This window comes from Vigna umbellata, chromosome 1, assembly GCF_029865625.1.
Source record: "Vigna umbellata cultivar VRB3 chromosome 1, Vumbellata_1.0, whole genome shotgun sequence".
Classification (NCBI taxonomy): Eukaryota; Viridiplantae; Streptophyta; class Magnoliopsida; order Fabales; family Fabaceae; genus Vigna; species Vigna umbellata.
Window position 1 is genome coordinate 70,930,839 of NC_142165.1, and position 72,089 is coordinate 71,002,927.

General features: G+C 34.9%; 2 protein-coding genes and 2 pseudogenes across 2 annotated transcripts; 3 read left to right on the top strand and 1 right to left on the bottom strand.

The window, feature by feature from the left end:
• Positions 1-3,712: 3,712 nt before the first annotated feature.
• Positions 3,713-5,676, bottom strand: LOC148206196 (uncharacterized; annotated as a pseudogene).
• Positions 5,677-25,024: 19,348 nt separating this feature from the next.
• Positions 25,025-29,781, top strand: LOC124845520 (zinc finger MYND domain protein). Its single transcript, XM_047322625.2, has 7 exons — positions 25,025-25,444; positions 26,355-26,495; positions 26,597-26,962; positions 27,139-27,381; positions 27,917-28,009; positions 28,810-29,010; positions 29,102-29,781. The coding sequence occupies exons 1-7, from the start codon at positions 25,133-25,135 to the stop codon at positions 29,312-29,314; spliced, it is 1,569 nt and encodes a 522-aa protein (XP_047178581.1). The 5' UTR covers positions 25,025-25,132; the 3' UTR covers positions 29,315-29,781.
• A 5,776-nt stretch (positions 29,782-35,557) lies between these two features.
• On the top strand, positions 35,558-36,674 carry LOC124845525 (uncharacterized; annotated as a pseudogene).
• Positions 36,675-60,733: 24,059 nt separating this feature from the next.
• On the top strand, positions 60,734-62,323 carry LOC124845522 (metalloendoproteinase 2-MMP-like). The gene has a single exon (XM_047322626.2). It carries the CDS (start codon positions 60,985-60,987, stop codon positions 62,104-62,106), a length of 1,122 nt encoding a protein of 373 aa, XP_047178582.1. The 5' UTR covers positions 60,734-60,984; the 3' UTR covers positions 62,107-62,323.
• The last annotated feature ends 9,766 nt before the right edge of the window (positions 62,324-72,089 follow it).

Genomic DNA, 72,089 nt, shown 5'->3' on the forward strand with positions numbered 1-72,089 from the left:
TTATTTAAGTAAAGCTAAGTAAAGATAAAAACACTAATTTTGTCTGGGTTTCAATCATGAAAAAAACAAACAAAATGTTTCAAGTCACGATGCCAAACGACCAATGTCAAGTAAAGTATCAGTAACAAAAACTAAAACCTAGATTTGACCATTGCCTCGCAGAGGGCCAAACTCACAGAACATAAATTTAAATCTGACCATTGCCATGCAGAGGGTCGATAACAGAAAATTAAAACCTGGATTTGACCATTGCCTCGCAGAGGGCCAAACTCACAGAACGGAAATTTAAATCCGACCATTGCCATGCAGAGGGTCGATAACAGAAAATTAAAACCTGGATTTGACCATTGCCTCGCAAAGGGCCAAACTCACAGAACAGAAATTTAAATCCGACCATTGCCATGCAGAGGGCCGATAACAGAAAACTAAAACCTGGATTTGACCATTGCCTCGCAGAGGGCCAAACTCACAGAACAGAAATTTAAATCCGACCATTGCCATGCAGAGGGCCGATAACAGAAAACTAAAACCTGGATTTGACCATTGCCTCGCAGAGGGCCAAACTCACAAAACAGAAATTTAAATCCGACCATTGCCATGCAGAGGGCCGATAACAGAAAACTAAAACCTGGATTTGACCATTGCCTCGCAGAGGGCCAAACTCACAGAACAGAAATTTAAATCCGACCATTGCCATGCAGAGGGCCAATATCGTAGGAGAAAAACTTGAATTCGACCATTGCCACGCAGAGGGTCAACAATACAGAGCAACGAGCTGAAATTGACCATTGCCGAGCAGATGGCCAGTAATACAACAACGAGATGGGATTAGACCATTGCTTAGCAGAGGGCCATAAAACGAAAACTGGATTCGACCAATGCCTTGCAGAAGGCCAATATCGTAGGAGAAAAAACTTGAATTCGACCATTGCGAAGCAGAGGGTCGGTATCACAGAAGAAAACTTGGATTTGAAACTTTCTGAAACGTTGGTAAACACTTAGCAAAACATCGAATAAACTTAAAAGCAAATGCTGTATTAACCTTTTCACAACTTCTCTTGTGCCTAAAGGATTTTTCAAACAAAATACCTTGCTTATTATGAAATGTATGATGTAATGTCATGAGGGTGCATGAATGAATAAACACATGAAAACCTTTGCTTTTCTTTTTTTTTTTTTTTTTTTTTTTGCCACTCTATCTTAATTAGACTGCCCATGTTTGAAACTCATTGTCAACATTGTCATCAAACCTAATGTACGTTCAAAACGTAATCATAAAATGTCAGGAGACAGTGAGCCCTCTAATGAGAAAGAGAAGGGTGTAACCATGAGTTCAAGTTCTCTTTATCGCTTCCTGCAATCCAATTTGGCCTGAACCCGAGAAGGTGAGGGAAAAATAGGGACGAGAAGTAGATAGCTGAATGATTGTATGTGGAGCAAACATTTGTGTTCTCCTCATCTGGGGAGGTATGGTTAACATAGAAACATGTAGGGCCCACAAGACTGCCCCAATTTTGTTGTGCACAGTAAGTACGATTTGGGGCGGTGAAAAGGTTTGGGTAGGAAGGATTGTCCCAGTTGAGGGTTCCTTCTTGACATGACGATTGACGGGGAGACTTTACATTGTATTTTCACTTTTCATTTTCAATGTCCTTTCTTTTCTTCTAGTGATGATATCAGTCACCACATCATTCCTTCCCAGAGTTAAGTTCGTAAGAAAGACCAGGACGAACAAACTTCAGTCGGCGTGGACTTTAATCGGCTTGTAACGTGGCTAAAAGGCAAACGGGTTATGAAAGAAATGGATAATGAAGGCTCAAATAAGTGTTTAACGGCTAAACCATTTTAACAAGAATCATCTGCAAAGTGCTGAGTCAACCAGTTTCTAAGAGTTTAAAACTCTGGACATTCTATTATTATTTTTCCATTCATTCCTTTACTTTCTTTCTTTCCCTTTTGGTCACTTGTTTTATTGCCTCTGTTGTAGCCTTCCTTTTTTTGCTTTTTTTTCTTATTTTTTTTTTACAACAATTTTCTCATTGATTTTGGATGTCCTTGATGTATCTTTTAGGTTAACGTTGATATGTGAATGACCCTTGTCTAGGGTGATGAAAAATGATTACGACTTACGGCTCAAAGTGGGTGCAATTGATTAAACCTCTTTTATCATTTGGATAAAGAAAAACGGCCACACGTCATCCTGAAGCTTGCTTGACTTGCTTTCCACAACCTTAACCATGAGACGAAATTCTGTAGCGGTTGACACATCGACTTCATTTTTTTTTCGGTTTGTTTTTTTTTTTCTTTTTGCTCCCCGATCACGGATCATTGAGCATGGGCACAATGATGACAATTGCCCCAGTGTTATATCCACGACAATCTTTTGTTTTGAAGGGAAATGAAAAGGTTAGGGGTTCACGCAATAAGAAAGCGGATGCTTTAACGAGAAATGAACACAGGTTACCCCCGAAACTCTGAATTAGGAGAAGACTCTGCATCTTTGCCATTTCCAGTTATTGTGTTTTTTTTTTGAACGTACTATGCCCTAGACAACCTAATTGACAATGAATTCAACATGTGCATTTTTATTCTCTCCTTTTTTAGTCTTTCACGACATCCCTCAGGAACGAGTTGGTGCCAACCGAATATACCTGTGATGCTTTTACTCATGTGTGCTTAATTATCATTACCTTTATTTTCCTTTATTTACCTAAAAGCTCAGCGCGACATGCAATATTTCAAGAAGCGTGCAAACAAAAATTATGAATGAAACCATGCAATATTTATTGAATGAAATAACGCAGAGTACAACAAACTTTAAAGATCATGTCAATATCCCTTAATATTGATCCCCTATCACGGAATCATCATGTGTAAAACTTTTTGACTGCACCCGAATTAACCGGTAATGGTAACTCCTCTCCATCCTTCCTTGTGAGAATTAGTGCCCCACCAGAAAATGCCTTCTTCACTACGAATGGCCCTTCATAATTCGGGGTCCATTTGCCTCTATGATCCTTTTGTACAGGCAAGATCATCTTCAACACCAGCTCACCTTCGTGGAATTCTCTGGGATGCACCCTTTTGTCGAATGCATTTTTCATTCTTCTTAGTTTTTCCCTTGACTGGAAGGTATTCCGGTTTAAGTGGGAGCTTGTGTTGCACAATATCGGTATCCAAACTTGGCATGTCATTGTAAGACCAAGCGAACACATCCTTAAACTCCTTCAATAGGGCTTGCAACCCTTTCCTCACTTCCTTTTTCATGCCAGTACCGATTTTTACTTCCTTTCTCTTCTTCCTCTCCCCAGTTGAGTACCTCAACCTCTTCCAGATGGGGTTTTATCTCTTTAGACTCTTGTTCCACTAATCTCAAGAGCTCTGGAGAGGGTTCCGGATTATCTTCATAATCATCTTCCGTATTATCGATAGGGTGTTCAAAATTAGGAATATCGACATTGTTATTTTCAAAACTTTCATTGTCACATCTGCATTATTTAAATTTATAAAAAAAAAGGAATAAATAAAAAAGGAAAAAAGATGACTAATGCGAAATGATGATAAAAACAAACACGATTCGATTATCACGCTGAGCACAAAAACTAAACGTCAACCCGTAAGTCATGAATCCTAAAGCCCTGGGTGAAGCTATAGGATTAATTAAAACTATTACATCTTATTCAAATTAAGCATCACGGGTAAACTCAGAGTTTCAATTGTTGAGTGGTGCATCTGGGGAGCCGGCCCGCACGAAACTTGAGCATTCAAAGCTATCTTCATCCTCCACGGCTGTTATATGGCCCGTGATGATCCAACCAGCACTACGAAATTTTTCCCTGATGTCACGAATACGAATCTTTTCCACCCTGGGTTCACGCCTTTCTACACGAGCTAGACCGCACTCTCTCCTTTCTTCCATCAGCCTTCCCGTTTTGTAAGGAAAGGGAGACGGCGCCCGGATGATGACAGACAACTTTTCTTCAGCCTCTGGCACAGGGGTGGTTCTAGTGAAATGGATCACCAACGGCTCAGGCAGAGTTACGTCGGATTCTCCACCAATCTGTGTAAACACTTCCCCCTCCTTATCCTTGTAGCATACTTGCATCAAACCCCGATCCAGCAGGTCTTGCATAACATACTCAAATTCACCACATTCCTCAATAGAGTGCCCATCATCCGGATGAAGCGCGCATGTTACATCCTCGTCATAATCACCTTTTAAAAGGCCCACCTTTATCAGCGCCTTGAAGATAAACTTTCTGGAACTTCGGATTCCACCCGCGTCCCTTATCAACTCATGTTTTCCATCCTCGATGGCATTCGTCGAGGCACTCCCGTGCCCAGAAAGTGGGTTAGTCTCAATGCTGGGTTTATCTTCTTGAAACTTTAACCACCCAGAGTCGATTAGAGTCTGTACTTTGTGTTTAAAAGCCAGACACCTCTCAGTTGAGTGGCCAACACCTCCCCCATGGTAACTACATTTGGCCTCTGCATCATAACCCCTGGGATACGGAGGTTGCATGGGCTTCATTGGACAAATAGCAACCAAACCCCTTTGGACGAGTTGGGGTAACAATTCTGTGTAAGTTGTAGGGATAGGGGTGAAATTAACAAATTGGTTCCTTCTTGGGTAAGTATTTTGGCCCGCATTCTGATTTGGACCTGCAATTGCCCTAGCCCTCCAAGTATCAGTTGGGGGCAATGGCGGTTGATAATACCCTTGTTGTTGTTGAGGCCTGGCTTGATGAGCGAACGCCGCATTAGCTGCAAGAGGGGGTTGCCCCAAGTATGGTCGGAAGCTATGAGCGGGAGCTTGACCTCTCCATACAGGCATTGCCGATGCCGCATGCACATCCCCTTCCTTCTTCTTTCCCGCATTGAAATTGGTTTTTTTGTAATTTGCAGTTGCGGGCGAACTGTATGCAATTTTCCACTTTTAACCCCAATTTCTATCCTTTCGCCTATTATAATGATATCAGCGAAATTGGCAGACACGTTCCCGACCATGTGCTCATAAAATGGCGGCTGGAGAGTGTTCACAAACATTGCCACCATTTCTCTATCATACAAAGGTGGTTCGACTTGTGCAGCTAACTCTCTCCACCGTTGGGCATATTCTTTGAAAGTTTTGTTGTCCTTCTTTGACATATTTTGCAGCTGTAAACGATCTGGTGCAACATGGGTATTGTATATGTATTGTTTCACAAAAGCATCAGCCAAGTCCGCCCAACAACGAATTCGAGTCGGCTCCAAATGAGTATACCAGTTTAATGCCACTCCAGCCAAACTATCTTGAAAAACATGAATGAGCAGCTGCTCATCGTAAGCATATGCGGCCATCTTTCTGCAAAACATGGTCAGATGGCTCTTAGGGCATGTATTTCCCTTATACTTCTCAAAATCTGGCGCCTTGAACTTATGTGGAATTTTGACGCCAGGAACCAAGCTCAATCTAGAAACATCCCCAAATCCATAACTTTCATACCCCTCCACAGCCCTCAATCTTGCCTCTAGGCTCTCAAGTTTATCCTTTGCCCCATCGACAATACCAGTTACCCCCTGAAACAAAGTATGTGGTGCAGCCCCTGTAGAAAAGCCCTCTCCGGTAATCACAGGTGGCACCGGAGTTACTCGTATTCCATCCGACATGTTTGCATGCATTCCTTCATTTACCATAGGTGCGGACATTACAACAGGTCCCTGAGTACTGACTGGCGGTATGTTGACAGTGGTAGGGAAAGAGAATGAAGCCTGCTCCCCTTCTGCGTATTCTCCCACAGGTGGGGTGTAACCTGGAGGTAATCCATACATTGGGAATGGAACAGATTGGCTCCCAGAACTGAACAACGGAGGGTAATATTGAGCACTTCCCTCAACTTGCGCAGGCGTCGTCCCTCCCGTAGTCTTTAGGGCTTCGAGAGCCGCCAAAATCTGGGCCATTTGATCCTTCAACTGGTTGACATCGGCCTTAATAGATTCGTGTGACTGCTCCCAATTCTCCATGACCTTCGAGTTAGCTCTGGTCCTGTACGGATGTCGTGGAAAATTTGCCGTTGTTTTCTCACTTGTACTGCTGATTATTTTTTATTAAATTAAATTAAATAAGGATGAAAAATGCAAAACAAAAGAAAACATGATGCATGCTAGTGATAAGTGGAAATCACAGGATAACAATGACAATACTGATGGAAAATTAACACAAGCCAATACCAAACATCCCCGATCTTTCATTTAAAGAAAATTTGATCCATTACATCGTCTAAGGAACAAAACACACGATTCTGATGTACATCAATCCCGCGCCCGGGCAATGATAGATTTCATCTCTCCCACCAACCATTTACAATGATTAATAAACAATTCTATTTTCGCTGGTGAGTTACAAAAATGAGTGCTTGCTTCAGCATTCGACACCATCCTGGGGATGTCTTCAATTGCCCCGTTTGCCAAAGCAGCCAACTGAGAGAATCTTTCCTTCCAGTGCTTTACAGCCATTTCTTGCTCGGCGATGTACTCTTCCATTCGCTTTATCAAGGCCTGATGCCTTTCTTCAAATTCTATCGACCTCCATCACTCCTACTGTTCCTCGATATATTCCTCCATTTGTTTTATCAGAGTTCGATGCTCTTCTTCTGCTTCTGCTAGCTTCCAACGCTCCCGGTTCATATCCGCCTCAAACGACATGGCCATCTCTTTCATCTCATGCCCCGCTTTTTCTACCTGAACCTGTGCTTCTCTTAGTCTCTTCAAGGCTTCTCGTTTATCTCTTTTGGCTTCTTCGTAGAGGTGCTTCCACTCCTTTCCCTCTTCTAAAGCCACCTTCTTCTCATTTACCCTCATGGATAATTCCTTACTCGCGGCAGCTAGATCCTGTTTCACTCGAAATGTGTAATCCCTCTCAGCCTTCTGGCTTTTGACAAGGTTTTCATAAGCCCGCGACTTTTCTTCATTATCATTTTTCATATCCACAAGATCATTACGCGCCCTTTTTAATTCGTTTTCCAACCTAGCATTCCTAATTTTCAATTTCTCCATCTCAGCTTTTAGTTGTTGCACCTCTTCACTTTCTGGAGCTTGGGATGGTCCTTCACTAGCTGATTGATCCTTGATTGGCTTGAAAGGCAGCTTGACTACTTTCACTCTCTCCAGAATCCATGTGTGATAACTAACCCTGCTATCCACTACTCCATCCCTCAAGTCCTTCTCTGCTCGAACAACATTTTCCCAGGCGCTTTTAACCTTTCTTAACAGTTCGATGAAATGCCCGTCTTCGTAATAAATGAGTAGGGTAGCAAGGTAATCTGATGAAGGTGCCCCTTTCATGGGATGCCCAAATTGTCTTTGCACCAAAAGGGGGTTGTAATTGATACAGTACCGGGCACCTATGAGAGGCACATTAGGAAAACTACCACAATGTTGTATAGCCAGTTTATTTCCGAGCCAAGGAAGGCGCCATTTTATACTTCTTTCGCTCAAGCCGGCAAGGAATCGGGCCCAATCGTTTCCTCCTTTACCTTTAAGCCCTTGGTGTGACAAAGTCTCCGATAGACTCTTGACGTCGACCATCTCCTTAAACACGCGAGTTGTCATCCATGTATACAACGCCGGTAAGCAACAAAGAATCTTCTTTCCCTTTCTCTCATGGCAAAAACTCAAAGTCCCATAAACATCCGCAAGAACTGCTGTTACAGGATTCTCTGATCTGGTTTTACTCGCCACGAAGACGTCTATCGCGGTGTAATCCACAAATTCTTCTATTTTGGGAAACAAGACAATGCCATATATGGTGAGGGCTAATACATCCATGAAAGTTTCCCAATCCTCTTTATCAGCCAAGTGATGTAAATACTGCTCTAGATATCCCTGTGATAACCCATGCACTTGATTCCTCATCATCATCCTGTCTTCAAGCTCCTTGGGATGTAATTTCATGATGGTAGCAATAGTGGGTATAGAGGCATGATGCTCTAAATGTTGATAGGGAGTGGTGCCCTCCAATGGCAAACCCAAGATATGCTCGAACTCCTCTATGGTTGGCGCCAACTGAAAGTCTTGAAATGTGAAACATCGAAGCGGAGAATCATAATATTGTGCCAAGGCTGTGATAGCGGGTATTTGTACTTCAACCTCCATTAAATTCAACAAATTTCCATATCTTCTCTGAAAGGTTTCTCTCTTTATCGTCTTAAGCCTTTTGCCCAAGTTTATCAGCCCGGTCAAATTTCCAACATGAGTCCTTAGACTATACTTCTTTCTTAAATCGGAAGAGTCGGTATGCCGTGTAGCATCGGATCTTGTGTTAACATCCATCTCGTATGAAGTCAAGTAGGTACCTGTGATTTCCCTTAAAATTAACATGTTACTAAATGATGTATGAATATGATGCATGATAATAAAACAACATGACGAAACAAAGCACATGCATGGTATGAAATGTAATATCATAAAAAAAACGAACAGCGTGAGGGTTACAGAAGTACATATTTCTCCCATCGTGCCCTAACAAAGGTTCACTGCTTTGAGTTCAAGGTCAAGTATATGCAATCTCACAAGGATGGTTCCCTGAACCTAAAGGTCAAAGGTTACTAGAGCTATGGCCCCCTTCATAGCATTTCCACAACAGTCGAGTAATCAACTAGGTGTGAAAACATATATGAAGAGAACAGACTCTAGCTGGAGTTCTCACGATAGCCAAACAGGAAGTACATCCCAGAGTGACACCGCTACACAACTCCTCTAATTCTAAGCTACGCTCAGACCCGGGTATAGGGCCTCACTCATGATATGCCAAAAGTGTGTGTGTGAAGGGAGGAAATTATGCACACCCAAACCGTCACCTGCAAAACAACCAGAAAAATTCCCAGGCAGATATAAACATATTGTCTACCCTAGGGTTCAATATTCCACAGTTATTGCAGTTATTCCAAATATCACACATAGATAGAGAAAAGGGAAAGAAAAACACAAAGCAAAACCACACCAAATTCGCGCATCTAATTAAATGGCTCGACTCTCTAGACATCCCCAGTGGAGTCGCCATCTGTCGCAACCGGAATCGCGACGGGACGACGATCCAAAAAGAAACGGGTTTTAAAAAGAGATTTGGAGTCGCCACCATAGTTTATTATGGAAAACTATGGAAAAACCATAAAATGATAAGACACAGTCCGCGAAAACCAGATTCTGGGTTTGGGAGTCAGTTACGTGTAGGGAAGGTATTAGCACCCTACAACGCCTGCCCTAAGGCAGTACCTTTAACTAAATACGCGAATTTGATGTGGTTTTCAAAATGTTTAACTATCCCTAAAATAAAATTCTAAATAAACAAAATATATTTTTTAGTTTTTGGGCCCGACAAGGATTGACCTTGCTCCTACGTATTCTCATTCAAAATGAGAAATCAGGGTTACGTAGTTCTAGTTAAGAGATTGTTTGTTGTTTGGAAAAGCAGATGTTTTTAATTTTTGGAGATTTTATGTTTTTTAATATTTTTGAGAAAAAGAAGGTAATGAGTACTAGGCCAACGCGAACGGTCGCACGAGTACTCATACCTTTAAAATGATATTTAAATATTTTTAATCATCTTTTTTTAAAAAAGAGAAATAACGATATTAAGCACTAGGACGATGCGGACGATCACACGAGCACTCATACCGTTATTTACTTATTTAGGAAGACTTGAGAGTATTGAGTGCTAGGCTGATACGGACGATCGCACGAGCACTCATACCGTTATTTACTTATTTAGGAAGACTTGAGAGTATTGAGTGCTAGGCTGATGCGGACGATCGCACGAGCACTCGTACCCTCGTTTAATATTACGTAAATAAGAGAGAAAAGTATTGAACACTAGGACGATGCGAACGATCACACGAGTGTTCAACCTTTAAACGTATTTTTTGAAATTTTATTTAAGAAAAGAAAAGGTTTTTAGCACAAGGACGACGCGAGCGGTCACACGTGTGCTTAACCTTCAAAACGTATTTCTTTTGTAAATTTATTTAAAGAAGAAGAAAAGGTTTTTAGCACAAGGACGACGCGAGCGGTCACACGTGTGCTTAACCTTCAAAACTATTTCTTTTGTAAATTTATTTAAAGAAGAAGAAAAGGTTTTTAGCACAAGGACGACGCGAGCGGTCACACGTGTGCTTAACCTTCAAAACTATTTCTTTTGTAAATTTATTTAAAGAAGAAGAAAAGGTTTTTAGCACAAGGACGACGCGAGCGGTCACACGTGTGCTTAACCTTTAAAACAAATTTTTGTAATTTTCTATTTTATATATGTATATAAGTAAAATTATTATATATATATATATATATTTTGAAATTTGGATATTTAAAAGAAATAAATAAGATAAAGTAATAAAATAAAAATGAAATGAAATAAGATAAATAAAAAGGCAAATGAATAATTAAATAATAATAAAAATAGGGGTACCAAAATAAAAATAATATAATGTCGAACGGTCAGTCTAAAAGCTTGGATAACGAACGGTCCGTGGTAAAGGCCGAACGTACGTTAGGAAAAGATTCAGAGTCACGAGCGCTCGTTGTGGAGAGGTGACGAACGTACGTTGAGATAGGGAAGTCTAATGACGAACGCTCGCTGTTGAAATGACAAACGAACGTTTGGACAAGAAAGTCTAATGACGAACGCTCGCGGTTGGAATGACGAACGAACGTTTGGACAAGGAAGCTTAAGGACGAACGCTCGTTATTGACATGATGAACGGACGTTCAAAAATGTAAGCTAAAGGACGAACGTTCGTTATTGACACGACGAACGGACGTTCAAAAATTTAAGCTTAAGGACGAACGCTCGTGATTGAAATGACGAACGGACGTTCATAAATGGAAGCTTAAGGACGAACGTTCGTTAATGACACGACGAACGGACGTTCAAAAATGTAAGCTAAAGGACGAACGCTCATCATTGACACGACAAACGGACGTTCAGAAATGTAAGCTTAAGGACGAACGTTCGGACGTTCAAAAATGCAAGCTTAAGGACGAACGTTCGTTATTGACACGACGAACGGACGTTCAAAAATGTAAGCTAAAGGACGAACGCTCATCATTGACACGACGAACGGACGTTCAGAAATGTAAGCTTAAGGACGAACGTTCGTTATTGAAATGACGAACGGACGTTCAAAAATGCAAGCTTAAGGACGAACGTTCGTTAATGACACGACGAACGGACGTTCAAAAATGTAAGCTAAAGGACGAACGTTCGTTATTGAAATGACGAACGGACGTCTAGACAGGGAAACCTAATGACGAACGTTCGTTATGACGAACGGGCGTTTAGACAAGTAAGCTTTAAATGACGAACGTTCGTTATTGAAAACGAACGAACGTGTAGACAGGAAAGCTCAAAGACGAACGCTCATCATTGACACGACGAACGGACGTTTCAGAAATGTAAGCTTAAGGACGAACGTTCGTTATTGAAATGACGAACGGACGTTCAAAAATGCAAGCTTAAGGACGAACGTTCGTCAATGAACGAACGTTTAAACAGTGTAGCCTAATGACGAACGTTCGTTATCGGAAATGACGAACGAACGTTCGTTCGAGAGATGGCTAACAAATAGTCCGTCCAAGAAATGTCCGAACGAACGTTTGAATACGAGACTAAATAACGAGCGTTCCAAAAGGGCCTAAGGTTCCCGGACGTGCGCTCATTTCTGGGCCTGGCCTAGTGGAATGATTTCTAACCTAGAATTTCTTAGGGGTTCAGGAGGTTTATCCTCATTCTCCACTTCACGCCGGCTCACGCCTTCTCTAGAGACCCAAGGTCTCTTGCTCTGCCCATAAGCTCACCGTCGCCTCTGCCATAGCTGGCCACCGTCGCCTCAACCAGAGTACGCCCTGGCCTCATCGGCGACAACTTGCGCCACCAGAACCACCGCCAGCCACGATGCCACCGTCTCCACTTTTCTCTCTTCGAAAACAGCGATTCCCAGGGAGAGTCTTCCTCCGCCTTCATCTCCGATCCCTTCATGTCATCAACACCCATCATCATCAACTTCACCATTGCTAAAACCTCCACGACGACCACAACCACTGCCACGATAAGGCTCCCCGTGCCTATCCTCGTCCACTTCCTCGACCACCTCCACGGCCCCCTACACGGCCACCATCACCTACCAGGACAACCTTAGCAACGCCACTGCCACCACCACACAACAGACTACCACTTCCAACCCGCCAACCACGAAACAACCAGCCACTCTCTTCATCTCAAGCCTGCCCAAAGTAGGGGTATTAAGCCATCGCCTCCATCGTCCCATTCATCCTCACCGAAAGAGCGATTCCAATGGAGGAGACTTCGAATTTCAGAGGGTCCACTTGAGTCTTGGGACGTAAGGGTTTCACGAAAAATGGTGCAATGAATAAAGTGGATATTACTGGGTTAGCATTTTTTGCAGTGTTTTTTACTGGGTTTCCAACGAGACATTATGTATGTATATGGTAACTATGGAATCGAGCTGACCAATGATGATAGCAAGCGGTCATGGAGAAGGATGATGACCACACACCATAATGTTTTTGAACAGATTATAGGCACTCCTCGTATGCATTATCAAACACTATCCATCTATATTTATCATGCCTCATGAGAATAAGAATAAAGGATAAGTTGTATACCTGAGAATTCCTCTGATATTCGTCACTTCGGATATCCTCTGCCTCCCTCCGATGATCTCTTCCTCTCCCCTTCTAAAAACCCTTCTTTTCTCTGATATCTCTCTCCTTTTTCCCCTCCCAACGATCTTGGAAAAAATCCCTTTCTAACCACCTGGTCTCCCCCTTTTCTCTTTCTAAAAATCTCAGAAAATATTCCCCTAACCACCTGGTCTCCCCCTTTCAGACACGTCTCCCATACGCCACTTCCCCCACGTTTTTATTTTCCTTTTTTTTATATATTTTTATTTCAATTTTATTTTATTTTTTATTTTACTTTTTTATTTTATTTTTCAATTTTTCAATTATTTTGATTAATTAACTCTATTAAAACAAAATTAAAGATAAGAAATAAAATAGAAATTGAATAAAAAGCAAAGATCTAAATACATAAAAATAGAATAAAACAAAAAGGTAAAATAAAATAAAAGGAAAATAATAAAAAAAAAAAAAAACCAATAAAAACACATTTTTTACAACCCGGACAAAATTGAGTGTTGACAATAACTAAAGGATTTATTCACTTATTGCCCAATTTCTACATCTAAAAAATAGTCTTCCTTTGTTCTTCAAAGTAGTTGCCTTCAAAAGCAACAATGTTTCCCCACAACCACACAATTTTGATGGTAACCGAGAAAAGGATCCACAAATTTACGACATTCCTGAACCAATGGTCCTTCGTGTGCAACCAATTCCTCCATTGTCACCTTTCATTTCACTAGAACAATGAAAACCAAAATAAATAACCTATATCAATTTACTTCCAACTATTCCCACCAAAACCATATATCCCCAATCCATCCCTCTATTCCCACTAAGAAGACCAAAACAAAACGTATAACTTAAATAAACTTACCTCCTTAACAAGACGAACTCCAACCTTCTGATGTACAACTTTCTTTCAACCTTCAAATCTGATTTTGTGTTTGCCCTCAATGGCATACACACACTTGCTTAAAATCTTATTTCTAAAAAATGACGAAGTTAGGTTCAACGAAATAAACAATGCACACACTTAAGATTATCCCTTTCTAATAATAATCTCTCTTTTAATCTCAAGATTATATCTCCTAATTTCTTTCAACTACTTTTTAAGATAACAACAATTAAATCTTCAAAAAGATTTATATAATATCTTTTTATTAAATTTCCACATTCTTTAATTTGCATTCTTTTCCTTTCTATACCTCCTATTTTAATTTCTTACACTAATTAATAAAAGGTAAAATACCCTTTTTGTCCCTAAGCCAAAATATAAATAAAATAACATAAATATTATGTTCTACAAAAGGTGTACACTAAATAACACTAATTTCCAAACAAAAACACCAAAGTCACAAGACTACCTTATTTTTAAGACCCCTATTTTTCCTGGATCTTACAGCATGGGTGGCCAACATGTCCATGGATAACTTATTGTGGCTTTTTACCATCATGCAAAATTTGGCAATTAAGGAAAATAGTGGGTACTCATACTTGTAGCAGACAAATTAATATTAAAATGATGAATGGTAAGTGGTTGAGTGACAAATTGGATAGGTATTTACAATAAAATCCTAATTTAAGGGTGAATGAGATACATTATAAAGCATTAAGAAAATGGAATATCAATAGTTCAATTTCTATAGCATGCACGACAAAGTTAATGACATCAAGTCAACTTGAAGGTGAGACTTTAAACAACAGTTTAAAAGGATTATGACTATGCGCATGAGTTGTTGAGGTGTAACCCAGGGTGAACAATTAAGGTTAAAGTAGACAGTGATAATGGTGACCCAAAGTTCCAGGGGTTTTATGTTTGTCTGAAAGCTTGTAAAGATAGTTTTGTGTGTTGTAGGCCCATTATTGGTTTAGAGGGATGTTTTTTGAAAGGTTGGTTTAAGAGAGAGTTGCTTACTATTGTTGCTAGGGATTTAAATGACCAGATGTTACCACTAGCGTATGCAATGGTTGAAGTGGAGAAAAAAGACACATGAAGTTGATTTTTACAGTTATTGGTTAAAGACCTTGGGGGTAATGAAGTGTATGGGTCAAGCACGTGGATGTTTGACTAGCAAAAGGTACGTGTAGTAGTTAGATTAGTTTTACCTTATTTTTTGTAATTGATGTAGGACTGATTAGTAAATTGATGTGGACATGGGTTGGTGCCAGCTATCTAAGAATTCTTGCTTGGGGCAGAACAAAGATTCTACATGAGGCACTTGTATGCAAACTTTAGGAAAAAAATTTCTAGTCAGATATTGAAGAATCTAATGTGGAGGGTTGCACAAGCACGTACCCCCAAGCTTGAGAGAGAGCAATGTTGAATATTAAAAAAGCTAACGTAGAAGCATATAAATATCTTATAGTTATTCCCTCGAGGTACACTTTTTTCCTTATATGCACATTAACGAAACTCATGTATGCTAAACCACTTTCATTATTTTTGTTCAACAAATATTAGTCAAGATCTTAGTTCACAGGTTAAGTAAGTGTCTGATACCCTTGATAACAACATGAATGAAGTTTTCAACAATGTTATTGTTCATGCTAAGGGAAAACCCATTATCACCATGCTGGAAGAGATCAGACTTTATCTCATGAAACGATGGGCCACCAACAGAACCAAGGTGACATCTATGGTTTTTCTATCTGCCCAAAGATTAAAAAGATACTTGTCAAGGAATATAATTTATCAAAATATTGGATCCATGGGTAATAATCTATTGATAATCTTCATTTATGTTCATGTTCATTTCTCATTTATGTTCATGTCCATTTCTCATTTATGTTCATGCCTATTTCTCATTTATGTTCATGTCAATTTTTGTTACAACTGATTCGAATAAAATATGTTTGAGGTTGGGCACGTTTTTGTCATTGGGGACACGTTCAGAATGTACATAGGCAACAAACAATGTAGTTACAGGAAGTGGATGATTAGTGGCATCCCTTGTTGTCCTATTATTGCAGTAATGAACTACAAAAATGTAAACCCAGATAATTATATTCCAAGTTGGTTTAGAAGATCCACATATGAAGAGACATATGCCTCCATCATTTATCGTATGAATGGCCAACTACAATGGGAAACAACAAGCTTCCCATATGTACTCCCACCATTTAAGAGGAAGTTTTCTATGAGGCCAAAGAAAAAACGAAGGTTGGAGGCATGAGAGTTAAGTAGGGATGAGAGCTAAATAAGTGTTGGTCGACATAGAGAAAAATGTAGCATCTGCCGTAAAGTTGGGTACAACAAAAATCACAGTCACAAAACTACCTAATCCCCTCTACCATCATAGCCACCAAGTCCCTAATCCCCTTTATCATCACAGTCACCAAGTCCTCAATACCCTCTACCATCACAGCCACCAAGTCCCCAATCTCCATTACCAACATAGGCCTCACAACCAACTCCCTAATCCCCTCAGTCATCACAACCAACTCAAGAATCCATTGCACAGTTAACTCAACCAATGAGAAGGAACAAGTTAAAATATTCGAAGAAAAGTTGCTTCGATATAATTTCATGCACATTCATTATTGGGAAAATTTGGATGTAATTTGCACTTTTATTATCAACTTTAATTAAGTACTTCCATGATGTATATGTACTAATATTAAGCAGTTTAATTATGTAATTTGGAGCATTTGTTATAATGTTATTATGTGATAATGTTATTAAGTGATTTATATTGCCACTTTTGTTACTATATTTTGCCAGGTATCCTTGTTATGTATCATGTTCATATACATTAGGGACCACATTGCACATTTTTTAAATAAAAGAGGGACTAAATTGAACAATCCATAAGGAAATCAGATTCTTCATTTGTACTCATTATAAAATAGACTGATACATCTTCCATTACATCAACCAACAAACATTAGCCTAAACACCTGAGCCTAAACATTAACCTTAACCTTACATCAAGAAAAAATACAGTCACATTACCCATCTAACAACATCAACCTAAGCACAATCACAATATCAAAATGTTCAACTCACTACCAACAGACACAACTCCAACTAAAAATTATATCCTTTTATTCAAAATTTTCACTAAATTTTCCAGATCATATATCCTCCTCCTTTGCCTGATAAGTGTAGCATCTCTTTTGATGGCAAATCCCCTAGCCATTGTCAAGCACTTTCAAGAGAGTGGAAGTCATCCATGAAGATGACATCAACTCTACCTTGTGGGCTATCTTTGGAGCCATCATGGAGCATGGATTGAAGAGTAATGTTGGTTTATTTAGGCCTTGTATTTGGCCATGTAGTGTAGGTTTGATTAAGGCATGTATTAAGGCCTAAGTAGCATAGGATTTTCTCTAAGTTACATGTCCAAACCAAGTGAAAAGTGTGTGTCATGTGTCATAATTCCATTGGAGAGGATTTACTTTTTAAAAGGTAGCCAAATGACACCTTAGGAGTGGAGATGATTTACTTTTAGTAGTGGCCATATGACACTCTAGGAATGGAGAGGATTGTGTTTTGTGAGTGGCCACATGTCCTCCCATCATTGGAAAGGTTAGAAGGCCTCATTTTCGGCCAATGAGAGCAAAGATGTGAGATCATGCTTTTAGGGTTTCCAGGAGACACCCTTGGCCTATAAATAGAGATGGCTCCATCCTTGTATTTCATCTTGGAATTAAGTAATGTTATGCTGCAAAAATATGACCATACTCTTCCTTGATCAAGACTAGAAGAACCCTAGAGGCCCGTCTAGTCACTTTCCTCCTTGAGTTGGCCTAACCTCTCTTGGAGCCACCAAACACTACACCACCACCACCATATCTCCTAGAGGATTTGAGCTTCTACCCCATCCATACCGTAGCTCATCATCCTTACACCATTTATCACCACCTTTTTGTACCATTCATCCAAGAAAACACTCCTACATGCACATCTCCTAGCTTTGGCTCAACCTAGCTAAGGAGATTGTCATCATTTGATATCAAGAGCTTTGAATCTTCAAGAGCTAAGTCTTTTGTTCCTTATCTATCCTTTATTCTTCCATATTGTTGATGTTATTTCCCTACTTGTCTTGTTTTGTTTTTTTTTTCATCTATCATTTGTTCTGGCAGCAAAGTGTGATGATTTTCAAACTTAAACTGCATCTAGCTCAGTTGTCCAAAAAATGCGTAAAAATATTCAAATGAAATCCCCTTGAGTCTTGTTTCCAACCAAAAAATAATCATTTCATTTGGAGTTATGTGGAGAAAGTTATGAGTAAAACACTCAGCAAAGGTCAAAGCTGCCAGAATGTTGTCATTAGCGTTTTTCAAGTACGTTTTTGGTAGTTTTGGCTACTTTTTTGTGTCTTTTCTTTTTTTTTTTGAGTCATTCCTTACTATATTTTTTGGTCAATATATGTTTGCTTGAGTGATTTTAAGTTTCAAATCAATCCATGTTGTCTAGAGTCATCTTTAGTCCTTTTGATGTCTTTATTTCCTAGTTGAAACTTTGAAAATCATCAAAAATATATGTTGAGGTCAGTCCAAAAACTGATTTGTATTTGTGCCTTTGAGTGCTTTTATTTTATATATTTGAGTTCATACTTGTTGTTAGATCATGAACAAATTCATAGAGTTAGGTTTCCATTATGTCACTTTTTGTGTTTCATTCTATATTTGATTCTAATAGGTTTTCTTCATTTTGGTGCTATAAGCTTGTATGAACTTGAAACCTCTTGTAACATTTCAGATTTGAGATCTGATTTGGTGTGTGTTTGTGCTAAAAATTTCAAAAAAAAAAGAGACAAAAGGTACAGAAGAAAAAGTAGACAAAAAGTACAAAAAGCAAAAGCAAAAAGTAAAAGTAAAAGCACATTCATGTACCATATGTAACCAACTTTTGTGTGAGCACTTTGATGTTGATTTGGAAGCTGAAACTCACATCCCTAGCTACTGTTCCAGCAGCCATGATGACCTAAAAAGGTTTCCTTAGTGCACCATTTGGTCTAGCTTGCAAAAGAACAAAAACACCTTATGTTATTCTAGTAGTTTTGTTTTTTTGTGATCTATTCTAGTGTCTTTCTTTGAGTAACTCCTTTTGTGTTGCTAACATTTCTTTCTTACCATTTAATTGCTTGTTTGTCTTCCAAAAATTCATGGTTTTGCCAAAGTAAAACTCCTTTTGAAGAGTCTTTGTTCATTTTAGACCTTTTCTTACTTTTTCCTTGGACTCCTTTTGGCTTTAGTGGTGTTAACTTGTGGTGTAGGTCTTTGGATGGTAAAAAAACATGAGGATCATTGGGATAACAACCCAAAACAGTGGGGTACATCCAAAGGTGAAGGAGACCTTGAAGGGAAGTTTGAAGTCTTGGTCTAAACACAAAACAAGAGAGTATACACTTGGTGAGAAAGAAAGATTTATGTGTATTTTCTTTGAATTGTAAAATTGTAGTTGTTTTCCTTTTTGGACTTTTAATATTTGGCCTTGTTAGGATGTGTCCTAACAAGACTATTGGACTTTGATTAATATTGTGTTTTGTAGTTGGTAAGTGTGAGGGAACCAAAGTTCCTTCTAACTTCACCATTAGGCCGCATAGATTAGCTTTAATTGCTTTCTTTAATTGTGATAGTCTAGTGTGTCAACTTTTATTTCAAGCTCAAATCCCTTTGAGAAGTTTGGTACAAGATAACTTGAGGTAAGCTTTGTCTAGGAAAGGCTTGGTTTCGAAGCAATCCATAGTGATTCACCTCTCTTTCCTAAAAGTGAACTTAAGTTTCTCTTGTCTCCATAAGTCTCTTAAGGAATTTTATTTGAAATACTAAGTTTGTTTGCATAATCCATTTTTAAAATCTTAAAAATGTTTAGGATTATTTGTGAAAATTGTTTTTCAAAATTCTTTTAAAACAAATAAGTTTTTATAGTAGCTTGCATTTAAGTCATGGTGAGGTTGAGCTACATTCTAAAGTTAAGAGTGACCTTTCATTCTTTGGTGAGAATACTAGTGCATTACGTAACATGGGAGAAAAGAACAGAAGAACTACATTCATTCCTAGTTAGGCATGGTAAATATCATATACTTAGTTTATGCATCTCTAGGCTTGTAGGACATGCAAGTGAATGGTGGAATCAAAGACAATCTAAGGTTGAGAAAGGTAAAAAATCTCCAATTAAAGATTGGTATGACTTGAGAGCGTGCATGAGAAGGAAATTTGTTCCTTCTTCCCTTACAATAAACCAAAAGCAGATATGTGAGATGAGAGAAGTCATTAAAAGAGGAAAAAATTTTCTAAAAGGTGTAGAAGGGTTCTTTAAAAGAGAAGATGAGTTTGAAGAAAAAGTGAGAAAGCTCTTGAGTGACAAGAGAAAAAGAGAGATATAAAGAAGAAGAGATGAACAAATGAGCGATAGTAAAGAAAGAAAGAGTTGAAAGAAAACAATGTCTTGATACCTTAGAAGAAGAGCTTAGAATTCTTAATGAAAAACAAGAAAAAGTCCAAAAGGATTTAAGGAAGACAAAGAGAAGAAGAAAGGAAGACAAAAGAAGGAAGAAAGAACAAAAGGAGAAAGAGGAGCAAGTAAGAAGAGATAAAAAGGAGGAGGAAAGAAGAAAAAAGTATGAAGAGAAAAAGATAAAAGAAAGGAATGAGAAATAAAAGAGAGAAGAAGAAGAGATTGAGATAAAAGAAGAAGAGGAAGAGTTACTAAAGCCCCCTACCACTCCCACAATTAAGGTTGAGATTAATATGATGAAGGGAGTTTTCCAATCCTTGAACTTTTCTCAATACATCCAACCATCTTTCATAACTCCAACTTTTATTGTTGAAAACTTTTCAACTTATTTTTCACCTCCCACTATTTTTAACTCCTCAAATTTTTCCAAATCAAACTTTGAGTTGATGTTACCTTTTAGGATACAATTAACTCAAAGTAAACACAAACAATTTTGTGGAGTAGACCTTCAAAGTTTTCAAGTAAATTCTTTTAAATTAGCATAAGGTCTTATTTAAATCTTTCATCTAAATACATGTTGTTTGTGGCTCATAAGATTATTGGTTTTAAGTTTGATGACACTTGCATATGGATATTTGATCCTGGTGGAAAGATACACAAATTAACCAATAATAAGAATAAGGTTTTTGTCATAAAAGAACAAGAAGATTTAAGGACAAATCCTTTTCAAAATGGAGGGTATGATGGCATATCCCTAAAAATTAAATCTTGTTTTGGAATGGGTAGTCTTTCAAACATATACATCCAACACAAGACACATACAAGCTTCCAAGATGCTCCTACTCTCCAAGACCTTGATCATTCATTTGATTTAAGGTGTATCATTGTTGGGAGCTATATTCTTCATTTACTCACTATTATAACATTTGTTCTAACTTGTGTTATAAAATGGGTATTTGACCTTGGTGGAGAAGCACACAAAACTCATAAGAGATAAGGAAGTTTGTCTTGTTCCATGTTGAAGATTTAAGGGAAAATCCTTTTCAAGAGGGAGGGAATGATGGTAAATCCCCTAGCCATTGTCAAGCACTTTCAGGAGAGTGGAAGTCATCCATGAAGATGACATCAAATCTACCTTGTGGGCTACCTTTGGAGCCATCATGGAGCATGGATTGAAGAGTAATGTAGGTTTATTTAGGCCTTGTATTTGGCCATGTAGTGTAGGTTTGATTAAGACTTGTATTAAGGCCTAAGTAGCATAGGATTTTCCCTAAGTTAGATGTCCAAACCAAGTGAAAAGTGTGTGCCATGTGTCATGCTTCCATTGGAGAGGATTTACTTTTTAAAAGGTAGCCACATGGCACCCTAGGAGTGGAGAAGATTTACTTTTAGTAGTGGCCACATGGCACTCTAAGAATGGAGAGGATTGTGTTTTGTGAGTGGCCACATGTCCTCCCATCATTGGAGAGGTTAGAGGGCCTCATTTTTGGCCAATGAGAGCAAAGGTGGGAGATCATGCTTTTAGGTTAGAATGAGACACCCTAGGCCTATAAATAGAGGTGTCTCCACCCTTGTATTTCATCTTGGAATTAAGTAATGTTATGCTGTCAAAATATGGCCATACTCTTCCAAGATCAAGACTAGAACAACCCTAGAGGCCCTTCTAGTCACCTTCCTCCTTGAGTTGGCCTAATCTCTCTTGGAGCCACCAAAATATTACACCACCACCACTATATCTCCTAGAGGCTTTGAGCGTCTACCCCTTTCATACCTTAGCTCATCATCCTTAGACCATTTATCACCACATTTTCGCACCATTCATCCAAGGAAATACTCCTACATGCACATCTCCTAACTTTGGCGCAACCTAGCTAAGGAGGTTGCCATCATCTTTCATCAATGTTTTCTTTAGAACACCACTTAAAAGTTACAGGACATCCCATTTGGAGATCCACCCTGTTACTCACCAAAATAACTTCAAAGTCAATATTAACTGTCAGCACATAAATTCAATAATATAACGTGAAAAGGAATATTCATAAAACCTTGTAATGACGACATCCCTAAAATTGTCTGTTAACATTCTTTGCAGTTCTGGCCATTTGGTTACAATAATATCACCACTGTTGCAAATAAGGATTATCACACCTCCCCTCCAACCATCATCATGTGAGGAATGAGAAATTCCTTTGCCCCGTGTACTGGAACAAGAAAAACAACCTTGGGAAGAAGCCATACCTCTTTCGCCACAAAGACTTTGCTCAATTGAGGGAACAACTTCCAATAACCCTAACCCTCTTCATATACGAACCCTAACCCTCATTTCCTCTTACATAATAAGTTAAGGTTTTAACATTTCCACGTCAATTGATCTGACGTTGCCATATAATGAAAAACTGGACAAGTTATTCACTATTGGATAAGGTGGACATTACATCATTAGCGTTTTAATTGTCTTCGGCAAAAAAGATCAAATTGAACAATTTTTACAAAACATTCTAAACAACTCAAAAATAAGACGACCACTTTGAACAACTGTCAAACTAGAGGACCAAAGTTAATATTCATTATTTTCTAATTGATATAGGTAAGAGGTTATTAATCAAAGTTAATATTCATTATTTTCTAATTGATATCATTATATTACATAGTAAAAAAATAATTCTTATTTGATGTCTTTTATGTTGTATTCACATGAGGTGATTTTCTTGTTCACAAAGAATAACGACGACAGATTTGTAAGCCCTGTGATGTTCCCTTCAACAAATATGCGAGGAAGAGAGAGCGAAGAATTGTGAAATGCATTACTCTTTCTAACCTGCAAAAGTGCTCATATTTGGAAGGAATTTTTTCAAAATGTCATTTTTAACCATTGTCATTTCCGAATTGACCAAGCCAAATCCAACGTAATACTTGTAATCAATTCCAAATTTTATGTATTCGATTCCATTGTATTTTGTACTTTGAAAAAAAGTGGAATCGATTTCAACTTGGTTCACCCAGAACCACCCCTTTCCACCACCCACCAACCTCAACATTCCCTTGCGCCTCATTGTCGTGAAAACTCTTCTCCACCTTTTCAGCACCACGTTCCACGTTACCTTACCTCCTCCTCTCCCTCCTTCAAAACCACATCGTTGTCACACCTTACACCAAAGCGAAACACCCCACTGCCACCATGCATAATGTCTCACCAGCTCCCACGTCGGAAGCCACGACACCATTGTGGGTGGAAACAGAGATGGCAAAGGCAAGGTCCTCGAGCGACCAGCTTTAGGGGCTTCTAGCTGTGGCGTGCGGCATTGGTGTGTCGTTTTGAGGTTTTTGGCGCATTGTTTGGAAGCAGTCAAAACAATATGATGGAGGAAACAGGTGGAGAAAGATTGTTGTTTGCATGGCTATGGAGTGCCAAGTAAGATTAGATGGTGGAAGGAGAACCTGACTTTGTTATGTTGTCTGCCTATGTGTTTTTACCAACATTCTCAACACGTTTTTTACTTTATTAGGTGTGAATTACATTAAAGAAGCAATAAAGAAAATAATAAGTTTTATTTTATATTTTAAATGCCTTCAAATGTTATTATTAATTAATATTTCATTTATTAGAATTAAGTGAATAATTAATTAAAGAAATAAAATATATAATAGCTAATTACATGATTTTAATTTTACTTAATTAAATATCCCATTAATAGCAATAATTAAATATCACATAATTATTTATTTTATTTAAATACAAATTTATTTTATTTTCAAAATTAATTTTTATTTTTTTCTTCTTATATTATTTTTTACAAATAATTATATTATTAATAAATATCACTTTATCTTATTTTTTCACTAAGGATATTTTGATAATTTTATTTTTAACTATTAAAATATTTTTTTTATTTACCACATTGATAAAATTTTATCCAAATCTTCGTAAACTTTACTTTCAATTCACACTCATCCATCTCCAAATCCCTTAAAACAAACAACACTCAATTTACTCTTAAATCTTTTCAAATTTATCCACATATTTTGTTTGAAATTCATCCTCCAAAACACACTCCTAAAATCTTTTTGAACCAGTTTTGGTGAATTAATTTTTTGGTAAATGCAAACTACTTCTTTTAATTTGACGTGTATAGTGATTATTTTTTATTTTCTAAAACGTTGAAGAAATAATTTTTGGATTGATATTGTTATAGATGATGATTATTAAAATACTCAATCCAGATAAACAAAAATTAAAACAAAATAGACTTTGATTATTTCAATTAAAAAAAATATTTGAAAAATTAAATAATTTGAAATAAAAAATTTAAATTTCTAAAAGGTTATAAAAATTTTCGATGGCAAATTAATAAGATAGTTCTTGTTATTATCCTTTAAATTAAAACGGTGGTGCACAGGGTTTACAGGCTAAAAATCTTAACGGCATCTTATTTGCAAAATATGTGTAAGTTGAGTTTAAACATTTATAAGCTGACTATGCAATTTATCTTGTATTTTGTAATTTATTCTATTTTTGGAAAGTTTAGTAAAGTTAACTAAACAAACAAATAAATGAAAGAATCCCTGCAATAAAGGGTAGATTAGTAAAAATCCTCACTTAAAAAGAATCTAGTTGTAACTGAACTAAGGTTAAAAAAGAAAAAAATATGATATACTTTTCTGATTTTGTTCTTTTCCAAACTTTAAGTCAATATTGGCATTTATGTATGTGGTAGATCCTTAGATTCCCCGCCAGCACGGCACATCGATTTACGGAGTGAGGCGTGGGTGGCCTACAGCTCCGTTATTTAACTGAGAAATTCCGTTTTGATTTTCACGACAGGGTGGAATACGGGTCTGCACTGAACCCTAATTGAACTGCCACGCCCTGTTTGTCCACGTGTCCCAATGGGTCCCACCTTCAAATAGTGTACAACGATGATGATAATGATGATAACCAAAAATTCTCTCTTTTAACCTCACCTGATTCGGAACCCCCAAAAGCCCTAACATGAAATCCGTGGAATAATTCTCAAAAATCAATCAATCACTCGCATCTCGGAATCTCTTTCTTCGATGCCTTCCTCTGATCATCGCCGTCTGCGACACGCGGTGGTGGCATGGATGTTAATAGCGTTGTTGGGCTGCGAAGTGGGAGAGGCTTTGAAGGTGCCGTTTAGAGTCAACGACGTGCTTCCCGTGCTGCCACGCCAGATTTCGTGGCCAGTTCTGAACAACCTCCACAGTGCCGTTGACTTGCTCCCTTATTTCGTTGGCTCCCTCACTCCCTCCAATGCCTCCATCAAGTGGAAAGGGGCTTGCTTTTATGACAACACCGCCAAGATTGAACTCTCCCCCGCTTCTCAGGGTGCTGTTCTTTACGTCAAGGTATCTATCCTAACTTTCAATCATTATCCGCTTTCTGCTTTTATCTATCGTTTTGAATAACCTTTTTCTGTATTTTTTTTTATTTCATCGCTAACTCGGCCAAATATGTTTCTTTTTCGTTGTTCAGAATTGTATCTATTTGTTTGTGTATCTGCCACTGCTGGTAACTGCGTCGGCAGTTTTTACTGATACAATATCTATCTCATTTTTTAATTAGTGGTTATACGTTATTTATTCCAGAATTTGTTGAAATTATGAAATCATCGGTGAGTTCTTAGAAGTTCAACTTTGAGTGCAATGAATTACTAAACTTGGTTTTTAAGCTTTGAGGTTTTTGCCCTGATAGATTAGTGTTTTGGGTTGGATTATTTTTTTGTGCTTAATTTCCTAACAATTGGTGTTTTGGTTGACAGTGAAAGTCTGTCCTTTGAGGTTCTCCCATTTAGTGGTCTAGTTTTTTAGGTTGAATTCCGCCTTGTAATGTCTTGGTAGAGGTTTAGTGATTTATTAATAAGTGAAAAATTTTGTAATTTTTAATCAACTTTATTTGGTCAATAAGAAAAATGTGTTAAACAGAGTTAAACAGATGGATGTATTGCTAGCAGTTTTTGTGTGTCAATTCAACAATGCATTGTTGCTGGCTGGAAATTTTTTATCTATTCGTCTGATATGTCTACTCTTGCTTGACGATAATATGGCTTTAAGTTTCCTTTGGTGATGAATAGTTGTTATTATTTTCAGTCAATAGTAAAATGGCTTGTAATTTTTCTGTATCAATTCAATGTAAAGCTGTTGTTTGGATTTTTTTAATTGGAAATTTTGAACCTGTGTCATCTGTTATGTCTTCCCAAGCGTGATGATAGTATGACCTGTAAGTTTCCTTTAGTTTAAAGTAGTTGTTATTTTACAGACAGAGGCTGCACATAGCTGGACCTGCATGGATCTGTATGTTTTTGCAACCCCTTACAGGATTACGTGGGACTACTACTTCTCTTCACGGGAACATACGTTGAAGTTTGATTCCTGGGAAGAGCCTGCAGAATTGGAATATGTAATGTTGATTTTAGTTTTGTTGTTATTAGCTCTCAATGCTGTTCGAGTGTATAGCTGTAAACCCGTATCAAAGTTCTTATATCTTGCTGAATCAAACAGGTGAAGCAGCATGGGGTTTCTGTGTTTCTCATGCCATCTGGGATGCTGGGAACACTGCTTTCTCTGATTGACGTTTTGCCTTTGTTCTCGAACACTGGTTGGGGTCAGAATGCCAACCTGGAGTTCCTGAAGAAGCACATGGGAGCTACATTTGAGAAACGCAGCCAGCCTTGGCGTGCATATATAGACCCTTCCGATGTTCATTCTGGAGACTTCTTAGCGGTGTCAAAGATCCGGGGTAGGTGGGGAGGTTTTGAGACGTTAGAAAAGTGGGTGACTGGTTCATTTGCCGGTCATACTGCAGTTTGCTTGAAGGATGAATTGGGGAATTTATGGGTTGGTGAATCAGGGCATGAGAATGAAAAGGTATCAAAGTGATTAAACTTCTAAAAATCTCATTCTTTTAGTTTCAACATTATTCATGTGAGACTATAATGCCTGTTGTGCGGGAAGTTTGTACTTGTTGTCATGGTTTTTGGGTGTGGTGACTTAGCTATGATCTATTTTAATTGATCACAGCATCATAATGTGTCTCTGTGCAGGGTGAAGAAATAATAGTCGCAATTCCTTGGGAAGAATGGTGGGAATTGGCTCTTAAAGATAATTCCAATCCACAGATAGCCTTGCTTCCCCTACATCCAGAAATACGTGCAAAATTTAACAACACTGCTGCATGGGAGTATGCCCGGAGCATGTCTGGCAAGCCTTATGGTTATCACAATATGATATTCAGTTGGATTGACACTGTAGCAGACAACTATCCTCCTCCTCTCGATGCTCACTTGGTAGTAAACTTTTTCCTTGTTACTTATTGGATTAATGTATCCTATTTAGAAGTATACATAAAACCATCTATTGTGTTAACGACATGCTGTTTTTCTAGTAGAATTTGTTTAACTTATGAAGTGAGTTAATTTTGAACGTTTGCAAAAAGATAATTTAAACCTTAAAATGAGAAGCGGCCTAGGGGAGAATAGTTAGTGCTTATGGCTTTAGAGAGCAGCATACCACTACTGATAAGATGAATGGGATGGAATTATGGACAGACTACTATGCTGGTATCAACGATTTTGGTAATGTTATACTTAGTGCTTTTGTTGTGATATATGGATGCTTGTTTTTTCTCTAACTAGAGGAAAGGTTCTTGCTTAACCAAGCAGTGAATGAGGCAATAAATATCTACTCTACTCTACCCCTGCCCCTGCATTTTTCATAGAAAGGACGCATCAAATTAGCATTCCTTTTTTATTATTATTAAGCTTGTTGGTTCAGATTTGAGTGACAGGAGGTCTAATCCTGAATGGCATTTTCTCCTTGCAGGTAATTTCTGTCATGTCTATGTGGACTAGATTGCAGCCAGCATATTCTGCTAATATGTGGAATGAAGCATTGAATAAGCGGTTAGGGACTGAGGTAAGTCTTGATTCAAAACTTTTCTGCGGGATGAGGAGCATGAATTTGCTCTAAATATATGTAGTCTTTGCTTCTGTTTTTCGCACCTAAATAAGAGAAGAAATTCTTTAGAAGGGGAAAAATAAGGAAGGACAAGTAATCCTCCAAGAAAAAAGAATTGTCCTCAACAATCTGACAGTTATCTGCCAACTAAATGGACCAAATTGTAGTCTTTCTCTAATTTCTTTTACTTTATGGGAACTACCAGAACTTGACCTTTTCTCTAGATTTAGGTTTGGCAATGACTTCAAAGTTTGTTTCAGTTGCTATTCTATATAATCTCAATGGATTCAAGATAGAAATTCTACGTGCCTTTCTAGTTATAGTTCTGTACTTCATTGTGTATATTGAGTACAAGATTATTCTATGATAAGAGATAGTGTCAGGTAAAATAAAAGCTTTTATTACCCGCTTGAAAACAAGGCAGAAACGGTTAGGAAGTACCCCAGCTGACGGATACATGTTATGTGAAATTATATAGAAATATTTAATTGTATGTATTGCTTGTTTCAAAAATTGTCAAGGAGGATTATGTATAGTTTACATTTGAATTTTTATAGGACGCTGATTTGAACAAAGTTCTTGCAGCTGTGTGTTGCTCTTTTACTGAGAATTAAATGATTAAACAGTCGCTCACGGTCAAATTCCATTGAAATATTCATTACATTAACTTATCACAATGGCTTATTTTTCTGAACTATAATCTGTTTGCCCTCTTCGTAAGATATTGGATTGGATGTCTCATTTTTATTTCCATTCAGGGTTTGGATTTGCATGATATTATAGTTGAGACTGAGAAGCGTGGGATACCTTTCGATGAACTACTAACTATTCCTGAACAAGATGAATGGGAATACAGTGATGGGAAGTCAACAACTTGTGTTGCATTTATCCTATCAATGTATAAAGAAGCTGGAGTTTTTGGTCCCATTTCTAGTTCCATTCAAGTAACTGAATTCACAGTAAGTAATGACGTCTCCCTAAATTCTCAAACCTTTAAGAATTATAATCACTTTCCCTAACGCCCTAACGCTTCTGTCGTGTTATTTGCAGATTCGTGATGCATACATGCTCAGAATTTTCGAGGACAACCAAACACGCCTACCAAGATGGTGCAACAATGAGAATGACCAGCTTCCATTCTGCCAGATTCTTGGTGAATATAGGATGGAACTGCCTGGCTACAACACCTTGGATCCATATGCCAACATGAATGAGTACTGTCCATCTCTTCCTCCAATTTATGATAGGCCTTCTCGATGTTAGATCTGTCTTCCATCGTTTCTGTTATCTGGAATTGCCTGTTGAATTTATCTTAAGGCATCAAGTACTTTGGTGTTGTAAAATTGTTTATATAAAACTATTGGACACGGCAGTGTGTATGTATCTACAGCTTGATGGTCAAGTATGAAAAAATATAAAAACACAATACTGATATTCAAGCCTCATGAAGGTAAGCTAACAGCTTGAATAATCACCATCACGATGTACAGAGTTCATATGGTGATTTTCAGTGGTATGCCCTTTCTAAACTGATCTTCATGAAGGAGAAATCAGTCTATTTAAAACATGACCAAGTAAATCATGGTGATAGTTGGATTGGCTCAAAGTTTGCTACACGCATTCTTTGATCCACTGCTCAATGATTCTCAGAACTTGTAGTGGCTTCAATGACAATGCTTCAATTACAAACTACTCTTGTAATGCATGTTCCATCGTCTATTTTTTTTTTCGTTCCTTGGTCTAATTAAGCTTTTACTCTTGCTACTTAATAAAGAGAGATGTTATGCTCTAACGACATCTTTCTGGCATATTATTTAAGGTAACAAGAAAAAAAATGTTATCCTCCACGCAAAATTTTCAGCTAGAAGTAAAGCTGCCGTAAATTATTTTATTAAGATTCTCTCGTGTTAGTGAAAAAAAAAATTATAATACGATATCATCAAAGAGGAAGATGCAGATTAAACTTAGGTGTTATACAAATACTAATCAGTCTTATGATAATTTACTGTGCATATCACCATATTCTTAAAGGAGATGTAATCTAAATTCGTCTTCTTTCTATTCTTATTTGGAATGAGGTCCATCAGATCATAAAATGAAAATATTCCAAATTGCATCTGTTCGATACAAAAAGTTATTCAAAATATTTAATTTGGAATTGTTTTTGGATTCATAATAAATTCTTATAAAGATACTGAAGTCTATATAAAGTAATGTTAATTAGTATTTCAATATAAATATAGGGAGTTGAATATGAAACAATATATACACTAATATGTGATCAAGAACTTACTCAGATAATTTTTTTATAAATAAGAATAGAAGAAAAATGTAAAATAAAAAACGTTTTTTTTAAGGCAAAATTACCTTGTACATAAAATAACTTAACTTCTCAAAGAACTTGCTAATGATCAGTGTTTATAAAAAAGTTTCTCAATAACAATACAAACAAAACATCGATTTTCTACCGAACTGGGTCAATCTCATTTCAAAATTATGGATTTAGGTCATACACAGACAAAGCATCAGACAACTTCCAAAATACAGAGATATTGAAGTCATGAAGATACTGACGACTTCATCTTGTTACATGATTTTATTATCTTTTGTTTAATATAGAAGCTGTGTATACAGAACACACTACTTCTCTTGTTTTCATTTTTTTTAAACTTTTTTCATTTTCTAAAAATTTAATATACATAAGCTTTTATTTTAAATTTTTTTAATAATTTGAATAATTAATTTTAACATTTTCTAACCTTTTTAAGTTTTGGTGTAAACATTTTATTCTTTGAGACAATTTTTAAAAAATTGATTCACAAATTAAAATAAAAAGTTCAATTTGTTTACTATTTTTTTATTTTTTAACCTTTTTGTTTAAATTCATTTTAATATTTTAAATAATAATTAAATTTTATACACCGTATTTATTATTACTGTATATATATAGCAATAATTAAGTTATTTTAAAAAAATAAAAAACATTTACATAAAAAGTTAAAAAAATAGTAAAAGTATTATAATTTTTCATTTTAATTTGTGAATCAAATTATTAAAAAAAATATTTAAAAATGTTTACACGAAACTTAAAAGATTATAAATTCATTTTAGTTGAATAATTAAAAATATATTTTAAGATATAAAAATATTATAAAATATTTTAAATTATTAAAATAAATATCTTAAAAGTTAAACAATGTATGATTATATAAATTTTTTTAAAATATTATGAATTTTTAAAACCAATTAACCAAATTAATAAAAAAATAATTTTAAAAAAAATGTAAATATCTTAGAAAATGAAAAAAAGAAAAGAAAAGAGAAGTCGTGTTTAAGCGCGAATTCTATAAAACAAAAGACAGATAATAATAGAATAAAAAATAATATAAAAAAAGTTGCCAAATTCTTGTATGACTTTGATTAAATTTATGATTAAGTATATTTAATCTTAATTGAAATTGTTTTTCACTCCCACGACTTCAAGATTACAACAGAAGTCGTTTTCTGTTTACAGGATTTTATCATAATGAAAGTGTGTCATGTGTCCACGACTTGTTCCTAATTTTCTTTTTAAAACGACCAATGTCCGTAAGTTCGAAATGGGATTGACCCAAATTATTAAAAGAAAAAACCAAAACATATATAACTTAAGCCTATGTTCGGTTGGGGTGATTTACTGTAGTCGCCAATTTGCAGGGATGGTTTTACGGGTTAAACGTTGTTCGGTTCGTATGATTTGCGACGATGGAAAAGCAGGTAACAAGACTGATTTGCGCCGATTATTGCTTTTTCTGGGTCTTGCAGTTTTGCAAAGATTTGCGACGATTTGGGATGAAAAGTCGTCTATGTCTCTCTAATAATTCTATAATTCCAGAAGCATTGAATAAAGCATGCATAATATATTAACATGTATTAACGTATTGGGTTTCATTTGAACCGTACTCAGCAAATGCACTGTCCTTTCACGCGTGTTACTGTGCCTTCCCATGTGAGGTCTTTGGAGTGTCCGAAAGCAAGCTTTTACATGGTGGTTTAGCAGCGCACATTGTGCTACCGAGACTCCCTGGTTGACACAACCATTCGGTGCTGCAAAGTAGAGATTCGTTTTTGAATTTGTAAAAGAATCTCTGACCATCAACAGCATTAATAAGACGGTCTTTGTACATAAGTTTGGTGTGTATTAACTGTGAGTGAGGGTTTCTTTACTTAGCAGAGCTTTGTGTGAGTGAGAGTTGTGTGTGTGCTGAAGAGATGTGAGAGTGAGCAGCTGTGGAGAACAATTGAGGTGAGCTGATGTTTGTGGAACAGATTTATTTGGCTGTTGCAGGTTGAAGACCTCTGCAAGCAGTGAAGACGAAAGAGAAGGGTGTTTGGAGGAGGAAGAAGGGGGTTGACGGAGACGACGGCAGCAGATGAAGAAGTAATGAAGGAGGAGGAAGAAGGCAGTTGATGACGACGACGCAAGCGGATGAAGAAGATCGCAGAGTTGATGTATTCAGATAAAGGGTAAAGTGTATCCGGATCCAGGGTTACCAAGTTTTTCGTTTGTTGGTGTATTCGGATACGGTGTTTCACATATCCGGATATGAGGGTGGTGTGCGACTTCCAATTGCAAGCGGATGGCAGCGCTGTGTTGCAAATCCAGTAAGCGGATCCCCATAGCTGAAATCCTGGCTCCGTCAGCAAAGGTGAAGGTCAAGAAGCATGTAAGCTGTCGTCCATGGACTGATGCTGTTATGATGTTGGAGGCGTGGCTGTCGAAAGTCTTCATCGGCGTTGGAAGCAGCGGTTGGCGGAAGGTTGACGATAACGCCAGAGAGGATGAAGGTGTGTTGTTATGACCACCCTTGGACGGAGAAATGGGGACATCAATCAACGAAGATGAGGGACATGTGTGGCATGGAGTTACAGATGAAGTGGACAGAGATGGTGGAAGTGGTGGTCCAAGAATGCATGGTAACAGTAGAGGATGAATAAGATAGTGAGGTTGATATACATGGAGGTGGCAGAAGGTGGAGTACGAGAGTTGTGAGGAGGGTGAAGGGCAAAGTATAGGAATGTTATGTGGCTTACGGGTTGGGGTGATATGGCTTCCATCAAACCGTAGATGCGCGACCAATGAGATTTGGTCATAGGTTGTTTTTGGAAATGGATTTTTATGGCATGAAGATTAAACATTTGTATGTGTTTGCAGGTTTTTTTATCAAGATCTTAGAATTGGAAAGCAACAAAGTACTTCACCGAGGTGAAGAGAGGGATAACCAAGCTGGAGGTCAAAAGAGGGATAACTAAGCTGTGAAGGTTAGGGAGATATATTGTTTCCATTTTTGAATGTTTTATTGTTAAAGAAAATCTTGTTATTTGGAATGTGTACGTTATTACTGAACTTCTTGTTATAGTCTGATTAGAGGCTGAAAAATCTTGGTGGTTGTATGTTAATAATGTTGACGCATTAAGAGATTGAGGTTCGTAAGTTGCTCTGTGTTGAGTCATTGTTCGGAGTTTCTTGAAGTCGCATGTAGGGTGAATTGAAGGTACATATTTGACAAACCAATTTATGTTTTTAACTATATGATATAAGATAGTGATTTATTTTTTTGAACAGGTTTGGTTTGGAATTGTCACTCAATTATATCAATATTGACAATTGAAATTGGTATCTTATTGGGAGCTTATCGTTATAGCGTTTTCAATCTTCCTTCAAATCCAGTTAACAATTCTGAAATTAAAGCTTTCTAAGTTTGTTGATTAGGTATGTTTCATATTAGGTTATTTAATTATTATGCATGACTATGGTTTATTTATTGAATAAATATACTTAATTTTGTTTAAATGTTTTATGAATGCATGAATATTGTTAATTAGTATGTAATTATATGAATATATGGATTTTATTGATATTGTTTATTTGTAAGTTGTATGTATAAAGTTCATCAATTATATTATTTTGTTAAGTAAATATAGATGGAAGAAGAATTAGATTTATCATATGTGGACCGTGAAGATATAGATGATGACGTGGTTGGTGTAGACTTCAATATTATCGCAATGATACGTCAACAATTACAAATAACCACTTCATTGGGTGCTTTAACAATGGTATGCATTGTTGGACACGTGTTGAGTATCTTGAATAAGTACTCTAGTGATTCCAGTAGTGTAATGAATTACCTACCAGACAGAGACCATCGTAGGGAGCAATTGATGTTATATCTTGTGCATACTAATCGGTGCCGCGACATTATTAGGATGAGTCCAGAGGCATTTATTAATCTTTGTGACAAGCTAAGATCAACTGAGTTAGTTAAGGACACCATTCGGTCGACAGTGGAGCAACAAGTTGCTCAATTTCTTCATATAATTGGTCATAATGTTAAAAATCGAAGTGTCGCATTTTTCTTTCATCGATCTGGCTCGACGGTTAGCAGACACTTTCACAATGTCTTGGATGCGATCTTAACTTTGGAATCTAAGTTTCTAATTCAACCCTCAGGAAATGAAGTTCATCCACATGTGTTTAACAACAATCGATTTTATCCGTACTTTAAGGTAGTAATTTCATTATATTCGTACATGTTATTTCAACAAAGGACGAACTCAAATTATGAGTAATATGATGACTTCTTATTTTTATGTTTAGGATTGTTTAGGGGCCATAGACGGTACTCATGTTCGGGTCAACGTGCCAAGATGTGAAGCTCCGAGATTTCGTGGAAGAAAAGATTGGCCAACTCAAAATGTGTTTGCGGCTTGTGATTTTGACATGAAATTGACATACGTTCTTGCTGGGTGGGAAGGGACTGCATCTGATTCGAGAATTTTTAAAAATGCTCTTGATAGAGATGATCTGTTGCTTATCCCCCAAGGTCAGTGTATACATTGCGATGTTGAAGATTTAGTGTAGTAGTGACTAATTACCATTATATCCCCAAAATTGTAGGAAAATACTACCTCGGTGGTGCAGAATTTATGTTGAAAAGCACAGTGTTGACTCCATATAGAGGCGTAAGATATCACCTTAAAGAATTTACACGCAGAGGACCACAAAATGCACGGGAGTTGTTTAATCATCGCTATTCATCGTTGAGAAATGTTAATGAAAGAACTTTTGGTTGTTGAAAAAAAGATTCCCTATCATTGCAAGTGGCACTGAACCACACTATGGATTGGAGACAATGACAGACATCATACTAGCTTGTTGTATCTTGCACAACTTCCTTCGTGGCGTGGATAGTGATGACTCATTACTTGATGAAGTAGATAACGAGTTGAATGAAAGGGAAGACCATAATGTTTCATCATCTCAAGTCAGAGAAGACGACCATACGATTAGTAGTAGTATCAGGGATTCTATAGCAGATCATATGTGGCGAGATTATCAAAACTCGTAGTTATTTTATGTTATTGTGTTGTATGACTATTTGATGTTATGTGTATGACAAGAACAAGCAATTAAGGATGTTTAATGTTAATTTGTTACCATTTTGTTTATGAAATAGGTAAAAAATGAACAGCGGTAAGACATCCGCCATTGAGTCCTCTACTCCTACTAGAGAGTTCATGAAGTGGACAGAGGACATGGACGCACGTCTTCTACACTCTATGATTGAGGAATCACGAATCGGTAATATGATTGACGGAAGATGGACATCCCAAGCATATAGTAATATAGTTGATCATCTTCATAGCTCTGGGTATGTCGCAATTACCAAAAATAATGTTAAAAATCGTCAGAAAGTCTTGAAAGATAAATGGCGCGAGGTACATGACTTGTTTTCTGGATTGAGTGGATTTGCGTGGAACCCGGTTAGTATGACATTTCATGCTGAGGACGAGGTTTGGATGGACCTGATTCAGGTATTTATACAAATACTAACATTTTGTTGATCGTTATTATACATCATATGAAGCAATGTGTTTGATCTTTTTGCTGTTTCAGTCGAGGCCAACGGCGGCAAAGTGGAGAGTTAATAGTATAAAGCACTACGATTTAATGGTCGAGTTATGGGCAATTGATCGAGCTACTGGGAGTGGTGTTCGAACTGCTCGTCAAGCACGTCGACAGTGTGTTGGGCCTCGTGTCAGTGTTGATTTGAATCAAAATATTGAGTACATTCCAGAACAGCCTGATTGGACGAGGTATAGAGACCCAACTCCACCATCACCTCCTCCATCTGTGGATGAATATAGTCCAGGACAGACTCAATCTGTGCCTTCCGTCCCATCCGGTGGAACTTCATCCTCACGAGGCTCAAAAAGGAAGGCACCTATGGTCGATGTTATTGATTCTCAATTTGATAAGTTGACGACCAGCCTGGATGGTTTCGCAAATGTTCTTAGCTCATCAAATGTTCATTTTGGTGTGATATCTGATGCAGTCGTGCGTCAAGTCTCAGCAATGGAAGATAGAAATAAAATACTCCGTCGCAGCTCGACGTACACATACACAGAGGGCGACATTTAAGAAATGTTGAGTGGTATGAACATTGTTGATGAAAACTTACTCGAACAATGTTATGATTTCTTATGTGCGAACCCCACATGTACAAAGAGGTTGATGGGACTTCCACCACACAAGCGGTGGAATAAATTATGTAAAATGATCTCCGGAGGTGATTGTTAGGAAGTGTTATCTGACCGGTTGTAGTAATATTATATTCATTAATGTTTCTGTGATGTAATTATGACTTATTGGTTTTCCATCCATCAACAATTTATAAGTTATGGTTATGGTTACGATGCATCGTGTATGTCCTTGGTTGCTCATATTTTGAAATATAAATAATTTTGGTTAACTAACTTTGTTATTGTTTTCATTATTTGCTTTGTACCATAGCATTGTGAAATGGCCTCATCATCAACGAAAAGGCCAAGAAAAACTCATAAGGGAAAAGAATCCCTCAATGAGGCAGAAGATGCAGCCCATGTCACACCATCTGTAGAGGACCAATTAGATCAGCGTCGTTTCATCACTAACAACCATCAGATGGACACCTATGCAGCTGATTTCTATACAAGGAGTATTGTTGGTCCAAAGATAATGAATTTTGAATCATTTGCCAGTTTAGGGTTATTGCTCCTAAATCATCTTCTGTTTCAAGGGGTTGTCGAATTTCTTACATTGCAGGGACCTTACTATCCTGATTTAATCAAAGATTTTTATTCAAATCTGAAGATTTCTGGAAATGGATATTTGATCAGTGGGGTAAACAAGAGAAGAATTAGATTGAAATCTGCTGATTGGTTGAATGTAGCTAAAATGAAGTATGAGGGTCAGAATTTGTCTTTTTCAAATATCCCTGACGACTTCTCATATGACCGAGAGATGACATTAGTTACTATGGTTATACCAGAAATGCAGGGTCACCATGTTAAAACGGTTGGTTGTTTGAATATTAATGATAGACTTCTGCATTATGTTATTGTGCACATGTTGACTCCACGAGCAGCGAATTATGCTAGGTTATTGTAGGAAGATATCTTTATGATATGGGTGCTTAAAAATTCTATAGCTATCAATTGGCCTCATCACATCATGCAACATATGGTTAAATGCAAGGCCGCTAACACACCCCTACCATACGGTGTCCTTATCACACAAATCATGCAATATTGTGGAGTTCATGTTGATGGCGATGTCAGCACTCTTATTGGGACCCGACATCATTTTTCAATTAATTCTTTGAAGATGTTGAATATTGTTAACGTCAACGGTGTTTGGCGACACGATGTCCATGGTGATGACGAAGAATGCCAACCACACCATGATGACAACCCTGTGCAACATCCTCCACCTCTTCCGAATCCTAATTTGATGACTCAAACGTGGGAAGGGGTACAAGACTTGCAACACAGAATGCAGGGTATGGAACAAATGCAGGTGCGAGTTCAACGTATTGAAGATAACTTGGAAAACCTTTCCCTCGAAATGAACCGCCAATTTGCTCACCTCAATCAGAATGTTAACTTGATTCTTCACCATTTACATGATTGAGTTAATTTTTATTACGATAATGTATTACATGACTTTGTTTTGCTTAAATTGACTTATGTGTTTCAAATATTACATTACTTATTTTTCCAATTATTATCTTTCACATAAGCTTCGGTAATTTTTTTTTATTGTGTACTTTCTCATCTGCAAATTAGATGGACTCTCGAATCATTGATGAAGTGCAAAAACAAATTAATCTATCAAGAAGACTATCTGCCATTCTTGAACGACATACACAGGCCATGGAGCGTCGAATATCCCTGGTAAATGCTAGGATTCAATCATTTAATCCAACTACATAAGAAATTGAAAACTTGTTACGGACTATGAACATTGAAGATCATAATTTATTCAGACAGTGCTTCGATTTTTTATCTTCGCATCCATCCCATACAAGACGTCTAATAGGGATGCCAATACAATTTCGTTTCAATGCATTGCAACGATACATTGCTGAATCAACGTGATCATGAACTATTAAAAGAATATTTGTATGTTGAATTGTTGCAACTGTTTTTTAGGTCATGTAATATTATAACTTGCTACTTAATTATTTGTTTGTTTAATGTTAATCATTGGCACTTCCGTAACAAATAAATTGATATCACTTCGTACTAAATTATATTACAAGCAAATACTACATTTTAAAATAAATTCTTTTTACTACATTATAACTTTTATAATTTTTCACCATTAATTTTATAAAATATTCATAATTTTTTTCTCTTCATAAACATTTTTACAATTAAATATAACATTACAAAATAACATTTTATAATACTTTTATACCTAGGGGCATTTTGGTAATCTTTATTTTCTACCAATTAAACTAATATCTAAAATTTATCACATCAATCAAATCCTACACTAATTCTCACAAACTTTACTTCCAAATCCACTCTCAATTAACCATAAATCCACTCAAAAAAACAACTAAAAAATTTCCCTCAAATCCACTCAAATCCATTCAAATCATCTCCCCCAAATAGGAGTATTTTCGTTGTCTCGTATATATATATATATATATATATATATATATATATATATATATATATATATATTATAGTGTTATGTTTTAGGTCCGATCACTTTATTGGTCTTCACCCGATGAGTACTATATTCAATCAGTACTATATTCATGTGGTATAAGAAAGAGAAAACACACTTAATGGTCCTACACTACACCTATATACCTATTTGTTTTTTTTTATTTTCTATGTAAAAAGGCCTTTTTTTTATACAGAGAAAATCAATCATATTATTGTAGATGGTATAATTCAATGTTCTCAATCTTCCGATTAGAATTTAAAGTTGTAGATTGAATAACCACCGATCTTATTCGTTCTATCACAACTTAAAGTGTAGATTGAATGACCAATTATCTAAATCATTCACTTAAAATTTAAAGTTGTAGATAAAAGGATTGACCATCTATCACAATTTATATTGATGATAGAACTATCAACAATCTTAATCATTCAATCACAATACAAGTTGATAATCAAATTATAAGTGATTTTAATCGTTCGATCACAATGTAAGATAATGATTAAATTTTCGACAATCTTAATTATTTGTTCACGATTCAAATTATTGATCGAATTTACTTATAGATAAAAAGCTAGGAAACATATTTTTTGTCCAACCTCTCATCTCAAGAGCTCCAAGCTAGAGGGTTATATGTTATGTTACGACTAAGGTATGATCTTATCATATCAATCTCCATCCTATGGGTACTTTTTTTCATGTATTTGTAATTTACATTTAATGACCAAATTATGATATCACCATTAAGGTATTTAAATTACTTTTAATAATATTATAGGAGTATTTTATTAATAAATATAATGAATCTAGATACTTAAAAGGAAAATATTCATATCAGAATAATCCTTTAAACAAAGGTGACAAAAGAAAGTAAGAAGTCTCTAAATGCTATAGCTTAAAGGTCTGCATACTTCTTAGCTAGAATATCTTCACGTCCATTGTGGGGCTGGTAAAATTGGTGATGCACTACACTTATTTATTTTCTACATAGGATGATATTTTCTTAAGGAACAAGGACAACTACCAAGGCAATGTCCCGATATGAAGGTGGTAAAGCTTTGATGATTCAACATCTTTTAAGATGAAATAACTTTTATCAAGTATGTGAAATTTTAGGGAGGGATGCATATCAATTGGAATTCCTTTATATTTGAATAATTTTAACACGAAATATTGTTAATATTTTTTTTTTACAATGTTGTTTCCTGTAGGGTTTTATATGAAGCATAAGTAAAGAAAGGAATGTTATCATAACTGGCCAACAAGATGACTGAAAAGATTCAGGAAAACCAAATAATATATTATTGTAGATCGTACAATTCAATGATCTCAATCATTCATAACTTAAAGTTGTTGATCGAATAATCGATGATCTTAATCACCCAATCATAACTTAAAGTCATAGATCAAACGACCCGTAATCTTAATCACCCTATCACAACTTAAAGTTATAGATTGAATGACTGATGATCTAAATCACTAGATCACAACTAAAAGTTATAGATCGAATGACCAATAGTCTTAATTGTTTTATCACAACACAAGTTGATGATCGAATTACCGACAATTTTAATCTTCTAATCAGAACATAAGTTGATGAACAAGCTTTCGGTGATCTTAATCATCCGTTCACTGATCAAATTTACTCACAGGTAAAAAATTGAGAGATTATGTAGTGTTATGACTCAGGTATGATCCTATCGCCCTATCAATATCCACCCAATTAGGCTTCACCTGATTGGTTTCCACCCTATCGATACTCTATTCATGTGATAGTAATATAAATTTAATGAACAAATTATGATATCACCATTAAGGTTAATTTGCTTTTAATGATAACAAAGCAGTAACTTATTAATAAATTATTAATAAATATAATAAGTCAAGATAATAAAAGTAAAGTATTAAATCATAATAATCCTTCAAATAATAATAATAATGGGAATAAACAAAAACACTTAATGTTTTAATTTAAGTCTTGGGTAATTAATATATATATATATATATATATATATATATATATATATATATATTACTTTTTTTAAAAGAATCAATTGAATATCTATTTTTGTAAAAAAAGACTCATTGTTGTCTTTTGGTTAAATTCATTTTGGAAGTGCCATCTAGGTTGTCATAGGTAAAAATCTACATCAAATACTACTTTAAAGGTGTGACATATCAAAATGAATAAGATTCCAAAATAAAAAATAATTCAAATTTTGACACTAACATACTTATATTTTGACAGAACACTTTCAAAATACAATACATTAATTGTTACTAAATTGATTTTTTTTTTACAAACAAAAAAGAACTCAATTAAGTAAAAACCAAATTAAAATTAAAGACAAATAAATCAAAAAATTAAATATAAACAACAAATTACTAATTAAATCTTAAATAAAATAATCCAATGTTATCAAAGATTTCTTCCAACATAAATAGAAGAGTTAAAAGAAAATACGATAGATGATGTTCTTTGCAACTCGTGGAATGCATGGACAAAATAAATATCGTACTCGGTTTAAAGTTTTTGGCCATTGGTTGGTAGCAACAGAACAATATCTCTGATAAATTACGTATAAAAACATACTTCCTTTTTAAAACAATGGTTGCACTAGTGCAGAAAGGGCTTTAGACGTCTGTTCTTTTGGCTTTTTGACGTCCGACCTGTATCCGACGTCTTTGTGGGTGACGTTAGTCAGACGTTCATTGTGTCAGGCCCGATGTCTATATAGACGTCCGTTGTGTCAGGTCCGACATCTATAGAGACGTCCGATATCATCATGGACAACATCACATATTTTTTCTTCATGCACAACATAGGAGAAAGATTATAAATCATCAACATAACTGGCCATGAACTGTGTTTGCTACTTAAGTTTCCATAAGGATTCATACCATCAGTTGCAAGTGCAAGTCTTAAGTTTCTTGGATCTGCACCAAACTCTGGAAATTTTTCATCAATAGTTTTCCATTGGGGTGAATCAGCAGGGTGTCGAAGAAGATTATCGCACTTTCTTTCGTCAAAGTGTCATTTAAGGTTCTTTGCATCTTCTTTAACAGAAAACATACATTTGAACCTAGGTATTATAGGCAAATACCACATCACCTTAGCAGGTGCACCATCATTACCTTCATCAGTAGTGTTTCTGTCAGATTTCTTTTTAAAACGGGATAAACCACATGTTGGACAATACTTTAGCGAAGCAAACTCCTTTGTGTACAAAACACAATCATTAGGGCAAGCATGTATCTTTTGATATTCAAGACCCACTGGACATAAAAAAAATTTTGCCTCGTAATTACGAATAGGTAGAGTATTATTTTTTGGAAGCATCTCCTTCAACAACTCCAATAACTCGATGAAACTTTTAGCGGTCCATCCATTCCTTGCTTTTAAACTAAACAACTTTAAAGTTGCAGACAGACGTGTAAAATTCGAGCATCCGGGGAACAACAATTGCTCTGAATCATTTATAAGAGAATCATACAAATTAGCTCTTCCAAAATTATCTTCACCGACATCACATATCATGTCCTCTAAATGATCACTTATCCATTCTTCCACATAATTCGTTCCTCGTGACGTGGTAGGCTGGTCCAATACTTCTCCATGCCAATTCCAAACGGTATAAGTTCTCATGATGCCGAACATGAATAGATGGTCACGCACATTGCCTAAGTCTTGCCATATTTGATTAAGACAACGCACACAAGGACAAAAATATGTCTCGTTCACAGACTTAGCATTTTGTTCAACGTATTGCAAGAACTCTGAAACACCCTTATCATATTCTTCATTGATGCGACGTTCATTCATCCAGCTTCGATCCATTCTATGTTCGTAAAATCATCAGTTTAAGTTTTTAACTCTCACAAGGTTAGGCCCTACCCATTCAAAAAAATTAATTCTCATAATTTGCTAAGACACGTGCAAAGAAGTCTACATCATAAATTTGATAAGATTTCGGTAGCATTTCGCATTGGTCTCCGAAATACACGAAATGAGAGTAGTCAACGATGACCACAATCAAATATGCATCCGGAGAACAACACAAATACTGAACCGAAATTTTATCAATCTTATCCATAAACTCCAACTTACATGTTATTGCAAATTATGAAAATTAATTTTCTCAAACTGTCCAATCGGACAATTCAAAATTTAACACAAACGATTAAAAGATTAATCGTTTGTGTTAAATTTCAAACGGGAACTAAGTGTCACTCAATGATTTGATACTTATAATCTAACATGACAATTATAATAACACAACTAATACATGCATATTCAAAAGCCAATAACACATGCAGACCTTAAAGTCAAAAACATGCATTCACAAAACCCAATAACATGCGTACAAAAAAATTTTCAACGAAGAAGCTAACCTGAAAAGAAGATTCCAAATGAAATGGAGGGAAATCGAGGAGTGCACGACCTAAAACGTAGGCCAAAAACAGTCAAAAACGCCGCCCAAGAACACGCAAGAAACTGCACCAAAATGCATTGAAAACGATTTTTAATCGGTTCAAATCAAAGATATTTCATCACAGAACAATTTAATCGGTTTAAAAGTAAATTTAAATGGTCCAAAACAGAGAAAACGCACCTGGAAATGCAATGCCGCAGAGTGAAATCGTAGGGAAGACGATGAACAGTGAGCGTAACTCCTCACGGGTTCGTGTTTTAGTATAAATGGCACTAGACGTCCGATACTAGAAGGCCCCGACGTTTATAATATTATAGACGTCGGGGCCATAACTAATATGACGTGTTTCGGATTTAAATATTGATATTCGCGGGGGGTTTTAGACGTCCGTTGGGGGGGCCCGACATGTATAATATTATAGACGTCAGGGCCCCTTCAAAATAGACGTTTAAGAGGCTGAAACAATTAACTCTTCAACTACCTTGTCAGTCGCTTAAATGTCCGTTGTGGAGGGGCCCCGACGTGTATAATATTATAGACGTCGGGGCCCCTCCACAACGGACATTTAAGAGGCTGAAACAATTAACTCTTCAACTATCCTGTCAGCCTCTTAAACGTCTGTTGTGGAGGGGCCCCGACGTCTATAATATTATACACGTCGGGGCCCCTCCACAACGGACGTTTAAGAGGCTGAACAATTAACTCTTCAACTACCCTATCTGTCAGCCGCTTAAACGTCCGTTATGGATGGACTCCGACGTGTATAATATTATAGACGTCGGACCCCTCCATAACGGACGTTTAAGAGACTGACAGAGTAGTTGAAGAATTAATTGCTTCAGCCTCTTAAACGTCTGTTGGAGGGGCCCCAACGTGTATAATATTATAGACGTCGGAGCCCCTCCACAACGGACGTCTATTGAGTAACGTGAAAGACAAATTTTGCACTAGTGTTGTCTTTCTTATAGACAAAAGTAATTTATAGACAAAAGTAATTTATTTATTGAGAAAATGACGTTATTTTAGTAAAGTCATTTCAATAAATAACATTTATTATTGTTCTTGGTTCATGTGAGAAAATTTTATATTGCTGTAATTTGAGATAGGAAAATATATTTTATGATGTCTCTTTTTTATAGTTTAAAAACATATTTAACGATTAAATGTTTTTCACAATATAATATAAATTTTCAGAAAAATGTTTATCAAAGTTTTTAGAAGTAAAATAATGTTTTCCGAAGTTTTCAAAATAAATCATCAAATTATGTTTTATAGAAAATATTTGACAAAGTGAAGTCTTTAAAATATATGCCTAAAGAAACTAAAGTTTTAATTTGGTTGATAGTAAAAAACGAAGGTTTTATTCTTAACAATTTGAGATAATCTATTATTTATTCTTATAATTAATTATCCATCTATATAATATATTAATTATATCAATAATTAAATACTCTAAATGAAATTTTCATTTACATTTGATTATTATATATTTAAATAATCAGTTATTTGGTGTGTTCTCATAACTACTTAGTGTTAGATTTTGAAACTTAAACTTATTTTTCTGTTTAAAATATTTCTGTAATTTTACTTCATGCTATGTTTGGACAAGTAATTTAAAAGGATATTTTTTTTATTTAAAGAACTCAAATTTTTTTATATTAAAATGATTTTTTTTCTCAATAAAATAGAAGAACTTCAAATATTCTTAACATATAAAAAAAAATTCATTTATTTTCACTTCATTATTACTACACTTGTGAAAGTTGAGTCAAATCGATCTATACTAAAAGTACAGAAAATTTTTTCTAGACTAATAGCCGGTTAGAGTTTACCTAAGCCGATGATGGAGTTAAATTGGCTCGAGCAGAAGGTTGAACTAAGTTGGCTCAACTCGAAGTCGAGACGAGTCAACTCAGTTGAAGTTGAGATAAGTCGATTGATGCTGAAATCGAGCTGAGTCGACTAGGATCGAAGGTCGAACAGATTCGACCCGAGTCAAAAGTCAAGCCAAGTCAGTTTGGGTCAATGGTCGAGCCGAATAGGTCCGAGTCGATAGTTGAGCCGAGTCGACCAGACTGAGGTTGAACCAAGTCGGCCTGGGATGAGGTCGATCTGAGTGGTCCTATCTCAAAGGTCGAGTTGAGTCAACTCGTGTCGAAGGTTAAGCTAAGTCGGCCCCGGTCAAAGGTCAACTCGAATCGGCTTGGGTCGAAGTCAAGCCAAGTCAGTCTAGGTCAAGAACAAGCTGAGTTGGTTTGTGTTGAAAGTTGAGTTGAGTCAATCCGTGTTGAAGGTTGAGTCGAGTCATCCCAGGTCGAAAGTCGAACTGAGTTGGCTTTAGTCATAAGTTGAGTCGAATTGGCTTGTGTCAAGGTTCAAGTTCACATTGAAAACTGAGCTAAGTCAACTTAGGTTGAAATTTGAAATCAACCTCCGTTAAAAGTTTATGTCAGTTAACTCGGGTTAAAGGTCATGCCTATACATTTCAAATTGAATTAATTTTGACTGAAAATCGAGACAAGTAAAGCAAAATTGAAAGTTAAACTAACTAAACTTGTGTTTTAAGAATAAAGTTAAGCTTATGTTAATATAAAAATTAAATTATTTTGATGAAAAGAAATAAAACATAAAATAATTCAATTACTTTATTCCAACAAACTATTTAAAAATATAATAAAAAAATCATCGTGAGAAATTCAAATGTTATATATTTTAATTTTTTTAAATTGTTAAAATCCCTCAATCATATATCATGAGTCACTGTAAAGCTTTAATTTTAGAGGAGATATTTGTCTTTTATTTTTTATCTTCAAGAAAAGTTAGTATGCTTTTTTATATGGTAGGTGTTAAGAGTTTAATTGTGAGATAAAAATTTTACATTAAATAAAAATGAATAATATATATTAAAAAAGTCAACATTTAAATTTTGTATGTTATTTATAATTTATTATTGTCAACTTAGGATTTTCTCTTAAATAGGTAAATTCAAAATTGACTATTCATCTCATCGATGACTCTAAATTGTTAAAAACGTGATCTATTTAACTTTTTAAAATATATTTAGGTGTGATGTTAGTTATAATCAAATAAAGGATAATGAAAACGAATTTTCACTTATTTATAAAATGCTTATAGCCATAACCTTAATTTGATTAGTGGAAATTTTTCAAAATCCCTATATTAGGTATTAGTGGAAAAAAGTTGAAAACAAACCCTCTCCATTTGTGAAAAAAAAAATGGATGAAATCTCAACCATTCACTAATTTTAATATTTAATAATTTTAACGTAGTCGCGAATCTTAAAAAAATATTTTATAAGTGTCCACAAAGATTTATAAATTTTTTGAAAGAGTAAAATATATAAATATTTTAAAGTTAAAATTAATAAGTTTTATTTATATATTACTTTATTTATGTGGAAAAAAAATGTAGGGCCAAAGCCCCTCATTGACATCCAAACTCTACTACTGCTAAAAATAAAAATAAAAAATTTCTATCTGTAACGAGAATTACGTGCTACAAATTCTTCAATTAAAAGGATTTGTTCCACTCGGCTCATAATGACTAAAAATAGTATACAATTTCTTATACATTTAATTCTCTTTAACATTATGTTTGTCTTTGATAATATTTTACTCCGTTTTTTATTTTCCATTAAATTTCTATTAAAAGGTATTAGAAAAACATCAAAAGATATGAAGTTATAAGGTAGTTGGACTTACATCCTTCAACTAATCAATTAAATTGACTATCATAATATCGTTCTAAGTAATCCATTACACTGTTTCATTAGGTTTTTAGAAATTCATTAAAAACAATTAGTGTATTGTAGAATTCATCACAATAAAGCTAAGCATACATCACTAAATCAAGCTTCAGAATATAACTTTTTCAAATCAAAATCATTTATAAACATTAATTCACTTTTATATAACTTGAAAATTATAAAATAAATGGAAATTAATCCTATGCACATAACGGATTTTAATTTTAAAATCAATTATTCTTTTTAATCATTTTTTAAGTTGTCTTGCAATATAAGATCCCATTTTAACAAGAATAAGAAGACTCAAAACAAGATAAATCGCAAAATAAAAAATATAAGTGTCAAAAGTCTTCAAAGTCTTTAATCTAACTATGGAGTCTCATCATAACATTATTAAATATCATAATCTTTATCAATCATCCAAAATCATCATCTTTCACAAACCTAACTTAAAATTTTAAGAGAAACATTTATTCAAATTTGAAGCTAACTTGGTTAAGACTTTAAGTACGAGAGACAAGCATGTCCCATTTGTTCACAAGATTTATAATAAATATTTTAAAACTAATAATATCAACTTAAATTAAATATTATATAATAAAAAATATTATCCATTATACAAATAAGATTATTAATGTAAAAACATAGAAAATAGAGTCGTTAGGAGTTGATAAAGTGTTTTAAATAATGAAACCATGTTATTTTAATATTAAAAACAAAAAGTATAAATAGAAATTTTGTTAAAAAGTTTCATTACTTAAAACACCAATAATCTCTCTAGAACTCATTCTTTGAGTATCTCCTTCCTCTTCTCTTCAAGTTCTAATCGTTGAGTTATCTCTTTGAAGATAAAAAAGTGTCTATGTGTTCACGACAACAATGTATTCCTTTACATCCGATAAGTTTTCTCAAAAAAGTAAGGTAGTTTTAACTCTTTTCTTGAGTTGTAAGCTTCTTCCATCATGTGGGCTTTTTTTTTGTCACATGTGTCTTCCTAGCCTTCTAGTTGTTCTTTGTTGATCAATAATTCTAATTTCGTACTCTGATTATTATTACATGGTATGTAGGTGCAAATAGAGTTCTCTAAGTTGAGGGGGTAGTTTTTTTATCTTTTAGAGATGTTTGAGTCCCACCAAGTAAGGGAAGTTATATATTTGTTTATAAGGCTTAAAAAGATCTATTAAATTTGAATTGGTGTGCTTTAATTAGGACAATTGAATGAATTATGAAGTTATGATATATATATATATATACATATATATATATATATATATATATATATAACTTATTGAAAAATCACATGATGTAGTTGTGTGATTGCTTGAATTTGATGTAAATACATATTATTTGTAATCAAAAAAATATTACTCTGAATGCCTATTGAATGCTACCTCTTTTGATCACTTGAGTTGTTATAATTCAGGTAATATTTGGTTAGAAAATGATGTTAATGCTCGAAGTAGTAAAAAGGGAGAATATTATACTGGTTTTTTTTTCCTAAATTGGGGTTTTTTACAAGTGAAATTTTAGAGAATTTGGTTTGGGAACGAACTTGGGGTTTGGAGTGCGTTTTTTATTCATTTAAGACTTGCTTAGCCACTTAGATCACTAAAATTTGGTTTGTAACATGTATAAGTTAAGTTGTGGACTTTTGAGTTATTGATTTGATTTGATGAATCTCATTATTGACTAAATAAGCAAATCGATACTTAATTTCTGTTATAAACATGTTTTTAAATCAATTCTAGTGACATTGATATAACTTTGATCATTGGATAGGTCTAGAATGCAACCAAATTAGAAATCAAAGTTGTTATAATGAAGACTGAAAAACTTACTAGAATAATCAATTATCTTACTTGATAATCAATTATTTCAGTAAGAAATTCATTTTTGCCTAAAAACTTTATGGAATAATGATTATCAAATGAGATAATTGATTATCTCAAATCTAAAACTCTTTGTAATAATCTATTATCAGGTGAGATAATCGATTATCTCAAGTCTGGGCCTCTTTCCCTTTTAATTCGTTGGATGAGTAATCTTGCTCGTTGAGCAAGCCCTGTTTTTGCAGCTTTATGATATTTTTTCTACAATCCTTGATGTATGTTTGTTTAAGATGTGTAGTGTGAACTTTACCTTGTTTATATTAGAAATTTAGTGAATGTTAAATGAATGCTATATATAAGTTTGATTTTAAATGGATATAAAATGGTTTAAGTATGAAATTATGTATGATAGTATAAGGATTTCAAGGAGAAATCCTAAAGGATAAATCCTTAAGATGGTTGTGTATAGTGTATGTATTGATATATGATGCTAGTGATTAGGGGTTATTTTGACACTCGCAATAACTTCCAATCTAAAAAAAGAAGGATAGTTATGTCACAAAGAGTAACATGAGGTCTTTAGTCTGATAGTCATTTATTGGTCATAGATGTTTGATAAATTAACCTCAGAGTGTGGTAGTTAGTGTGGATGAGTTGTTGTTGCACCACCTCCAAGTGTAGGGCTCCTATAGTTCTATATCAATACATGTATTAAGATATTTAGTCTAGAATAAATAGTTAGATGTTTATAAAATTGTTAGTTATTAATGATTAAATTAAAATTAGATGTCTGTAAATGAGTATTTGTATTCTTTGATAACATTAGCTTATCATTTTCTTTGTGTTTTGTATTTGCTTGTTCTTCTATTGCAATTATCATCTTTATGATGTGAGTATATAAGAAACTTTCTTTAGATCAAGTTTTAAGAGATAAAAATATAGCAAAGACTTAAATTAAAGTTTTACTTTATATATATATATATATATGTATATGTATATGTATATATGTATATGTATATGTATATATGTATATGTATATGTATATATGTATATGTATATGTATATGTATATGTATATATGTATATGTATATAAATATATGTCTATAGATATAAATATATGTCTATAATATATAAATATATGTCTATACATATATAAATATATGTCTATACATATATAAATATATGTCTATACATATATAAATATATGTACTGTTAACAAATTTTTAATTGCACTTTAGTTATTAAGTAGAAAAGAATTTGTTGAACTTCCATTTTTTTTGTATATATTTTAGGTTTAATTGATTCGAATGTCTCTATTTGTACAGTTTTGCGTCATGTAGGTCCCTGTATTTTGAAGTAGCTCAATTTGGTCCCTAATTATGAAAATTGAAGCAATAAAGTTTCATGCCGTTAAATTCTGTGAACGACGTCAAAATTGTTGCCTGGTGGCTAGGTGAGGTGACATTTGAAAACACGTGGCACATAAATAGTTTAATAGGTGTACTTAAATTATTTTTTTAGTTTCAGAAGCACGTGGTTTAAATTAAGGTAAACGTTATAAAATTGGGGAAATTGGGGAAATCAAATTAAAAGGTATTAGGTTGAGATATTTGGTGTGTGCGAAATTGGGGAAATAGGGTTCGTGGGTTAGTCGTTCTGGTCCACAATTGGGGACAATTGGGTTTTAGTGTGAAATTAGGCTTAGAAAAGCTTTCGTTTTATGAAATTATCTGAATCTATCGGTGGTTTTCGTGTGGAAAGCTTTGGCGAAGTTCGTTGCAGGTGAAGCACATGTTGAGGTTGTGGTTTTTCGAGAATGTTGCATGGTTAGTATATCGTTGTTACTTTTAATGTGGTCCCCCATGTTTGAAGTGGTGATGTGGTCCCCCATGTTTAAAGTTCTGTCGGAAAGTGTTTTTGAAGCATGTTCTGTTAAAGTTGTGTTGCAATTTGGTCCACCATCTTTGTTTCTTGTGCTTTTAATTTTGTTTAAGTTTGGTTGTCGTTGGTGTTGGTGTGTATAATTGAAGCATGTTCTGTTAAAGGTTTTTTGTATATAAGTCATACACTTTCTCTGTTGTGGTTTCATAGGATAAATATTGATATAATTTGAAATAATTTTAGTTTTTGTTGGCCCTGTTATTATTTTATAGGATAAATATTGTTATTGTGTTGAACATGGAGGATCATTTTGAAGTTGTTTTCCACCATGGAGGGAAGTTCCTGAATGATGGGTCACTTAAGTATGAGGGGGAAAGTACAACTTTGTCTTTTGACTCAGACATGTGGAGCTACTTCCTTGTTGTCAGTGTAGTAAAAGGATTTAGATATGATGAGTTTAAGGAGTTATGGTATTCTATAGGGGATGGTTCTGTGTTAGATAATAGGTTAGAGCTTTTGTGTGATGATAGAAGAGCCATGCACATGATAAACTTAGCTAGGCTAATGGGTGAGGTTCATCTATTTGTTGTTCACGTAGTCTCTGAACTTGATATCATACACTTGTTAGAAAATGTTCAAGTAGAGAACAAGGCCACGTGGAAATGGTTTATGGAACTTTTGGTTGAAGACCTCAGTAGGGAGCTAGTATATGCATCATGTACATTCATATCAGATCAACAAAAGGTAATTGAAATAAGACCTCTAACAATGCATATGACTATTTCCCCAATATGGTTATTCACATTGTTATTGAAATAACAGGGCCTATTGCAAGCTATTCAAGAAGTGGTTCCAGGAGTTGATCAACGATTTTGCGTTAGGCACCTATACGCCAATTTCAGAAAAAAATTCCCTGGCAAGCAGCTCAATCGGTTGATGTGGAAGGCAGCTACAATAACCCATCCACAAACATGGGCAAACGAAATGAGAAATATAAAAGAGGTCAACAATGAAGCTTATAAATATCTGATTAAAATACCTCCCAGGTTTGTTTTTCAATATATGTTGTGTTTGATGTAATGCATACTTCTAATATTTCATAAGCTAATATTAATATATCATAACCTGTTACCATGTAGATTTTGGTCCAGATCAAGGTTTACCACCACATGTAAATGTGATACATTGGTAAACAACATGTCAGAGGCATTCAACAGTGTTTTGGTGCATACAAGGTCTAAGCCAATCATAACCATGATGGAGGAGATCCGGATTTACTTGATGAAGAGATGGGCAAGTAACAGAACAAAAAGTCAATCATTGTCTGGGGTCATTTTTCCTAAAATCAAGACTAGAATTAATAAGGAGTCCTAGTTAACTAAGTTTTGGATTCCTAGGTATGCTAAATTTTGTAATTTGTAACATGTGTTTTCAATTGTCAACCTACTGAATAATATTTCTAGTTTTGCAGCTGGTCAGCAGAGAAGTTGTTTGAAGTTCGTCATGCGTCCCAAGTTGGGGACAAGTTTGTAGTTGATCTCGACAAATATGAATGTACTTGCAGGAAATGGGCTATCACAGGCATTCCATGTTGCCATGCGTTGGCTGCTATGAAGTTTCTCAATTTAGATGCAGAGGACTTCATACCATGTTGGTTTAGGAAGGCAACATATCAAGACATATACTCTTCAATTGTGTATCCAATAAATGGTAAAGAGATGTGGCAGATTACACCAAGTAATGATGTCTTCCCTCCAAGAAAGAGAGCATTTCCAGGGAGACCAAAGAAGAAAAGGAGGCTGGCAGAATGGGAGTTGATCAGGAATGATACAAGAATGAGGAAGGGTGGTCTACATAAAAGATGTGGCATTAGTAGGCAAATGGGTCACAATAGGACTTCTTGCCAGAAATCAACCCAAGAACCGCTTGTCAACACTAACCAAACACAACAAAGTAACTCAGCAAATGAACCAATTCTGCCATCAACAAATGAGGGTGAAGCATAAGAGGGGATTACTTAATGTTTATCATACTGCACTGAACCATTGTAAAAGAGGATGAAGCATATTTTTGTACTGCTAAACAATTTCAGCACTTTAATATTTACTCGTCTGAACCATTTACAATTCTGAAGACTTTTGTAACCTTTGTGACTTACTGTATTGAATGAAATGGTCTTTTTAATTTACTCGTGTGGACCCTTTGAGCCTTACTCGTGTGAACAATTTACAATTTCAGCACTTTAGTAATTACTCGTGTGGACCCTTTGAGCCAAATTTCTTTTTCTGTATAATTGCAGTACTTGGCTCTAGTTTATATTTGTGTGTCTTATTTTCCCGTTAAATTATCTTGATTCAAAGAGACGCCATATGTTAGATTAAGTTTAATATGTATATTTCATTCACATGTTGTATATTTGGAGAAAAGACAAATTGTCATTCAACAAAAATTTCAGATTAAAGAGAACAGTTTTCATTCACTCTTATCAATACATCTCTTCTCATCTCATACACTTTCATCCCATTCTCATCAACATTGAAACTAAAATCATCTCTATGACACATAAAACACAAACTAACAATATCAACACCTTCATCCACTTTTGAACAATGAACACTGATTTCTGTATCTTAACTAGCATTTTCCTAGTACTCTCCATTTCTTCACTGTTGACCAAAGTTTCTTTGTTCCCTTCGCTCTTCACGTAACTACCACTTTCGTCAATTCCAACATCTGTGCACCATTTGAAGAAGTTGCAACTAGAGTCTTCAACACCATTATGCAAACACAACTGTCAATTACAATGTTGTGTTCTCAGAAACACTACCCTTAATTAATTATGTTCAATCTAACATACCTTATACTTGGAGCATCCCCAAAATTGTTTGCCTCGATTCTTCATAGTTTTGGCAGTTCTCATCACAGATCTTTGTCCACAGTGGCAAATCGGTGAAGAAACTATAGGGTTTTCCTTCCACCTGCATGTCGACGAAGAGCAAGAGTACTCCTTCCACATCCTCTTCCAAGAAGAATGACTACAACCTTGATCACCACCAGACCACCCCTCTCATAAATTATACTGAACCAACACCCTTCGAAGAAGAACGAGTACAAGACCCTTTTCGCACCCTTTTCAATTAGGGATTTTGAGCTTCAGCTGAGGGATTTAATGAAATCCAAACAAAGTTTATGTCTCACGTGCTTCTGAAACTAAAAAAAATTATTTAAGTACACCTATTAAACTATTTATGTGCCACGTGTTTTCAAATGCCACCTCACCTAGTCACCAGGCAACACTTTTGACGTTGTTCACACAATTTAGTGGCACAGACTTTATTGCTTCAATTTTTCATAATTAGAGACCAAATTGAGCTACTTCAAAATATAGGGACCTACATGACACAAAGCTAAACCTATATTTTATTATTATAGCTATATTTGGATAATTGTAACATTTTCATATATACATTTTGTTTAACTATTTTAATTTATTAAATATGTGATAAATTGTATAATAGTATTAATACTATTAAAATTTTGGAATGTTACAATTAATAAATGATTATTTTAAATTTATAATTTAATTAATTTTTAACAATGTCAAAAGTTAAATATAATTTATATTATAATTTAAATTATTTATTCAAAATCTCAAATATAGTTTATAAATTCAATTATATTACTTAATGTATTATAAATTATAATTATGATATGATTTTTAATTAAAAAATATTTATCATAAACTTTATTTATATAAAGACAATGTTTACCTTCTCGTAAGCTAAAATAAGTTATATTACAATTCGCAAAAAAAAAAGACTTGATTAACCTGAACCCGTCAAGCTCTGTGTGAGAAGCTGATGTCAACTGCAGCCGTCCAAGTCAAAGTGGTGGAATTAGTTCAACAACTTTCCTCCCCTTTTTTTCCTCATTTGAAATTAATTTATTTAAACTCAGATTTAACTTTTTCAGGTATAGGTTGGACAACAAGCTAAACTAAAACATAAGTCAACATCTTACATTAATTAAATATTGTATCATTACGTTGAGAAGAAGATTTTACTAAAATATAGGATGAGGCTAAATTATATTTTCTATATATTAAGAGGATTAAAGTTTCTTTTTTAAATATCTATATTATTATATAAAAGTGTTTACATTTTTTTCAATTTTATTTTTCAAGTAATTTTTTTAATTTGACTATTTTTTATATAATTATTTATTTAAATTTAATCGTTTCTTAAATTAAATAAATAAAAATTATTAATATATTCAAATTTATAAATATAATTTAATTATTTTTTATTATTATAAAAAAGTAAATATTTTCATTGATAATAATAAAATAAATAATTTTAGTTTTTAATTTTGACATCTATATATAATAGGATTTATTGAGTTTTTTTTTTAAGAAAGATAATTTAAGAAAATGAAGCGAATAAATAAAAGATGATATATACACTACGTTATTTATGAAAAGAAAAATAGTGTACTTTTCAAAATAATTGTTTTCGTTAGCGATAGTTAAATATTAGTGTAGACTTTTTTACATTTAACTTTTTTAAGTTAGATGTAAAAAAATTGTCTTTATTTATAAAATGCTATTATAATTTTCAAATGTGTGATTCTTTATAGTTGAACATAAATCTTGTAACGTAATAGACTCATTTGCCACTACTGATAATTGAATATTAGTGTATTTCTAGACTTCAAGGTGTTGTAGTGTGTTGTTGTTGAAAAAGAGAATAAGTTTTGTCAACTTATCGATGACCACCTTTGTTTACAGCTTGAAAAGATTTTATTGCAGAAGTTATGAAGTGTCAGCTCAAGAAACCTAGAAATATTTTTCATGATTATCAAAATTAGAGGGTAAATTATAGGATTTTAAATATTCAAATTGTCAATCACCCTTTATTGTTCTTTATTGATAATTTGATTTTGATTTTTTATATCAATGATGTTATGGAGATGGATGTTCACTTTGATTATTTTTGTAAATTGAATGTTTATTACCTGCCTTATTGTTATTGATGAAATATGTGTTCTAGTGTTTGAAAAAAGAAAATAAATAGTCAAGTTACATAAATTGTTGAACAATGAGAGCAAGAAAGGAAACATTAACGTATTGTTTGATTTAATATTTTGGGTTATTATATTGGTTATATTATTGGTGAGTCGTATTAGAATATGTAGTGATGTATGTATGATTCATTAACAAAAATGTGATAGTTAACATGATCAATTAATAAACTAACTTTGTAATTTTATTTTGTTTAATTTGGATTGTGAAAGTAAATTTGTTTGTTTTCCAAATTGATAAAAAAATAATTTTTTTTCTTTGAACTATTCATCACAATGAACATCACCAATCTCAAACTCATAAAAAAAAACTCTTGAAAAACAAAGACTCAATAACATATCTTTTCTTTTTCTATATCCACAAGATTCTTAGAAGGAATTCATCATCATTGTTTAATAGAATATACTTACCAATATCTAGTATGTCCATCTCTTTTAACGAATGATGGTTGGTTGACTATTTGTGTTTGTTTTCTTGATTTGATAAGTTTAAAAAGTAAGGGTTAAATATGTTGTTCTCCTGGTGTACCGGTTCCTCTTATGTTAGATTTTCCAGGGGAGGGCGCAGAATAGTTGTTCTCTCGCTTATTCCTTAATAAAAAGAAAATAACCATAGCAAGAAAGGCAATGATGAAAACCCCGACGAGAGCAAGACCAACAATCTGTCCTGTACTATTATTACCGGAGGAGCTTGGAGACACCGGCGGAAGGTTGCTCTTCTAGGGAGTGGACATATGTAAAATCAGAGGTATTGCTGGTAATATTCCCGGTGGTAATCTTGGTGGTGGTCGCAGTTGTGAATGGGGTGTTGACGCTGGAGCTGTGTAAAACGTTACCTTCGTCTGTCACCACTGACTTTTCATTAAAAAAATATTAAATGTTGTAGAGAGAGAGTTTCAAAGTTTCCAGCGTGGCCAAACGTTATCCACCTCACCTGATTTTTAACGCCGTTTATTTTGGAGGATACAAAATTATGGTTTTATTAAGGAGATGGATCAAAACGTACAAAGTTTGAAATAGGGACGAAAAATAAAATCGTTTGATAGTTGAGGGACTAAAAGCATATTTAACCCAAAAAGTAATTAACAAAACACTTCATAGAATTAGAGAGACTATTAAGTATGTTAAACCATTAAATGGAAAAACTCTTAAATTCAAATAATGTGTTAATCATGTTGATATAAATATGAGCATTAGTTTGAAATTAGATGTGACTACAAAATTTTTCTTATTTGACGTTTGGAAGTGCAATAAAATATAATAAAGTTTTTAAAATTATTAAACAAATAGATAAAATTATAAAGATTGTATATCTTCTGAGGGAGGGATACAAGAGAGAAAATGTATCAATTCTTAGAACCATTTTGTGAGATCACAAACCTGATGTCCAAATCATTTTATACCACTTCAAACTCGTATTTTATGAAGATTTGAAAATTTTAGTTCATCATAAAAGAGAATTTGTTGAATGAAGATGTCATTTTAAAGGCAACTGCTTGAAATACAGAAGAGAGGTTTCAAAAGCATTGAAATGAGTATAGTATTGAATTAGCTTTTGGAATTATTCTTGACCCAAAATTAAATGTTAATTTTGTAAAGTATTATTATAAAAAGTTGGATCTTCTGATCTATTAAGACAAAGCTAAAAATTTGATAAAAAAAGTTTAAGATTTTGTTTGGGAATATGCAAAGAATTTGTATATCCCTAGTTTTTCTCTTTTCCAATTATATAATAAATTCATCTTGATGTCTCAGTCTAATACCAAAAGGAGAAAGATCAAGAGAACCATGATTATTTTTGTAAGTATTTTATACTTAGTGTTCATTGTTTTTATTTATTTTTTTCTCGTTTTTGTTTTGATAATTAATATATAATTAAAATGTACCATAATGAATAATTTGTTGTTGATAACAGAGATACATGTTTACTTGGATGAACCAAGAATACATGATGATAAAATTATAAATTTTTTATACTCAACTATTAAATTACTAATTAGAAAATATTTTATATAATTTCTGTAATGACTTGAGATATGCTTAATATTTTCAATATTACAATGACATCAAAGCCAATCTTTATTAAAGATGGAAGCATACTTTCTAAGTATAGAAACTCCATTCTTTGTTATTACGTGATGATTTGTATTCAAAATTTGTTATACGAATTTTTAATAATCCTATTAGTAATTTTTCAATTAGATAAAAAATTATTTAAAAATATCAAATAATTATTAATAATTTAAAAATATAAATATGATTATGTGTTTTAGTTAATATTGATTAATGTTTTTTTTTCAACTTTCTTCAATTTTTTTTAATCACAATCATTTAAACCAATATCTATTTGGGTTACTTTTATGTTGTGTTAGTTGGGTTTTTTTTATATTGATTTTTCGATTGGTGACAGCTGAAAATTTTTTCCAGTTGACATTAATAAAAAAAAAATCATAGTTAATGTTGTGTAATAGTTTTTCTAATCAATATAAAAAAAAGTCTTAAAAACTTATAGACAAAAAAAATGGATGTAGATGATGAAAATAATAATCATTATAAATATTAAAAAAATAAACAAAACAAACGTTAGTTTACATGAAAAATAGTGTTCCCAACATTAACTGGAAATGCCCATACAAATATTGAGTAAGAAACATCAATTATTTGAAAAAAAAAATAGTCTCAACAATTTAAATAATAAAAAAAACTCTGTCAATATGTAAAAATACCTTCATCAAAATCAATCAAAAGTAGTTATCTCAACAACATACCGGTCTTAATCAAGTGACGATGTCCTAATCAAAATCAAGTTGGTAAAAGAATACGAAGAAATGAGAATGTTAAAAAATTTAAGTTATCACTTTTTAGATGAAATTTAAAAGTTTTTAATTTTAAATAATCCAATTAGTCATCAAATTATAGAATTTTAATTTATTTTCAAAATTCCTTGCTCAAACAACATATTTTATCATAAACATTTTAAATTCTTACCGAAAACAAATTATCCTTAAAATTTCCTATCAAAACACATTGAATTTGTTTAATTTTATTAATTTTGAATTTTATTTATAATTGTAGTTTGAGTTGAAATTGGACTTATATTAAAGACTCAATTAAGCCCAGTTAATCCCTCTAAGATTCCTCCATGCAAATAGAATAGGATTATTCTATATTTAGAATTTAATTTTCCCTCTTTCATTTCAATTTAACTTTGGGACACATATCGTTATTATAGTTACTAATTTCTTACTTTTACATATATCACTTTTGAATACATATATTTAAATCTTAAGAAAAAAGAAGAAGTTAAGTGTCACAATTGAATATTTCATCCAACTCCGGTAAAAAAAAACCTTTAGAAAAATCTTAAGAACCTTGACTACAAAAAATTGTCAATCTTTATCTTCGCTAGCGGCCCAATATTTAAATATGAGAACATTAAAAAAAAAGAAACACGCTTCCTTTGTTATTTTGTATTTCCATTTTTCTACCTAAATAAATGAAACTTGCATTTATCAATGTTATATACTTTTATAAAAGTAATATACATAATGAAGACAATTGGGATCTATTATAAATTAATGTGTGACTGAAGTTTCCTTTCACTACTTCAAACGTCCGTTATCTACTAAAAGGTTTTTTCTATTTGGATGCATTAGTAAATATTATAAAATTATTAAACATTATGAAACACAAACTTAATAAAAATACTAATCATAATTATTATTAAGTATATTATACTTTATGCTTTCAAATATTTAAGGTTAAACATTAATTATTTTTGTATGTTTATTTAATCAACCCTTTGAACCCTGAAAACAAACTTCGGCCACGTGTAAAGTAATAACTCATGACAGTTGCCGCCGTCACCCAACAGTCTTTGAAACTGTTCGCCAGCTCTCTTATTTTTTTTTTTTTTCAGTTGCTATCGTTCAACTACTCTCTGCCTCTAACCATTTTCTTTTTTCAGTACTACTTTGTCTCCCTGATTAAATTACATTATCTACTACAATTTTCTTTTTCTAAGCAAAGGTCGAAATGAAATACAAAACCACCATAAAAGTGCAAGATATTTTTCTTTATTTTTATCCTTGTATCATTAAAAAAATCTAAAATATTAAAATCTAAGCCACCATAAACAAAATTCAAAAGCTAATAAAAAAAATCAAACACTTTACCACCTATTTCCAGCCGTTTACAACCTCAACTGCTTAGATCTTTTTTAGTGGTACATTTTGGAAAAGCCATATTTGCAAAGAGGCAAACCTTCCAAAAGAGTGTAAAACCTACATAGAAAGTAACTCTTGAATTTTTTAAAAAAACTAGAAAACAAAAATCTTTTATGTTTTCCAATTAAAATTCATGATTGTGTTTATATATTGAAAAAAAGTTTAGGACTTTTTAGAGGAAAGAACGAGAGAGATGAATCAATATGATAAACAAGTGCAAAATGTAGTGAAACAAAGTAACGACTTTAAGAAAACCGATTACATTAATTGTGTTTTCATATTAGCTTTAATTTCTTTGTCTTTTATGTTTAAATATTTTTAGATGAATAAGTAGTTAGAATAAAATCCATTAATATAATTATTTAAATAATATTCACAAAAATGAAGAAACTTATCCTTTTTAATAATTAATTATCCATAATATAATATAGTTATGTGATGAAAATGTATTGTGAAGAAGCTGACGTTTACCTTGGAAAGACGTTGAAATAACACAAGAGTTTGCAGTGAAATTTCCAACAGAAGAAGCCCAAGTTTTTCAAAGCTCATCACATCACATTTACCAAATACATCTTCTCAGCAAGACTTTCACAATGCATTCCTCAACACTTCTTATAGTCCTCTCCAGTTCTCAACTTTCCCAGACAAAATTCTCTTCAATTTTCTTCCAAACCAAACATGAACAGACCCCAACCTCACCAACTAATCACTCTTGCTTTCTTTCTTTCATTCTCTCTCACCAACTTCGTCGTTTCAGCTCGATTCTTCCCCAACGTCTCATCCTGGCTCCCCGACCACGCGCCTCTCGGAGGCGCGTGGGATGCCTTTCGTAACCTCACCGGTTGCCATCGCGGCGATAACTATGACGGCCTCGCCAACCTAAAATCCTACTTCGAGCGCTTCGGCTACATCCCTCACGCGCCGCCATCGAACTTCTCCGATGAGTTCGACGACGCTCTCGAATCGGCGATCAAAACCTACCAGAAGAATTTCAACCTCAACGTCACTGGTGTCCTCGATGACTCCACGCTTCGGCAGATCGTCCTGCCGCGGTGTGGTGTCGCCGACATAATCAACGGTACCACGACGATGAACGCCGGAAAGCAGAACGAAACGGCGTCGTCCAGCAAGCTGCGGTTCCACACGGTGGCGCACTACACTCTGTTCCCCGGCATGCCGCGGTGGCCTGAGGGAACGGAGGAGCTTACGTACGCGTTCAACCCCGGCAACGGTCTGACCGACACCGTGAAAGGCGTTTTCGCTGCCGCTTTCGCTCGGTGGTCGGAGGTGACGTCGTTGACGTTCCGCGAAACGGAGTCGTACTTCAGCGCCGACATCAGGATCGGTTTCTTCAGCGGTGACCACGGCGACGGGGAACCGTTCGACGGGAGTTTGGGGACGCTGGCACACGCGTTCTCGCCGACGAACGGGAGGTTCCACCTGGATGCCGACGAGGACTGGGTAGTTTCCGGCGATGTGACGCAGTCGGCGCTGTCGACGGCGGTGGATTTGGAATCGGTGGCGGTGCACGAGATTGGGCACTTGTTAGGGTTAGGTCATTCGTCTGAGGAAGAAGCGGTTATGTTTCCGACGATTTCGTCGCGGAGGAAGAAGGTGGTGCTGGCACAGGATGATATCAAAGGGATTCAATTCCTCTACGGTACCAATCCCAATTACAATGGATCCAGTGCCACGTCAGCACCGGAGAGGGACTCCAGCGACAGTTCCAATTCCTCTTCCTCTTCCTGGAGGGTTTTCACTTTGTTGACCTTTTCATTTTTATATTTTACATTATTATAGGATTTATTTTTTATTATTTATCCCAGAGGTACTGTTGGCCTTATTTGGACTTGGCTCACACTGCCACTGTTCCTCCCTCTAGTTTCTTTCCTTTCCTTTGTTCTCATTGCAGCTTTCTTTCCCATGCTCACATGACATGGTGAACTCTGTATACACATTCATACACAATATAGGATTCCTCGTGTATATCATATAATAATATTCATTATTTAATTTACCAAGTCTTTTTTTGGGAAGAGGTTATCAAAAGTGAGAAGAAAAAGAACGAGAATAAAAATAATATTATTGAATTAAACGAAAGAAATAAAAAAAACAGTAATATATATTTTTAATTATTTTATTTTTCACTGTTTTAATCTTATTTTTTAAAGTTTATCTTTATAGAAAAATATAAATCTTTATTATATAATAAATTGTATATTGTAATATTAATATAATAATCAATCCCATAATTTATTATAGAGGTAATCAATATCATTTTACAGATTTTTTTTTCTGTGGAAGACACAGTTGTATATTTTTTTCACAGGATGAAAACAAACCCAGTAGAAGCATAAAATATTTGTTTTTGGTACGGAACATGCGTCCCAAATGATTGTATTGACCTTTTCTCGCACTCATTGCGTGGATATTTCTTTTTTTTGCATTAAAACCTATAATTATTGTTTTGTACAAGTTATTAATTTATTTTATAAAATAGTATTCAATTTTCCTTTAGTATAATCATATTGTCTACTTGCATAAAACATTTAAATAATTTAACGTTTACAAAAACAAATATTAAATTTACTTTTATTTCGTTCACTTGTTTCCACTGACGGATCTTAACAGTGACATGAAGACTTGGCATTCAATTTTTTTTAAAATTTATATAAATTAATATATGCTTTAAAATGTTTTTTAAAATTTTAATATATTTTACATATTTAAAACTATCAAAAATGTAGATATATTTATATAAAGATTTTGACATCCCAACATGTGTTAAAATTTGTTTATATGGTACTTGGAATGATTCACACTTCATTCCTCTTAATAGTTAGTGGCATATGTTTATGGAATAATTAAGTGTCTTAATCATTTAAAATGATTAGATGTAATTATTGATATTTTGATAATTTGAGAAAAAGAAGGGCCATATGTATATTAATGTTATATTTGTGTTCATTTATAGGAATGTACTATTTGAATATATGAACGAATGATGTAAGTGTTTATTTCCATTGATTTGAATGGATGCACAACGATGAATTTGTAAGATTCCTTAAAATATCATCGTTTCAATAAAGAGATTAGGGATTTAAAGGTAAGTAAGTGGCTTTTGCATAACTACTTTTCTATTTGTGATCAATTTTTAATGTGTACATTGTTAAAACAACATTGTCTAACAATCTTTGTTTTGAAATTTAACAACAATATCTAATGAAATAGCATCCATTAAAAAGATAGTTATTATTTGTACTTGTTTCATAAAAATATTTTGTTATTTTTGTACAATCAAAATTAATTTAAAATACTTGTTTGTTTAACTCAAGGCATTAAACTCATTGTAATATTTTCAAATATTAGTAGAACCCCTTAAGAGTACTTAAGAGGTAACTGAACATAGCTTAGATGGGAGTGAACTAGTATAAAAATAATTCTTCTTTCTTATTATCGTTTTAAAAGTTATGTATACACTTCTTAAAATCCTTAAGTGTTCAACACTATTAGCTGACCATCTAACCATTGCAAATAACGTTTAGAACTAAATTATGAAAAGAATTTTAAACTCTAGATACGCTTCTTATAATAATTTTGATCATATTGACAAGATTTTGCGCAGCCTCCCTAGACAATAAAGATCGTAGGTAACGACGTTGAGGAAGAAATTTGACAATTTAAGCCTTGAAGAGCTTATTGCCATCCTTAAAGTCCAAAAGTTGGAACAACAACAAGATGAGATGTTGAGAAAGGAGAAAAGTATCTCTCTTAAGGCTCAATGACCAATGAGAAGGACGCCCACCAAAGCCTTTAAGGTGGAAGAATCGTTTGAAGAGTCAAACGCTTATGATGACTCCATGGAGAAAGAAGAAGAAGATAAATCATTATTCATCTCAAGGAAGATCCAGTCTATGTGGAGAAAGAAGATAAACACACCTTTTAGAAGTAGACATGTCATATCAACTTCTAAAAACGACCAAACAAAAAAGCACAAAGAAGGGCCAATTATGTGTTATGAATGAAATAAGCCTGGGCACTTTAGGTTCAAATGCCCAGACTTGGAGAAGTCTAAGAAGAAATTGGTTTTCCCTAAACGGATAAAAAGAAGGTACTTATAAGCACTTGGGAAGACCTAGACTCATCTAAGTCCGAGGAAGAAGAAATAGAAGAAGCAAACTTGTGCTTTATGGCAAACACTGTTGAATATTCATCAGACGACTCTAATGAAGAGGTAAATTTCTCTTACACTCGGTCATTCAGGCTTATAATGAGCTTTTGTTGAATTCATCAAAATTGTCATAAGCTTTCAAACTATTAAGAAAGTAATATCAAAAAAGTTCAAAAGAAAATGAAATTTTGAAAAAAGACTTGACAGCGTCTAAAGACGATATAATTTCTTTAAAATAGCAAAATAGTGATCTAGACAAGAACTAGTTGAGTCACAACATCAAATTGAAAACTTATATTCTAAAACGAAAGATTAGAGAAAAATTTAAATGTGTTATTTTGTTCTTTGATAATGTTTATATGTTTGCTTCTCCCATGAAACACTAGATTATTTGATAATTGTATCATAGAATTGTTGTCACATAGAATCAATGTGTTCTTCTGCTCTTTAAAACTTAGCTTCTCCAACACCCTTTGAATCCAAATGCATTGACATGCACAAGAGGCATCAACTATATACTCAACCTCTATGATGGATAATATGACTACTGATTGTTTCTTTGAGGGACCATGAGACTACTTGAAAGCCAAATAAAAGTATAGATCCAGAAGTACTTCTTCGATCATCTATATCCCCGACAAAACACTGTCAGAGTATGTTACAATCTCTACGTTTTCCCCCTTTTTATAGTGGATGCCTAGTTCATTTGTTCCCTTCAGGTACCTTAATATTATTTTGGCTGCACATCAGTGAGATTCAGTGGGATTGGACATAAATCTACTGATCAAGCTTAAACCATACATTAAATTTGGTCGAGTTGCAGTCATACTGATGGACAAATTTATGAACACCAAATTATGATGTCACAAACTTGTTTTCAATCGGCAAGTATGACCGAATCGTTCAAGTAATAAAAACTTGGTAAGACCAAGTATCGTTCTTCCCAAAGGACTCACGGCCTAGTTTAGTTATGTGGTTTCTTGATTAACTAAGACTTACAAACGAAATATTTGGGGTTTAATATGCAAGACAGAAAATAAACATGTATGCATGAATTTTGATCAATGGCAAAAAGCAAAAGATAAACACTTTCAATGAAATATAGATATGAATATGTTGTTGGGGGTCAATTTCATCTTATCCACTCTCATATATTTTAGGAATTCAACATTCAAATCATCATTGTTAATGCCACTCTCTAAAGTACCTTTCCAGAAGGCTTCTCCCTAATCACGAGTTCATACAATTCCTAGCATTCCTAATGATCAGTTCATAAGTGCAGGAGCTTAACGACAACCAATATCATATTGGGAGAAATTCCCCGGATCTAGACTTCCCCGTACGTGCCCGTATCGACAAAACCAATAATCATGCATCGAATGAGTTAAACAATGCAAGCATTAAGCAAAGAGGAAAAACCCTAACTAATGATGAAAGAAAGCATAAGTCTTAATTAAAAGATGTAAAAACAGATTCCATATATGAGAGTTTCACAAGATTACATTGATTCCCCAACAAACATACAGAGTTTAGTTCACCATATTCATGGTGACCTAGATGAATTACAATGAAAGAATGAAAGAATAAACCCTAAAAAGGTGAAGAGGAAGCCTCAGCATCCAAGATCTCCTTCAAAGGGGTGGAAGAGAGAGTGTTTGCTTCGTTCCTAGCAAGATACCTAACCCTAGGAAACCCTAAAGCTTATATATCATTCGTAAATTACAAAAAGTCAAGTCCAAGCCCATTAAAAGTGCCGCTCAGCGGTAAAATACCGCTCAGCGGTGAAGTGCGTGTACTTGTTTTCCTCCCCTCAGCGGCCATTTTGCCCCTCAGCGGATCCTCCCGTGAGCTTCCTGAGTGCCGCTCAGCGGTAAACTGCCGCTGAGCGGTGACTTCGGCTTCTCCTTTTTGCACTTTTGATTGTCTTTTCTGATTTCATCTCTCTCCTTCTTCACTTCTTTCACCAAATTCACCTTAAAACCTGCACAAAAACACTGAAATCAAGCATAAACCTGTCCAGCTCTCTTATTTCCTAAAAATATGAAGAAAAGCATGATTTCAAGCTAGTTTCTAAGTGTAAAGGTTGCTTTTAGTGTCAATTTTAATCATAAAATAACAGTTTTTTCAACTGTTATCACAACCCCAAACTTAAAACTTTGCTTGTCCTCAAGCAAATAAGATGTAACTCAATCTTCAACCAATTCATATGATGGTTCACTCATTCAAAAATCCTTCTTTTCAAGATAAGTAAAAACTTCACTCAAACTTATGACCAAGAGTTCAATCAAGATGTGCACATGCTTTAGTGTTCACAAAGTCATTTAAATTCCAACAAATGCTATTTTCATGAATGATCAATCAATTAAGCATGGATGTTCATGTGTTCATGTGAATATTTCCTCACTAAGTCAAGTGTTTCACTCACACTCAAGTGTATAAGAGATGATCACTCATTCACTCTACTATCACAATGTCACATGAATCAACTTTGCCTTTCATTTTACCACAATCAAAAACATTCACAAGCATGCATCATCACAAGGACTTTTCTATGGCTTATAATGTGGCTGGGCTAACAAGAAAATTGGTTTTTCTGGATCACAAAATCCTTGAGTTAAGAGAATCATAACAACACAATCATCTTATTCATTCCCAACTTTCTTTTGCCTTTGCATTGAGCTTTGCTTCTTTTTCTTTTCTTTTCTTTTTCTTTGCATATTCTTACTTTTTAGCTCTTAGCTCAATGCTTTTCATGTTTTCCCAACAACCCCAAACTTGAACATTTAACAATACCACACAAGATCTTCTACTTAACTCAAGGTAAAGATTTTCAATCAAAGGTTTTCAGTGTATGTTCAAGGCTAAGGGTTCAAAGGATAGAACACAAAGTGTTCTCTTTTAGTGGGCTAACTTTTTACGAATTTGGCCAATAAAAAGGTTTCCAACAAACGGCCTTGATCATATGATGCAAAACAAGCAATTGATTCAATCATAGAAAACCTGGGCAAAATCATTCATGCTTTCAAAGTAATAGCATTTAACAATAACAACTCTGGAGCTCAAAATCTCACATATAAGCTCATTCACATTTGACATACACATCCTGCTTAATTTCACAATCACAATCATGAATATCATGCATTTGTTCACAAAGCTTGTGAATCACCTGTATAAGCATTTTAATGTGCACATCATCTCAACATCAATTAATCATAAGCATCATTCAGCATTACTTATCACACAATCACAGTTAATAGCAAACCATCACAAGAAACCAGGTTTCAAATAGAGTACATCAAACCCTAATCTAAAAACAAAACAAATAAGTTCAGAAAACTTAAACCACAAAAGCATAAGCACTATGATAGCATTATCAGTAAATGCTATCTCAGCTCCTCATCAATCTGAGCTGTCCTCTGTATCTTCTCTTCCTCCTCATCTTCATCATCTTCAAATGCATCATCCTCATCAGCTTCATCTTCTTCCATATCTCTAGCTGAAGCTTCAGCTGCTTCAGCTCCTCCTCCATGCACTGGTTCCTCTGGCCAAGCTACCACATTATGGAATTCATCCATAGTCCACCTGTGGGCTGGAGGTGTATCATACATCCCCACAATCATCTCAGCAGTGGCCACCTGCCCTCTGTGAATGGACTGCAACTGAGCCCCTATAAGAGACATATACATGTCCCTCATCTGGAATGGGCTCTGCTTCATGTGTCTCAGCAGATGTCTGGCTCTGTGCTGGCCCTCTCTCTCTACGAGCACGGCGTGGTGGAACTGGCTGAGCTGCATCATCACCTCCACAGTACTGTCTATAGTAGGCCTCATCAATAGCTTTTCTTGGCCTCTCAAAAGGTGGAGCAGAAGTGTCCACCCCAGCTATCTTGCAAAGGTGCGTGATCAAGAAGGATGTCCTAGTGGTGCTTTGTTGTTTGAAGTATTAGGCGCACACACTAATCTCATCAGCTATCACCTGCCCAATATTAACATTCAAGTTTCTGATAGCACAGTAGATGAAGAATGCCCTGCTGAGAGTAATATCTGACACATGTGAACATGGCTGAATGTTGGCATGAGAAAACGCCATCCAATACTTTGCAAGAGGAGTCAAATCTGTCCTCCTAATGTTAACCACTGAGCCAGATCTATTCCTTTGGAAGTGTCCTCCAGGTATACACAGTACTCTCTCCACATCCTCATAATCAGCACCTTCCTCCATGCAAAGAGCAAACTGGCACTGCTCACCAGCCCATACAGTGTCCAGAAAGTTATTAATTGAATCAGGATCATACCTGATAGCATGGCCTCTGACATAGCCCAAATAATTCTCAGCTGGATAATCACCAATCTTCTTTGCATTGGTGTAAAATTCCTTAACCACAGCTATGTTGGCAGGTGCAGGATAAGTGGCTAGCTTTCCCCAGTCATTCCCTAACACTTGCTCTCCAAATTGAGGAGCAAGTTAGGTATCATTCCAACCTTTCTCTCCATCAGAAGTCTCCTGTCCTGAACCACTTTAAAGTGCTTCTCATGTTTCCTAGAGAGGAACCTGCTAGATTGGGGTTGCTCTGGTTCCTTTTCCTTTCTCTTGGTTGCCATGGTTTTCAATCTTTTTCCTGATGAGGATGCCATTCCTACATTCAAAACACAAACAAAACCACAGAACATGATGTTAATCATTAGTAAAACACAGAACACAACTCCTTTCGAAGCTAAACCACCGCTGAGGGCCAGAATTTCCCCCTCAGCGCCACCAGTACCACATTCCAGATCACACAAAACCAAAAAAATCAAATCTGGCAGAGTGCCGCTCAGCGGCAGTTTACCCCTCAGCGGTAACTCTGCAGATTTTTGAAAAACCTGTTTTAAAGCTTTCCTAACTCCACCCAAATGCAATTTTCAGTTTTCCAGTTCATAATCATGCAGTTAATCGGTTCAAACATCAAATATATCATCAAATCATGCAAAGAAATCAAAACCCCTAAATCTTCATGCTTTGACAATCATATTCAAAATCAAAAACCCTAGAATGAACAAAATGCATTTTACTTACTTGGGTGGAGATACTAGATGCAATGAGAATGCTTCCAAGCTAGAATGCTCTCTTCCAACCCCAAACTTTGATGGCACACTAGTGAAAAAGTGAGTGGAAGAGAAATTTTCTTAAGAGGGAAGAGTGAAAAGATGTGGAAAACCTTGGAGAAGGTATGTGGGAGTGTTTGTGCAAAGAAAAGTCTGAAAGTGTGAAAGAATGCGCAGCTTAGGGTTTAAAAATACCCTAATGGGCTCGGGTCCCGCTAAGGGGAACTAAAACCCTATTCTGCGAGAGTACCGCTCAGCGGTAAAGTACCGCTCAGCGGCACTTTCGTGAAGTGCTCTTCTCCTTCTTTTCTTAACCTACGTGCCTCCTAGACATGCCCCTCACTGGCTCCCTGCAATTCAATGTTCAAAATGCTTATGCAAACCCTAACTAAAACAAACAAACAGAAATATTCAATCAACTGGGTTGCCTCCCAGGTAGCGCTTGTTTAACGTCACGAGCCTGACCCAAAATCCACCAACACCCATCAGTAGGTGTTACAGCCATTGTATCCTTCAGTAGATACTTAACCACCTAGCATCCTTCAGTAGATGCTATATCCAACAAAATAATACAAAATAATGTTCACAAATTACAAATTACAAAACCAAATCAAAAGTTTTTAAATTCACTGGGTTGCCTCCCAGCAAGCGCTCTTTTAATGTCATTAGCTTGACCCAATAAAGTTCAAGTTCCATCTTCTTTGTAGTTGATGTTGTCATTCCACCAACTCCTCAGCTGTTTCCTTTGAACTGTTTTGGTTCTTCTAGAATATGGAGACTCTATCTCTATCATCTCCTTCTCTTTAAAGCCCTTCACAACCCACAACTTGTTCTTGATTCTAACAGGTGTGCCAAGTTGGAGTCTTCTTTTCTTCCAGTCATCAGGAATTTCTCTCCTCTTCCAATCTTTTCTTCCTTGGGCACCTGAAAACAACAAACAATGGTTACCTGAACCTTGAGATTTTCATCTTTATGGCTAGTCATGTGTGCATCTTGAAATGCAGCTTTATAACTAGCTTCTTCCTCCTGTGCTTGCGTCTCATCTTTGAAAGACATCTACAACCACTCTCTCCTCTCTATCCTGGAGCACCACTATACCTTCATTTACATCAATGATAGCTCTGGCCGTTTTCATAAACGGTCTTCCAAGTATGATAGGTATCTTCTCTGTCTCCATCTTCATCACCACAAAGTCTGCCAAGAACTGAAGTTTGCCAACACAAACTATAATGTCCTCTACAATCCCACATGGCTCCTTTGAAGATCCATCGGCCATTACTAATTTAATCCTTTACAGGTTTCATTTTAACATTGCCGATTTGCTCCAGTAAAGAGTAAGGTATCAAGTTAACACTTGAACCTAAATCAAGGAGAGCTTTCTTTACCTTTTCTTCCCTATGGTACAAGGGATAGAAAAACTGCCTGGATCTGTTGCTTTAGGAGGGAATGGCTCTTTTTAACAGTTATACACTCTTTGCCTCATCATCTCTACGTCTCTTCTTTGTAGAGAATTTCTTCATCAGATTTAGTGTAAACTGTAATTTGTCTGTAGAATCTGTTCCAAGGTGCATTCATTATCCACCATTCTTGAATAATTCTGTGAAGTCCAGTTGTTTCCCTTGATGTATTGGAAAAGGAAAATGATTTTTGCTCTCTATTTCTCTTTCTTCTTCTGTTCTCCTTTTCTAACTCAACTTATCTCATTCATTCACACTCTCTACCACTTTGCACTCTTCTCTAGGGTTAACCTCAGTATTAGCCCCAAAATTTCTATTTGGCCTTTCTTCCACCTGCTTGGTGATCTGCCCCATCTTGAATCTCCAAATTCTTTATAGCAGCTTCAGTGCTCTTTTGAGTAGACTCAGTTTTCTGTATGAATTGCTGAAGAGTTTCTTCCAACCTTGTTGATTTTTCATTAAGCATAGATAACTGTTGCCAAAAGGTTGGTTGCTGCTGTGCTTATTATATTGATTTGCTTGCCCAGTTTGTCCTTGACCAATGCTTGGATGTGGTTTCCACCCTTGATTGTAATTCCCTTGACGGTATGGAAATTGATTAGCCATGAAATTAACATCCTCCAAGGCCTCCACTGGAAAAGCACATTGACCATTGATATGATCACCTCCACATAATTCGCACAACTGGTTTGTACCTGTGCAGCAGTTTTCAACTCTTTAGGTAATTGTGCAAGAGTTTTAGTCAGAGTCTCCAGCTGTTGAGTTAGAATTTTATTTTGAGCTAGCAAGGCATCATGTGTCTGTAATTGGAGAACCCCTTTTTGTTGCATAGGAACTCCTCTTTCACTGTTGAGCTCATTATCACTAGTAGCCATGTTGTCAATGATTTCTATAGCTTCCTCTGGAGTTTTCCATTTAATATTGCCTCCTGCTGAGGCATCAAGCATCATCTTGGTTTGTGAACCAAGCCCTCCAAGGAAAGTTAAGACTACTTCCTGTTCTTCAAAGCCATGCGTGGGTGTTTTTCTTAGCAGACTTTTGTATCTATCCCATGCATGCCCCAGTGATTCT

Coding starts and splice junctions, on each gene's coding strand:
- LOC124845520 (XM_047322625.2), top strand. CDS start 25,133: ATGCCTTCCTCTGATCATCGCCGTCTGCGACACGCGGTGGTGGCATGG. Junction 26,496..26,596: donor AGCCTGCAGAATTGGAATAT/GTAATGTTGATT, acceptor TGAATCAAACAG/GTGAAGCAGCATGGGGTTTC. Junction 27,382..27,916: donor CTCCTCTCGATGCTCACTTG/GTAGTAAACTTT, acceptor TTCTCCTTGCAG/GTAATTTCTGTCATGTCTAT.
- LOC124845522 (XM_047322626.2), top strand. CDS start 60,985: ATGAACAGACCCCAACCTCACCAACTAATCACTCTTGCTTTCTTTCTT.